Genomic DNA, 72,089 nt, shown 5'->3' with positions numbered 1-72,089 from the left:
AGGGAAGAAGAAAAGAAGGAAGGAAAGAATGAAAGAAAAAATGATAGAAAAAGGTGACTGAAGAAGAACAGGAATGTGCAGTTTGAATTTCTTCTTACAACAACAATTAAGGGTAGACTCCTCCAAGAGAAGAAAAAAGAGGATGACAGTTAAGACTGAAATTTGGACTCAATCCAGGAACAGAATTGACTTTGTCAGTCCTGTCCTATTTTGACCTTTCAATTTTCCAAGGGTAATTAAACACACCAGCTTCATTTTGGATTTTGCTTCAAGTACTGATTCACCTCCACTGACAAGGTAAAGAGCTACACAGGAGAGGTCCAAACTGGCTGCCCAAAAAGCCATGTCCTTATTGGTCTTATTTTATGAGAACATAATGCCATCAAGTAACTAGCAATAAAAATACTCTGCAAGAACTGTGTATGCCATTAGGATTGACTAATTTGGTCTTTAACCCATGTAGCAGCTACCACAAGATGCACTAAGTGACCAAAGCCTATATATCTCATTATAATAAATACTTTATAGATCACATCGCAGCCCAGATCACCTTCTATGACATTGTTTTTGAAGCCACTGGCAGTGGACAGGGTAATTTCAGTAACTGGTATTTGGAAAGGAAACCTTGCACTACCATGTTAAGATGAACCTATAACAATAACAACCAAATGTTTTCATTTGATCTGCATCAAGTGTCAACACCACAATAAATTGGTGACCCTACTTCAATTTCTGTAGGTTAGAGGACAAAACACCATTTCTTCCCCACTTTGGGGACCTATTCACCATCTTTCAACCTTGTGTTGAGAAAACTATGACAGTGGACATCCTGCTATATTTGTTTCATGGAGAAGCAGAAGACTGCTATTTAAGGCTGTGAATCTGGCATTTTCCTAAGTGCTGAATTTCACACCTTCGCATTTCTTGCTAGATCACTGCGATGTAAGGTGAGCAAAGGTAACCATGCTGCTGATGTTTGCTGTAGTAATTCATCTCACTCCCTTCAGGACCATTCCCATGTACATAAGTACCCTTTAACTTTGATGTCTGAAGCCAGCTCTTTATCCATTCTTATGTGGCAGTGAGTGACACAACATCAGAGAAAGCTTACGAACTGTGAAATTTATTAGACAGCAGAGTGGAGTCCTCTGGGGGAAGTGTTGGTACAAAGATACATCTTAGGAGTTTTTAGGGCTAGAATGGATAAAATGTTGGGGTGCGGGAGGGGGATACAGTTTTAAGTTACAGTCCTGCAATGACAGGAATTAAGTGAGTACTTAAAACTACCTTTTCTTCCCCCAAAATAAGACAGGGAATTGGAAGAGTTTTCCTGACTCATCAAGTAGGGTACCCTGCCATCAAACTACATAATACTGTTCATTAAATAATTGTGTGCTCTATTCTTAAATCATTCAGGACTCACACCAGTCCCCACCACAAGAAGGAGATGGAGGGGTCAGAGTGATCAAAGCGTCTGGGTCATTCATTCAAGCACCTTCACAGACAGGAGTAGAAGACCATGTTTAATCCTCTTAAAAATGGGTTGCGATTGTTCAAACCAGAGACTCAAACACAACCTGAAGTGATGCTAGCCATGCCATTTTCATTTGTGCAAATTCAACATGCCTAATGCAATTGAACACCTAGACTTCTAGGAAAAAGTGATGCTATTGTTTTTTTTGTTTGTTTGTTTGTTTTTCAAAAGTAATAGATCTATTTGTACAATTATAGCTTGTTTGAAGCAAGCCTGTGACCAGAAGACTATACTGCAGTTTCACTGTCCTCCTGGCTAAAAACTCTTTTTCTGGTTTTCAACTTCAATTTGTTCTTTTTTGTTTGTTTGTTTTGTTTTGTTTTGTTCTGTTCTTTGGCCAAAATTTTCCTTTATCAAAAAACACTCTTCCTCTTGTGGATTAACGCAACCCAGTGCCCACTTATAGATCACAATCATGCTCTCTTATCCTTAATTATGTTTAAAAAAAAAAAAAAAAGGCCAAATTGTCTTGGTGTAAGACAGGCTCTTCCATTTCCCAGACACTGTTAGGGAGAAAGTAATGAACAGGTAATGATTGTTCATTGTCTCCTTAAAAACAAGAATTAGTGGTATTAGAAGAAATAGCAAGGATCAATATCAAAAGAAGTAAATAGTGATGTTTTTCTCACATTTTGTTATTGCGGAAGTCCCTGCTGCTGCAGAGATGCTGAAAGTTCACACTTGTTCAGAAAGCAAATTACAGTCAAAGTGAGCAAAAATATTATGAGAAGTTATCCAGTAAAGGAAAACGTTATCTAAAGATATTAAAAGCAAAGATGCCGATTCTTGCTCAAAAAGTCTTTCAATGGAAATTTGCCAAAGACTGACAGTGTTTTGGGGAACTATTATGCATGCTTATACTGTCTTACAGTTTTTTGTTAAGCTTTTAGTCTTGGTCACCATTAGAGGCAGGACATTGTACTTCACATACCTTTGCTATGATGCTTTATAGCTTTTATTTTCATCATAGCTGATAGAATATCACTGAATCTGGCCCAATTTGAGTGCAAGATCCTTGCAGAAGTGTAACTAGCAAGACAGTTACTATTCCAGATGAGTCTTCACAGTCTAATAGAAAGGCATTAAACTCTTCACTATCCCTGATGAAAATATCTTCCCTGATACATCACAAGTTTACATTTTGACTACAAGTTTTCCTGTGATCAGTCGCTACATCTACCTCTTTCTCCTTCCATGTCATGTCCCTGGCCATTGCAGAACTCCTTATTGCCAGGAAGTGTGTGACTTTGCATTTTAAACTGCCCAATTTCACCCCTACTCTTGTTTCTCTGGTGCTTGTGATCGTCTCGGTCTCCCTGTACATTTTGATCCTTCTTTGAACTGATCATAGCTGCCACTTCCGTGCGATCAGAGGACGTTAATCTCTGATTTGTACAACACTCTGTCATTATCCTCATGAGGACTACTGGGGTGATGGTGTGCACCATCACTCACACCCTCTGTCAACCTGCTCAGACTTAACACAGGCAATAGGCAACTTTGTATTTCATTGGAAAACTATAGTTAGTCAGAAGTACAAGCCTGTGACAGCAACAATCAGGTTTCTTTGAAGCATAGGGTAGGAGAAATTGCTCTGATCTGGGGAATCCCCATCCCTTTCCTGAAGATAAAGTTGATGTTTGAACATAGGCTTCTTATACCAGAGAGAAATACTATTTTTATCAGGGTTTTCTTTGTACTTTTTGTGATTTTTTTTTTCACATTGATAGTTTTATCTTCATGAAAGTCAGTTGTAATTTCAGATTTTCATAGAACAACAATAAAAATTTTTCACATGATTTTACTAGTTCTTAAACAAATTGAAGTGGGATTTTTCATTACTGCACATATAAAGATGCCTTCTTAAAAGCACCTTAGTGTATTTGTATAGTTTTTAAGGCATCCTCTACCCAGGCTTCCAACTGATTTCCAGTCTCTTCTTTGTGAACCTGGATGCCAGTAATGAGAAGAATATTTCAGTGGTCAATATCAGGTCCAGGCCCATGTAACATCATCATTAATGATCTGGACAATGGGATGAAGTGTGCCCTCAGTAAATTCACAGATAGCATGAAACTGGGGAGAATGGCTTATTCACCAGAGGGGCATGCTGCCATCCAGAGAGACTTTGACAGGTTGGAGAGGTGGGCAGACAGGAATATCACGAAGTTCAACAAGGAGAAGTCCAAAGTCCTGCACCTGAGCAGGGACAACCCCAGGCATCAGTACGTGCTAGGGGGCCACCCAGCAGCTCTGCAGAGAAGGACCTGGGAGTCCTGATAGACACCAAGTTGAACATGAATCAGCAACGTGCCCTTGCTGCTAAGAAAGCTAACAGTATTCTTGGCTGCTTTAGGCAAAGTATCGCCAGCAGGTCAGCAGAGGTGATCCTTCTGCTCTGCTCAGCACTGGTGAGGCCGTACCTGGAGTGCTGTCTCTGGTTCTGGGCCTCCCAGTACAAGAGAGGCCTGGACATAGAGAAAAGAGTCCAGCAGAGGGCCACTAAACTGATGAAGGGACTGGAGCACCTCTTCTGTGAGGAGAGGCTGAGACAGTTGGGAATGGTCAACTTGGACAAGAGGAGGCTCAGGGGGGATCTTATCAATGTCTACAAATACCCGCAGGTTGGGTGAAAAGAGGATGGTGCCAGGCACTTTCTCAGTGGTGCCCAGTGCCAGGACATGAAGTAATGGACACAGACTGGAACACAAGAGGTTTTGAGTAAGCGTCAGGAAGCACTTCTGTGCCGTGCTGGTGACAGAGCACCGACACAGGTTACCCAGAGATCTTGTGGTGTCTGAGTCCTTGGAGATATTTACAAGCTGCCTGGACATGGATCTCAGCAACCTGCTCTGAGTGGCCCTGTTTGAGCAGGGGAGTTGGACCAGATGGCTTCCAGAGGTCCCTTCCAACCTCAACCATTTTGTGCTCTGTACCTCTAATAACATTCTAACTTTCCCATACTTTCCCATTGTATCCTTCAGAACTATCATTAATCACAGGCTTGAACTGCTTTTAGCTCACAAGAATTCATTGAAAAATGACAAGTTAAGCCTAATCAGTCACTCTTTGTTCCCTCAGAGGCCTCAGGCTGTTGTTAAGTAACATCCCTTGTCACACTCTAGCCCAACAAGCCAGGGAAAAGAAAAATAGAAATAGTTTTTATCACTACAAAGATAAATAAAAATAGTTTTTTATCACTATAAAGATAAACAAACCTTTTCTAACACTACTCTAATTGACTTTGGAGTCTAACACAAACCTTGGACTGATCTCTCTCTGGGCAAGCACAACAACCAAAGCAATTATTAGACTACCGGCCCACTAGCCCAGGCTTAAATCCACGCACAGGTTTCCACCTGAACAATAAATATATATATATTTTTTTTTCCATGATGTTAGGCAGGCAGAAGGCAAAACCTATGCTTTCAAAGGCCATTGTCCTTTTAGCCAGAGTATCAGCATTCAGAATGTAAGACTCGGTATCACTTGCAGGAGTTCAAAGATTTTTCCTTTATTCCCACAGAGTTTTTTTTTAAAGTGTGCTTTGCTTGCCATGTAAGTGGTTTCACTCTGAATTTATTGCTTATTTTATCTGGCTATGTAGTGTTAGCTGCTGATTTTTGCAATTTGAGTTTCTTAAGTTGTTAAAGCAGCCACAAATTGTTGCGCAGTAGGCTATACCAGCAAATGTAAAATGTGATATTTCAGTTACGCTAGGATTGGTAGTAATGAGACTATACATTTTAAAAGAGTAATATTAACTTTTAATCCTCATAAAACCCTTTGAAGAAGATTCACTAAACTGAAAAACATCATCTCCTGTTGCAATGAGGCATCTTAGATATTTGCTCTCTTCTGAAATCAATTTAAGAACTAAATATTTCAAGGGACCAAACTGCAAGTTCCAGTTTCTCAAAACCACTAGCCATTACTAACTGCTGCTTACAGATATGGACCCTCAGATGTACAGTCACGAGGGTTGTGAGGGTAGGGGAATATGTACAATATTTTCTTCTTTGCCTTCTACCACAGCATTCATTCATTCTAGAGACTTGAAAGAGGCTCCTAACATATAATCATTGTTTGCTTTTATATCTGAGACTGGCTCGATCAGCTCACTTGAATATGAAAAGCTCTCACAACAAGAGAGAGCTTACCTTAAAGGCATGCACACTTGTAGGGATGAAGTGGAATCCAACCTGCATTTGCTAGAGGTCTTTCAGTAGGGATGGGCATCAGCATACTCTGCAGTGCTGTGTTTTCCCATGAGACAGGATAGAGCCCTTCTCTGCTGATGATCTGGGACGTAACTTTGATCATGAAGACAGTTGCTAAGTTCTGAGGCTCTCTCCAGCCACAGCACAGCAGGAGCTGCTCTTTGTACTTTATTTGCTATGACACTGCCCGAGCAAAAGATGTATGAACACAACTCCAGTGTGTATGATAATGCCCTATCGATTACAAGAACCTCCAAGGTAGCTCCATTTTACACTGATCAGAGAGATCAAAGCCAGTTTTTGAACCAGTGAAGCATTGCCTCCATTTCCAAAGCTTTTGATTGACATCTCCTTCATGAAAATTAGTTCATCCACCTAGGTGAAATTTGCTGAAGACACAGAAGTGTAGGCACATGGATATGTCTAACCAGCCATGGATAGCGTGTAGTCTCAGCTTCTCTATGGGGTATTTCTCTATGCACAGAGCTTGTCAAAGACATGATTATCCCTCTACATTGTATGAGATGATACAACCTTAGCCTGAGGAAGAGGTCTGAGAGAGACAAACCTGCTCTGTTCAATCCTGCACTTTTGCAAGTGACCTGCTTTCAAATACATAAATTACTGCTGATGAGGTTTGTTCTGTATGTACTCTTGGGCTGAATACGGCTCAATAAAATGTAAGTTTCTCAGACCGTGTCTGGGTGTCAGTTAGATTCAGAGGATCCTTGGGGCAGGAATTCCATATTACACTGAGAAAGATGCATAGGTTTGGCACTTTGCTACAACTGCTGGGAGATTTTTTAAACAATCAATAATTTGCTGAAACTAAACAAAACAAAAAGAAGGAAGATACTTTTGAACTCTCTTCTAGATGAGATAAGACAGAGAAAAAACTTTGCACCAAGCAGCACTATAACAATTCTTAGTAGTTTTTGTTTGTTGTTTTTTTTGTTTCGTTTTTCCCAAAATATATTCTTATTAGGAAATATTAACTTGTCAATTCTATATCTTTCTGTAGGAAAACAGGTTGCACATGCTGATGGGATAGGGGTAGAGTAGCATTTAACCTGTGACATTCAAATCTTTAGTTCTGCATGTCCTCTTCTATACAAAATAGCTCTAACCAGTCCATGGCAGGCTATTCTGAGATATTTTACTCACCTTCTAGTAAAAAAAAAAAAAAAAAAAAAAAAAAAAAACACTTTCTCAAAAAAAGATTAAATATCTTAGAAAAGTACAGGTTGGAAAGGACCTCTGGATTAGATTTAGTCCTGCTAAGAGCTCAGTTCCTCAGACTGAAGTATTTATTTTCTGCTCATCCAACATAGATGGAAAAGATAATATTTTTTTTTCTCCTATTCTTTGCTTCCCTTGAAAATTGTCTGAGTATACAGCAGTCTTTAAACAAGGAACTTTGACTTCATGACCTCTGTCTTGTGCCCAACTCCTAGCTTAGGCTCACCTCCTGAACCTTCAGCAAAGTATATCCACAGACCAAGAAATCATAGACAATAAACCTAAGAAAATATTCTTTTGCTGACAAATCTTGTCCAAAGTCTTCTTCAGAAAAAAAGAGTACCTTAAAAATGCCAAACTACAGTCAAACACACATAAGAAAAGGAATTAACTAGTGGCCTCCTCACTTTTGCAAATACATGTACATGCAGTTCCTGTTGAATAGAGTTTATAAACCTAGGCAAAATAACAACCTTGAATTCAGGAGAACAACTATCTCCATTAATCACTGTAATAAAATTAAAAATGCAAACTTGGCAACACAATTTCACTCAAATGCTTCTTCAATAAACACTGACAACTCCACCCCCAGTATTACTCAGGCAGTATTATTTTCACTATTGCCATGTCTATTAAGCAGGTGTCACCTAACTGCCTCCCAAAGGAAACTAACAAATCAAAGCAGGAATGTCCTTGAAATAAGTCTTTTAAATTAGCTTGGAGGGCACTGTTGGACTGCTTTTGGGTAGAAGTTAACCTCCCGTTTGGTAAGAAACTGAGTATCATAAATAAGCCTTTAATTTGAGCTTAACAGAGGTCATCATTATAGGCTGCTGAATTCATCTATTAAAGAGAAACTTAAGGAGATTTGAAATGGGATCAATTCTGCTGTCATATACTTAATAAAAGTGAATAATTGTTTACTTATAAATTAAATGTGAACCATGTGTAATTGGCATCTAAAAACGGAAGCTCAGCCAAGTGATTAGATATTGGCTTCTAAGATGAATTGGCATTTTAATAAATACTTTAATTGATGCATCTCCAGTGGTAGATGGCTACCTAGCTATCCAAAAATGCAAAGCTTTGCTCATTTTACATGGATAAAGCAATTGCACATCTGAAGGAATATTCTCAAATCTGTGTCCTGACTGCTTTCTTTCCAACTGCTGCTGACTGATACACAAAACTAAAACAAGCTATGTGTGATCTACCTCTTCAAGGGACTTAGCACATTCGGTCCTTTCTAACTTCAGTGACCACTGACAGCAATTACAATCTTCTGGAAGGAGACTCACTAATTTTGGAGTCATCTTTGATGTTTTTCCCAGTCCTTGAAGGACTCTTCTGTTGCAACGGAAATTTCATACATATCAATAGTAATGCTACTAGAGCTGCTATTATCTCTCTGAGCAGTAGCATAAGGAAATACAGCTACTGCAAAAATAGAAAAAGAATTCCAATATATGTCTCATGCTTATCAAATTTCATCATGGCATACAGTGAGTAATCCCTTGCAGTTTCTCTAATTCTCATTTAAAAATAAATATCTTTATTTCTTCATAGGAAAATAAATAAGCCCTTTGCATCACCTCACCTGCGACACAAATGAAAAATGTTAAGGCATAAACAGATAACATTTAGTTTTGCTTCTTTACAGATTGGAACTTTTGGAACACCCATACCAGATGAGCTCATAATTCTCGCTCAATATTTTGTTGGTGGTTAAAGCTTATATTCAGATTACTTTTCAATGTCTTTTGATCACATTTTAGAGATTGCTCTGAAGCTGAGGATGCTGCAGTTTCTGGGAATAGAGTCTTCGTATCTAGGGTGCTGTTTATAATAAATATCTTCCTGCAATTATCCTGTCCTCTTCATCTGTTACTGTCTTTGAGAAGAAAACGTGGAACTTGCCAGAGTTCATGCATGCCTGCATTTTTGCAATCCCCTCACATCAACATTTTAGTACGGGGAGTGGGGTGGTGGCTAGAGAAACTTAATCCTGCAATTGCTTTTGATCTTCAGAAAAGTTCACTGGTATGGTCTTCTAAGGACAACAGATAATGTTGTTGTCTGTGCCTCCTTCCTAACCAAGGTCTCTTACTTCAGGAAGCTGTAATTAAAAATGTCTTTAGTCCTCTGCTCCTCCCTACCTGCTTATGGCATTTCATTAATTAAGAGTAGTATTACATAATGTCTCGCCAGGAGTAAAATTCACTTCTCTTCTCCTAACCCATGTCTTATCACAGCTACATTGCCTTTCCAGTTCATACTGTGGATCTATGGGTTTATCTCTTCTGTAATTACTGTTCTGAGTGTTGACCTCATGCCAGGTGATGAATATAGGTATCCTGACACCCATTATCTATGAGCTCTCCCAAAGAAAATGTTTAAACCATTGACAAAATGAGTCACAACACCATCAGTGGGATGCTGGCTGTAGGAAATCAATGTAACGAACTGCTTCTACTGTTGTAGTTCAGCTACGGGTGAAGCCTGAGAAGAAATGGTGAAGAGGAATAAATGACCAGTATGTATGATGATCATAGAATGACAGGTTGAGGTTGGAAGGGACCTCTGGAGGTCACCTGGTCCAGCCCCCCCTGCTCAAGCAGGGACATCTACAGTACGTTGCCCAGAACCATGTCCAGGTGGCTTTTGAATATCTCCAAGAGGAAGACTCCACAAGCTCTCTGGGTAACCTGTGCCAGTGCTCTGTCACCCACGTAGTGAAGAAGTACTCCCTGAGGTTCATATGGAACCTGCTGTGTCTCACTTTGTGCCCATTGACTCTTGTCCTGACACTGGGCACCACTGAGAAGAGCCTGGTTCCATCTTCTTCACACCCTCCCTTCAGGTATTTGTACACATTGATAAAATCTCCCTTAGCCTCCTCTTCTCCAGGCTGAAGAGCTGGCCCTTCATTGGACTCTTGCCTGTATGTCCAGGTGTCACTGAGAGGCCTAGAACTGGACACAGTTCTGGTGGTGTATAGGTGATGTACAGGTACAGAGGTGTCAAGGATGAGGAACCTCCCTAAAGTCAGTTTGAGAATTGCACTGCAGCCTCACACGGGTGGTGGTCTAGAGGCTTTGCCCACCTCCCAGTATGTTTCGACAATGGTACACAAGAATAAAGGCCCTGTTTTGGTTCCAGTCCTTCTGAGAAGTTAGGATCAATTTCAATGGCTGCGAGATGGTTCAATGCAGGAAGTCATACTCGAGCTGGTTTCCTTCCCGTCTTCCAATTTTCAATGCAATGTATGGCACTGAGTCTTCCTGAAAAACTCAAAGAGGAAGAGAAATGAACTTGGGAGCTTCTAACAACAGGTCCTTTTCTTAGAAGGAAAAGGAATGTCCATTTCCCCAGTCTTTCCTTCCCCCAGTGAAGCCCTCTCTGAGCTGAGGATGAGCCTTTGTTGGATCTATCAGGAAGGTTTGCTTAATGAAGGACCTTAATGAAGGACCTTGCACATTACTGAAAGACTGTCAGGGAGCTACAGCTTCACAGTTGTGAATCACAACAGACATAATGTTTTCTCAAAGAATACACAGGCCAGTTGGAAATGGCCACAAAAACTGCACAAGAGTTGAGCAAGTAACTCAGCCCAGGTAAGGACTTGGTCATGGGTGTTGAATGAGTCTGCTGACACAGCCCATAAAAACAGTCAGCAACTGTTGTTTTAGCATGCTTTTTTTTTCTGATGTTCAATAAGGTACTGTACATAGCATTGCACAGCCTATTGAAATGTTTTCTCTCTATCATAGTTTCACATATCTTTTATTACATTTTTCCAGAAGAGAAAGTAAAGGTATTGTCATTTGCTGTGGGGAAGAAAAAAAAAAAAAAAAAGGATTAAAAATGCTTCTTAGGGTTTGCTTTTTATTTCATGTTATTTTTCTTTCCTTTTAACAACCAGGAAGAAGAGTAGCCATGTGAGTTCAGCTTCTCTGCTCTCCTGTAATCTACCCTTTGATGTAACTAACCGGGAAAAACATATTTCTAATCAAATATAGTCTCTTCTCCTTAATCAGCTCAGCTTTAAAATGCAGATCAATGAGATAAGAAAGAGCTGATTTAATTAGCCCAACCTTAGCAATGTTACAGCATATTCTCATTTACAGAAATAATGGGGAGCAAGAGGAAAGTGATTCATCTTCATGAAAAGACTGGAGAAGGCAGAGGAAAGCAGGATTATTTCCTATGTTAGCAAAAGGTGATTTTCACTCTGGCTAAAGAGTCAGCACATGCTTTATGAGCCATTTAAATAACACTTAGGCCTTGTGCTTTGTCCTTTAGCCTAAGGATGAATTTCTTTCACTAAGTAGCAATACCTCTGGAAATCATCACTCTTAGGTTTAATTGATGAGCCAGAGACAGCTCCCACCACTTGGTGAATAAAGAGGAGGAAATATGGCAGGTAGGAGCATAGCAGTAATGCACGTTTATATAGCTGCTTGGGAAAACTCAGCCACATGCACTTTACACATCGTACATCTGGTCAGGCACACTTAATAGAGAGGCAATGTGCTTTAATGGGAAAAGCACAGGATGTGCTCCCTCATCCCTCCTGTATGTCCACAGACAAGTGACTTCAACCCTTTCACTTTTTTGAGGGTGAGTAGTTGTGCTTTGTTTTGTTTCACTGTGCTTTTTAACTCCGTCTCATTTGGATTTGGAATTTCCTGCAGTGCAAACCTCTTCCTTACCCCCTCGCTAATTAGTCCTTCACTAATGTGCAGGTACTCTCCAGAACTGGGACCCCGGCACAACTGCAGCTCTGAGGTATTAATGTACAGCTACTCCAAGAGCAAAACCAGTGCCAGTTCTTGGGTTCTCCTCCCTCCTTTGTAGCCCTTCTTCCTCCAGATTAGCCCAGGTTTGGTCAATGAGAGTGGAGAAATGCTGCCACCTCTGTGCAAAGCGCACAGTGTATTTCCATGGTCACTGTAACCTTGTGGAGGCCTCAACAAGGGGTAAAATAGACCTATAACTGAACAGAAAGGGTTTTCAGACAGGCTCCAGCAGTGAGATGGGCTCAGGACCTGAACCTTCGCTGTGGTAGGCCTCACCATTTGCATTGTTGCAAAGTCAGACCCAATCCACACAAATCAGAGTACATCAGCTCCTAATTTGAGTGTTAATTCCAGGGATGAAGTTCAACTTCGGGCCCATCCATCATTTTGAATGTAGCTACTTTGTGACATCCACACTTGGCAGTCACTACCTGGGAGATAATTGCTCATCATTTAGGGGAAATAGCATGGGTTGGAATAACCCTTAGGCCCTTTCTCCTCAGGGACGGGAGCACCAGAGGCAAAGCAATTAACAGAGCAATTAATCCATTAGCCAATCATCTCTCTCTTTTTTTTTTCATTTTTTTATTTTCTTAAGAGAGACAGTTGTACCATTATCCAGTACCTCTAAAAACAGTAAGGAAAGATCCTTTTCTCTAAAGGAAGAATCCTCTCAGGTGAGTGGGGCTGAGAGTGAACTATAATCTTCATTCCTGTCCCTTAAAAGATCCCAAGGTTGCAGCCCTGTGTTGTATGTTACCTTGGGGAGTGATGCCACATAATGCCCTGTGCTGCTCCTCTTGCTGGGCATCATGACCCTTGGTGTCGGGTTGCCCCTCAAGTCTGTAGACACACATCTTGTTGGGGCCAGGCAGGGGGAAGAGACAACTTCCTGCAACTCAACCTCAAGTAGAGAGATGCCATCCATCCATCTCACCTGCCTGGTAAATTGCTTTTGTGACCACTCCCTGACATGCTTCAGTAGCAGTGAAATGGTTTAGCAAAAGGCCTGCTGTTTGCACTAATGGAGATTGGTCCAGAGCCCAAAGCCCATTGTCAGTCTGTGCTCACTGGGCATGGCTTGGCTGCTTCAAACAGTACCAGTGCTGTTCCAGTTGTTGAAGTAGCTGAGAGCCAAGAGGTGACAGTGGTAGCTTAGATTTTTTTCTGTTTCTTGCATTTCCTTTTCACTGCTCTCTAAGATATATCACCCAGATCTTAAATCAAGCTTTTCGTAGAGACTAGACCAGTTATCCCAACTCTGTGGTTTTAGGATAAAGGTTTGCACAAAAGATATTGAGAGAAGTTCACATTCACAAAGACTTTTAAGTTGGATCCATAGTTTATCAACCTTAAAGATCAAAGTTAATTTGGGATTAAATATAAAAACACAAAAGGAGACCAAGAGAGACCGGGGAAAGGGAAACTTTCCCTGGTGATCAGCTGGGAAGAGAAGTGACAAAGGGTCCCCAGACAAGCACCCACCTGTGTAGCTTTCTCTGCAGTGCAGAGGGCTGGTGGGCAGCTGGACCTCCCTGCAGAACTTCTCCCACAGCTTCATCGGGACCTGCTCAGCCACCCTCTGGTGGGTTAACCTTGGTTAAGGGCAAAACACTGCTCCTAGGTGCTCTGTCACTCCCCTTCCTCAGCCCCCCAAGCCCCTCTCGGCCGCCCCTTCCTCCTCACCCGTGGCCCTGCTCCAGCAGGGGCCCTGCCCCGGGCTGCAGCCCTTCAGGAACACCCTGCTCCCGCGGGGGCTCCCCACGGCCGCAGCTCCCTCAGGAAATGTCCCCCTGCTGCGGCGTGGGCCCTCCCCGGGCTGCAGGGTGGAGATCTGCTCCAGCGGGGGCTCTGCAGGGCTGCCGGGGAATCCCTGCTGCCTGTGGGCCTGGAGCCCCTCCTGCCCTCCTCCTCCTGGGGCCTGGGCCCTCTGCTGCTTCTCCCTCGCCCTGGGCCTCCTCCTCGGCCTGTGCCTGCTCTGCCCTTTCGGAAATCTGTTTTCCCTGAGGTGCCGCCAGTTTGGTGCTGGGCTCAGCTGGGCCCTGCCATGGGGCCATTGGAGCCACCACAGAGGCCCTGCAGCCGCTGGCCAACACCTGGGCACAGACACACAATACACTTTCCTTTGGTTATTCCTGCGTATGAAGTTATTCCTGCCAATTGGAGCACACTTTGCTCCAGGCAGGTGCTGCTCCATGCTGCAGGTGGATCACATCAGGTCCCTGACTGTGACAGACTGAACCAGAAACTACAACCCAGAAAAGTGGGAAAAGACAGGGTGAGCCTCACACTAGCAGTAATCATCTTCCGATGAGAGATCACTTCTCTGAGGGGAAATGGGGCTGCAGAGCTGCATTGAGAAGACCTTCAATAATAAAAAAGGCCAAGGCATCTTGGCACTGTGGGGTTTGGCAATGACATGGTCTTAATGCAGACTTTCCCTGCATCTTCTAGCAGCTTGGTCCTACATAATGAGCCTGAAGTATGTGGGGCCAAGCTGTGAACAGTACCAGGAAGTGCTGTATTTGTTCATTCGAATAGACATTGTTACTGCCAGAACTTAGATTCAAGTTGCCAAATAGTGCCTTGGACATCCCGAAGAAAAATCAGCTTCTGTGTTCAAAAACCTGAATCTCTGTCAGTGACTCTTCATCATTTAGAAGTCTGTGGAATAAGATTCACTTCATCCTTAGCACCTGAAGCCTGCACGTCTCTCCATTTAGAGGATGCACAATGCTTTTGTTAATTAGAGCCTTAGTTTAATATGAGCTGTCAAAGTTCACTTAACTTCAATTAATTGTTTCTCCTGAGCTTAATTTCTTTAGTTAAGTATTGATTAATCATTGCTTAATTATGCTGGAGTCGCACTGGGTGATATTTCAGTCGCGCACTGCAGCAATGCAACACTTTCTAAAAATAATGCGGGAATCATCAGATATATTATGCGTTGCTATTATTGGGATGACTTTTAATATTTATCTTTTCATGCCTTATGTTCCAAAAAGAACATTTAACATGTGTTTAGTTCTACTGGTTCCACTCACTTTTGTCTGTGGGGGTTGTTTTTTTATCAGAGTTTTGTGTTGTAGAGGGGGGCCAGGAAGGTCTCAGTATCTGTGTCAGGAGTGGGGGTTAGGGCATAAAAGTAAGTGGTCTTTCCTGTAGCAGAACTCTTACACATTTAGACAGCCAAAATATTAATGGTATGATGTTTTTTGTTTTCTTTGTATCTTTTAGGTGTCACATGACAACATAGACTCAAATACTATCTGTATTTCTTCAGAACTACGACAACTTTAAGACATCTTATGGGTGTGGCCTTCAGATCAAGGCACCTCCAGCCTGAAATCTCAGTCTGTTCTGAAGTATCAGAAAAGGAAAAAACTGAAGTCTTCCACCTCTTTGTAGTACACTGACAACACTGTAATCAACAGGTGTGATTGCGCAAGCATCTTAATTGTCACAGATAAGTAAAATATTTCTGTTAATTTCCATTGAGGTCTCTCTTGAACGTAGATATTTACCCAAACCAAAGGTAAAATTTGATCTGTGGTGAGAAATAAAATAATTTCTTTTCCCCCAACAATAATTTCCCTGGAGTCCATTTGTATGTCTAGTTTTACGTACTGACGGAACCATTTTTTATTATTTTTCTAAATAAGAGTCACTCTCCAGAGAAAACTTCTTGGTTTGCCATAGTTTTATCACAATCAATGGTTAACATTCTCCCTTCAGTAGATGTTCAGTTCTTCAGAGATCTCTAAGCCTACTACTACTACTAAAATTTCATTTTGAACATGTACTATGCTATAGGAGTACTAAGCGTTATTTACTACTATCATCACAGATGCTTGAATGAGCACTGGTAGGAATATGCTATAAAGAAAGCCATCAAAATGACATCCTTTTCTACTACATTTCACCTACTTGGGGGTGTAAACATCTGGCACCTTGGGAATTCACACCATTGCTATGTGAAAGACAAGATAAACTGGCAAAAACACTGATTATTATATGGATCATGAAAAACACTGCTGTGCTCTGATGCTGAGTGACACAATGCAATAAGTTTTCCAGAAAGGGACAGATGATTTAGTCCAGGTAAAATAAGCACTGACAAACCTTAGATTAGGATTTGAACAAGCCCTAGTCAAAACAATTCCGGAGTTCAATTAACCTGTTCTTTGTTATTAACTTCTTCTCATCACAGCTCTGTATTTCTGGATTCAGACCAACAACACAAAACAGAAGCACCACTATCATAATGTAGTTTGCTTACATTAAATTTATAGCAGCGCATAATCGAGAAGCTGAAAAGCAAATCTGCTGTCACTGTGCTCGTTACAACTTCATCTAAACTCTGCATCTGAATCCAGGTCACTGTTATTGTAGGTGCTGAACAAACACAGCCCTGCCTCAACATGCTTACCACGGAAACAAAGAACTGGAGAAAGGTAGTTTGGAAGTTCCACCCTCCCTGATTTCTTTAGGGGAAACTGAGTCACTTGAAACACCATGTGCAAAATTTTCCAATGTGATTGGGGACCAGATTCATTAAAACGGTTAGTCGTTGATCTTAATTCAATCCCCAGGATGCTACCACATGGAAAACAAGCTCTGTTTATGGAATTCTGTGACAGCAAGTGGATGCAAATCCCCAGCTTTCTAGTGCTAATGCCTAAACACAAAAACCTTCCAACTTCATCAATTCTGTTGGCTTCAGCAACATCCTCATTGCTCATTATTAATTTATATTGTAACCAGGCTTAGCAGATACAGTCATTAACCACAGCCATATCAGAGGCCTTACTAGCACAAAACAAGCTTCTAAATTCCAGTGTTGAGGCCACTGAGAGCAGGCAGGTAAGTGGAAAGTATGAGTTAATCATGGCAATCAGACTGGGCAGAAGGGATCAGAGCTCCTCTGGTCCCCTCCTGAGACTAAACCTATCCTGATTAAGGTTAGGTGAGGTGGCTATATTTGACATGGCTTCAAGTATTTAAAACACTTCTGTTCACTCTACTGATGGAGTACACACAAGGTCCACAGCAGCTCTTCCATCTGTCATGTCCATACTGCAGAACAGAGCACAGCACCTTGCAACCCCATACCCAGTTATCAACAAGAGTTTGGAGACTGTATCTCCCACTGCATTAATAAGGTGAAACGTCCCCAGTAAAATAAAAGAAACAGAGAAATAAATAAATAATAAATGGAGAGAACCAGGGCTTATTTGTTTGAGCATATCTCCAAGTAAACAGAATTGCATAGCTCCCCATACTGACCTGACGTATTATATCCTGCCTGCTTGGGTCTCTGAAACTTTTTCTTCAACCTTCCAGCTCACCTGCAAAGAGGTCAGAAAGGTAAAATATCCCTACAATTGCCTGTGAACACATACACCGAGAGTGGCATGCAGGAACTCTGCAGCTCTGCTATGGATTAGTGAGTCTCCTGGGACCTGGGGTCTGCAAGGCTGGCTGAACTCAGGATATGACATCTTGCAAAGGAAGTACGCTGATTTGTTGGAGAAAATCGTTCAGGCATGAGAGCAGAGCAAGAAGCTGTACAAGTCAAAGAAGGGTCCTTCAGGGACATCAGCAGTGCCAATATGTACAAATTCAATATGTAGTCTTGTTTCTCGGCGCATTTGCTTTGGACAAAATCATAATAGCAGCTTCTCAGCTTAGACAGGTAAATGTGCCTGTTAGAATATTTATCCTAAGAGGATTTATTATTATTATTATTAATAACGAATCAAATGAAAGCTGGAGGTCACCACAACTTTGTCAGACTTCCCACCCCTAACAATTTTTTTTATTTTGAATGACACTCTGCAAATGACTGCAGTGCAATTTCCTTCCTTGCTTTTCAACAAAATAATTGCTTTATATGGATTTTGCAGATTGTTGATAACTAAATTAGTGGCTCTTTTGTGATTGTTTCCCTTTCTATTTCTCCATCTTTTAGTATAGAGGGGCTACAGTTTTGTTTTGCATCCTGCTCTCCCCACAGCAGCATTTGTATGTGGATGGGAGGGGAGTGCAGCTTTATAGTGTTCCAATAAAGCTTCGGTGAGCAGACTTGAAAGGAGAAGAAATACAGATAAATTCTGAGGGATAAGATTCTGCCTACCTCAAACATATTATGTAACTTTTCATCCTTTGAGTAGTCTTATTGATTTCAATGGTAGATGTTATTGCAGAATGTGAATAAGATGTCAGAACTTTACCCCAAATATTTCACTTAGCAGAGAAAGCAATGCTGCAAAAGATAACAGACCTCAAGCTGCAACAGGATGTGAAGTTTGCAGTGACAATAAGAACTGGGCAGGCATTTACTTCTTTGTGATGGTGCCATCTTATTGAATGCGTTTAATAAACAGATGTAGTGATGTCCAAAATAAATGAAAGACCCTGTGGTATGAACTGAGAGCCTTCTAAGCCTTACAGCAGCACAAATAATTCAAAGAAGTTTTGAAATACCATGATAATGGCACAAGAAGATGGGTATCTCTGTATTATTGTTTTTGTGTATCTCAAAGAATACTCTGAAGGAAAATAATGTTGCATAACAAAACAAGCAGATTTCTTTCGAAAATAAGAAAATAAAAATAGACAATTAAAATTATCCAGGACTTGAGAAAAAAATGACTTAAAAATATTTTGCAGTATGTTTGCCTTTGAAAGTCTACATTGCCCTTAAAACAATTTTATGGTGGATATTGTGGGCTCTGGATTAACATAAGTGACTGATTGAAAATCTTTATAAGGATGTTAAGATTAAGGACACAGTTCTTAGTTAAGTTCTTAGTTCACAGTTCACAGTTCTTAGTTCACAGTTCTTAGTTCTTAAGTTCTTAGTTCACAGTTAAGTTCTACAAATGCAAAACTGATTTCAAAGGAATAAAGTGATGAGAATGGATGTCTATGAAACAAAACTAATATATTCATAAAGCCCTTTTTCAGCAGTCAAAATGTAAAGTGATGACCATTGAACTTGTTATCGGGTTTTAAAATTGTATTAAAATTGTATAAATTAAAGATTGCAGGAAAAAACTGACAACGAAAAGAAAGAAATACAGGCCAGCTGTAACTGTGGCTTAAGTATACCATGGTTTCAGTATATATACTGGCTTCAGGACAGATAAAGCACTGGTTGGTTGACTTTAATGATGTAATTTTTGATGAAGTAACAAGAACGTGGCACTGAATGAACAACTGGAAAGTCTACAGGATAAAACCTGCCCAAGCCAAAGCCTGGGGAAGAGGAATAGGATATGAGACTATGTTATTCTGTAGGACTTTGTAAAAGAAAGGTTCAAAAATGGGCTACAAACCAGCAAAAGCAGAAAGCACTGGACAGCAGAACTGTCCCCCAGATGCTCTCATTCTGGATGATCTTTGTAGGTCCCTTCCAACTGAACTATTTTACTCTAGATCTTTGCTCTTACGATTAAAACTCCTCTTGTGAACAAGATGTCTTAAGGCCAAGGTGACTGGGCTGTATCTACTAGCATTCAGCTAAAGCCCTGTAAAGTGATTCATGTTCTCTTTACTGACTAACTAAGAATCTATTCCATAATAACTATAACTTTTCTAGGTGTAGAAATCCAAGTTCCTGCTGAGGCAGGACCTCCTGATGTACAGTACCAGGTGGAGGTGAGGTGGGACAACCTGACCACACAGCTGGACACAGAGCAGGCAAAACTCTGAATGTTTTGTGCTTGACATCTGCTCATGCAGCGCTGTGTCTTTGTCTTTTGTGTCTTTGTCCCTTATACACACACAGACTCATGCACCATATACATACTAGGGCAGAAACATCAGCAAAGATGTATGACATGCTTTACTCCATATAGAGAGACATTGAAGTATAGCATCCACTTATTTGCTGTCATACCTTTAAATCAAGGCTAAACGAGGTGAAAAGCAAATAGATTTTAAGCCCTAGTAAACTCATAGGGCAAGCTGAATGGATAAACTAGGATGATCCACAGTCATATATAATCCTGGTGTGTTAGAGTTGGCTATATAATAAGTTCATGGCCATCTTGAAATAAGTGGAAAGGTGAATGCTTCCATTGTGATTACTTGGCTAAAAATATGTGCTGATAATCCTTCTTCTGCCTTTCTTCTCCATTTAATTGTAATATTTTAAGGTTAACAATTGGGAAAATTTTATGTACTTTTCAGGGAAAACAGACCAGGCTTTTTTTTTTTTTTTTTCTCTTTAAAGATCTATTCCCCATGTTTCCTGCCAAAATGACAGCAACAGAAAGGGAAGAAGAGGAGGAGGAAGGACACTGGATGCTGGAGCTGATTCTCTTGATGCTGAGAATTTCTCAGCTGCCACTTCTCCCTTCTCTAAGGTAAAAGGAGCATCCCTCACCCATCTTTGTGGTAAGTGGTAAGAACAGGACCTTTATGGTGGGAAAGCATAGCCATCACCCAAAAAGAAGGTCACAGCTGCAAAGTCTGGATATAAACTAATGTTTATGAGTAGGTTGAAATACTCGTGTTTTGTTTTTTTTTAATATTTTGCAGTATGTTTGGCTAGATATTGGGTATGGCTAGATCCCATCACACACCTAACTTACCATTTGACACGAGGCAGACAAGGTAGCCTGGGCTTCTTCTCCTACTAGATCCATTATAAGGACTCATGGGCTGTCTAGTCTTAGGCTTGGTTACGGGAAGCGGGCGCTGATCAGAGTCTATCACCACTTATGTTCATAATCTCATGGTCCGAAGAGACCATGCAGGACTAAAACAAAGAGGACTTTTCAGACAGTATCTCAGAGTGCCTGTATGCACAGCAGAAGAACTGGCTGTGTAGGGACTGCTCATGAGACTGGACATTACAACCGGAGAGCATAGTGCCCGTGGCAGTGGTCCAGCTGTTTTGGGTGTGATAAACTTCTCAAGGAGTCCCAGTAAGTGCTTTCCACCATTAAGGGATCTGGAAGAACAACTTCAAATTTAATGTAAATGTTATTTCTTCATTCCTGGTCTCTCCAGCAAAAAGAAAGAGCAAAACAGTTTGGAAGACGAGGTTTCCCTGTTATTTCTCTGCCTGGTTCACATGTTCAGGAGGATCAGATAAATATTCTGGCTTTTCCATTCTCCTCTACTGCTGAGTACAACTCATTGTGCCTTTTATTTTTGCCTGACATGTTTTGAGCAGCTGATGAGATAGATTAAAATCAATTCACTTACTTATAACAGCTTCAGTAAATTGTAGGGGAAATTTTAGGAGGCTACTGGTATGCTGTTCCTTTCCCTGTTTGAATTAGGGCTATGGAACACAGGGAGCTGATATTGGGTACTGGCAATTTAAATCTGTTTAGCGAGGTTCTTAATAATCTCTGCATGTATATTGTAGAAAACCTTTCACATATTGCTTTAAATAATTCAGAACTCCTCCAATATTGTATTAAATAATTCAAGAATAGGACAGACTTCATGATTAATGATGTGTACCTGGAATTTCTGCAAATACAGCAAGGAGTCAAAGTGTGCTCTAGATACAAGTGTCCTGGCACCAGATCCCATTTACCCTTTGCCAAAGCAATAGTATGTATTAGAAAATTGGAAAAGTGCCTGCTACCCAATGGAAAACTGACTTAGGCCAATGGTTAATGTGGCTGCTGTTAAAAGTCTGTTCTTTCTGACAGACAATGCTAATTTGGCAGAGAACCTCCTTTGTCTTCTGACTCCAATTTTTAATCTTCATGAATAGCATTTGTTCCTGATGTGAAAATTAAAAGGAGGTATAAATATTTCTGCAGGAGCTGAAGGTTTCTGCTGGTATTTTACCAGCCCTGACTCAGAGCACGGAATCAGTATGCTTTGTAAAGCAAATCGCATAAGCTTATTTTGCATGTTAACTTAATCCTAAAGGGCTCTGAGGTTGCTGCTCTTCCCAGCTGTGGGGTCTGCAGCCATGGGAAGTCTGCAGTACCTGGAGAGTCTGTTGTCCTTCTCCATTTGTTTTTGGGGAGTGATGGGAGAGTGAAGCAGCATAGTTAAAGCAAAAAGCTAAATTCTAGGATTTCTGTTTTCTCCCTGTTGCCACAGAAAACGGTTTCCATCCTTGGCAAGGCTGAAAATCCCCGCTTTAGAGAGTACTATCAACTTTTTTTTTTGCCTAGGAAGAGAGATCCTTTGCTGAATAGATTTCTGTATGCTCAAAGTATTTTTTGGTTAAGGGATTTCTCGAAGATACGAGGTAGATCAATGCTACATTGATGTAGGAATAAAACAAACAAACACTCCTCAATATCCCTTTTTTAAATAAAGGTATGCTAGTGAGCAGAATGGGATATGTGGCAGGGAGATTACAGATATCAGCACTATTGGAAATGCTCTGCAGATGTCTTTATAGGAGTCTGATATTGTATCCCAGACCTGCTGCCTCAGTGAGCCGCCACTTTACAAACATCAAAAGGACTGGCTAATTTTATTGGATTTTGGATGTTTTCAATAGAAAGGCTCCTCGGAGGATACACTGGGATGTTTCCAGGTTTAATATTTAAACACAGTCAAGATTTCTAGAGGAAGAGGAGTAAAAAGAGGGAAGCTGCTGTGGCAACTGTGTCTGCTATGGCGTGGGTAGTATGTTCCCCTATGCATCCCTCCCTACCCCAGCAGCTGATGGCCACAGGGTTTGGGACCAGCCTGGATGAATCATAGTTGTAGTATTGCTAATCTGCACAGGTAATCTTGACTTTACAATTATGGGCTACTTTATTTATTTTTTTACTTACTTACTTATTTTTTTAAGGAAGGCGTGCCTCAGAGTGAAGCTCTGGTGTTTATAGGCAGGGACTAAAGTCAAGGCAGATCAAATGACCACTGGACAGAACAAAGCTCTGTATACATATTTGCATTTAAATAGCATCATCCACTGCAAATTGCCTGCACAAGTCTGTATTTCAGTGTTTTTCAGACCCATGCTACAATAAACTCCAGCATCTTTTCTCTTAGGCTGGCTGCAAAATGCTGCTTACTCTTTCTTATTAAAAGCAAAGCTCTGAAAGACGACCAATTAGAGAGTTTTTGGCAAAGTCTCAGGGGTGAAACACCTCCCTTAAATTAAAGGTGAAGATGCTAATTGTCCATCCATGCATATTAAGTGAAGAGCCATAGGATTTCTTTGGTGTTTTAGGGCACCAAAGATGAGAAGGAGAGAGCCAAATGTGTCAGCCACATTTGGGGTTGGACGGAAAGCTTGTCTCCTGTAAAGAATGAGTAAACCAGCCATTCCGCAACTCATAGAATGAGTTGAGAACTCCCCCAACCATTTAAATTACAGTCTTCCTGTTATTATAAAGCAATCTCTCAAGGGAATAAATAAAGATGACAAAAATCATCTACATCAGGTTGATGCTGATTACTCCAGACCAAACTCCCTCACTCATGGGGCGCATCCACCTTTAAATGTCATCATGAGATGACACCTGCCTATCCTGCTGTCAAACTGGACCAAGAGGAAGTCTTTTTTTCCTGGTGGCTTCCTTGCCTATCAAGACCTATTCTAATTCTTAAAGCACAGAATAACAAGTCTTAAACCAGCGAAAACTAAATGGTTTCTTGTTATTCATTCAATTTAATAGTAAGAATGAAGGGAAAAAAAATAAAGAGGGGAAATGAGGAGGAACTTCATAGGACTGATGGCAGAGAGATTTAAAACATGTAAAATGTTGGAGGTTGGTTCTGTAAAATTAATATCTACAAAAGACCATGTAGAATGATGATGTGACAGAAAGCATTCTCACAGGCAATGCTTTAGAATAATCAGCAGTGATAATTCACTAGCCAGATACTTCTGCTGTATATCACGAACAACTGGCTGTGTGGTGCTGTGCCTCACAAGGCTGGTCTGCTGGCACATATCCTCTCATTTTTATTGTTCGTTGTCCATTTTTCAGAATAACAGGCTGGAAAGAACATAGGCACTGCCATATAGAGTGAAATCAAAGACCAAACTAGCTCTGGAGTCCCTATCATAAGCAAAATGAAGTCTAAGAAGAGGAATCAACCTGTTGAGACTGAATCGTGGCTGGTTTCTGTGGCTTGGCTCATCTGAAACAGAGATGAGAATGATATTCAGATTTTCTGAACAAGCCAAAAACCTTCTTCCCTAGTCAGAAAATACATAATTATTTTCTATGACTTCCACTTTTTTTATTAAATTTCCACCACCAGGAAAAAATATTCCAAAATGCGATTGTTCACTGCAACAGATTTTTTTTTCTATTTTTGCTGCAGTTCATATTTCATTGCGTTACAATAAATTGATATAGTGCCCTCATGCCTCTTTCTATTAGAGGGTGCCTCGGATATTAACAGTTCATCTGCCATAGAGCAGCTTAACTGGTCTCCCCTGCCCAACAGCGCAAATGTGAATAGTTATGGATATTTTATGATACAAACTGACATACCCTCTGGGCAGTATATACATTTATAATTTAATTCCCCGTGAGTTATTTCTTAGTATTAGAATGGTTTTCCGTGCTGGTAAGAAATCCTATTTCTGCTCCCAGATGGATTGCTAAGATAAAGTGCTTGGCTGCCTTTACCTTTGGTCCTGTGCATAGCATCTTTCCATTGCACAGGTTCACTACCTTGGACAAGTGGTTGGGAGGGAAAGAAACATGCTTTAAGGGTCCCATATTAGAGATGCTGCTAGATACACTCCTGGCAAACAGTGCAGTCCTGATGCAGTAAAAATCATATAGACATATAGACATATACTTGTCTACACGTGTGTAAGCAGGATATAACATTTATTAGTGCATAGGAGACCTCAGACATGTATGGTATGGCTTTTCACTGTTATCCCATCCATTTTTCTGTCCACCATTTCACGTCTTTGAAGGTACACTGTAATGCAGACCAGCCTCTGAGCTAGCTCCATACAAAAACTAAGCTGCACTTAGTGACAAACCCATTCAACAGTAGCAGGAGTGCCTCATTCATATTTTGCATGTATTCAAAACAAGCCTTCCCCTTTTTATTCTAATATCCTGCCAGTCACAAACTTCAGGCAAGAACTGCAGAGGACTGAAACGGTTTTACATCTCTCCCAGCTCCTCAAGCGGCAGAGCTGTAACCAAACACATTGTTCAGGCAAGATACAGCAGCAGGTAACTCGGTGATTATTGGCCAAGAGCAAACCACAGCATCAAGAAATCCTCTCATTACTTTGTCTTTTAGAGGGGAGGTTGGGTCCTCTACAGCAAACCCTGCTGTTTTAATAGACAAATAAATGTGACAATGGCATTATGTGAGGTTCCTAGGCTAGCATCATGCCTTTCTGAGAGAGGCACTAAGCATACCTTCAACACTTAATTAACACTATAAAGGAAACTAAACATACTGGTGTGGTACTAAGATTTTCTTCTCTGGCTGCATTGTCATGACTAAATAAAAAGGACTGATGTCTGGCTTTAAAAAAGGGGGAGGGAGAGGACGTATGGTGAGAGAAAGGAATTACCCATTGATTTATTCTTTTACTTAATAGCAAAGGGGAATGAGCAATTTAAGGTCAGCAGCATATTGCTCAGCTGGCCTCAGATGCTGCAAAATTACCAGCATTGTGTGTTGCAATAAATTGTATGCTTTTGTCATCCCTGTTTGTTTGAAATATGTGTGAAATGAAGAGGGAAATAGCTAAGGCCAGCACTAAGGACAGCGCTGATCTGCCTAGAAGGTGAAAGGGAGACAAAACAGGCTGTTTTGTCTTGCCTGGCGATACGAGTGCCGCTCTAATGAAGAAGCAGTCCCACTGCTATCGTAGTTGCTTCCTTGCAGCAGGTCCATCAGCCCCGATATCAGCAACTTACACAGCCAGGTTGGTCAGGAGGGAGGCTGGCAAATCCCTGCAAAGCTTCTGCTCCCCCTGTAATCCACTGACTCTCCCCAAAGGACTCATTTCTCAATCTGCACAGAGCTCTTGTGCTGCCGTTGTACACAGCCGTCGTGCAGCCTGCTCGCTCATGATGCTTGCAGCCGCATTTACACTAACAGCCCCTAAAGAACTCACCCTATGCCAAAGGGATAAATTAAACGTAGAGGTGTGGCCCCACCGAGGCAGTGCATCATACAGTGAGCAGGTTACTGACAGTCCAAGTAACTTTCCAGACTAATGACTCTCTCATCTGCCCAGGAAAACAGATCCTGTTGCTCCAGAAGGTCAAACTGGCCTTTATTTTCCTCTTGGCGATGCAAGTGCTGATTATAGTGCAGTATCCAAGACAGGTAATTCATGTCAAAAGGTGGAGAAAGTGGCTTTGCTTATTGATGTGTTGTCATCGCAACGTTCAGCCTTTCTGTTCATAGCTATTCATGTGAGTTACAGCAAACAATGCCCGCTCCTGGCATTAACTTACTCCCCAGGCAGCTATTACTCAAAATGCACAATAGCCTGTGGGACGCCGAAAGATTTGCCATTGGTCTGTTGACCAGGGGTGCCCTTGTATTGCACCGTGTAATGAAGTAGCACCAAAAAACATTTTTCCAGAGAAAGTTACCAGGTTGGCAGCCCAGAAGGATAAAATCCTCCATTTACTCACAGGTTAAGCTACTTTCAATATCACCCAGCGCTGCGCTGCCTCCCACTGCTGTCTCCAGGAACAAGGGATCTAACTGGGGTACTGGCAGCAAGGAAGGCACTGGGGCATAATAATTCAACAGAACATCTTGTCATAGACAAGAAGGCCTACTTCATCATTTCCATTTCAAGATTTCCATTTTGTTTGAGCTTTGTCACTGGAAATGATGTAGCGAGTTGCTAAGAACTCTTTTCAAGACACTGGGTGAGTGGCAGCCTCGACACCTCTGCACCAGCTGAGAAGAATTGGTAGAGATTTATTGGGTGTCACTGGGGAAGATTAATTTAATTTGTTGCCAATTAAAAAAGGAGTGGGATAGTGAGAAACAAAACCAAGTCTAAAAACACCTTTGCCCCCACACCCTTCTTCCCAAGCGCTACTTCACTTCTGATTCTTCTACTTCCTCCCACCATGAGTGGCACAGGGATATAGGGGATGGGGATTATGGTCAGTCCATAATGTTTCATCTCTGCTGCTCCTTCATCCTCACTTTCCTCCCCTGCTCCAGTGAGGGCTTCTCTCGACAGGCTGCATGGAGGATGGTGGTGATCAGAGTTTGGATGGAGTGTGCATGTAATGGGCAGCCCTGCAGTGTGTAGTTTTTGCCTTTGAAACCACCCATTCGTGGCTCATCTAGACAAAAATCAGGATTCTGAAAGCGCACAACAGCACAGCAGTAGCAGTTGTTGCAATGCTACAACTGGTTTTGATGGGCCGCTGTTCCCTTCCCCGAGTTCCTGCAGGGATGGGGGAAGCTAGCTGGCTCAGGAGCCACTGCCTCGCCAAATGGTGAGATACTTGGTGCAGCAAGAAACAGACATTGCAGACAACCTGCAGCTACTGGGTGCCTGGATCTTGCTTCCGGCCAAGGCAAACTACTAATTCAGCAGGACCCAAGGTCTCCAGCCTTGCACAGAAGCATGGGGCAGTCATCTTGTACGGAAACAAGATGCTTGTATGGAAATAAGATGCTGCCCATCAACTACATATAGAGCCAAACTTCCAAATTGTGCCCTTGCCTTCAACCAAGTACAGCTATTAACGAGCTGTCAAACCTCCACAAGCAATGTAAATTGCCCTGAACATGCCTATCACTAGTGACACTAGATGTGCCTGTGCATGGAGTTGTCAGCCTGCCCTCTTCTTCCAGGGGAGCTTCCTCTAAAGATCTCCCCGGTGTCACCCACCGCACTGAAGGTCTGAAGGAAGCTTTTCTAGAGCTATACAAAATATTTAACACAGCCCCATGGCCTCAAAGTGCCACTTGTGTAACTAACAGATCTCTGGAAGTGGCTTTTAATTTGTTGGAACAACAATTTTTCTAAGTTTCCAATATTTTTGTGCATTTTAAAGTGAAAGGACATTTATTGCCACTTTTATGTGTGAGCTCCCTACAGCTCCATATTACTTGGGGTATAAAGCAGATGAACAAAAGGCCTTTAAACTAGTGTTGCTGCATCTCTGATCTTGATTGATGTTGACACCAATTAGCAGAAAAGGAATCTTCCAGATAAAGGAAAAGAAGATTTTATTAAGCTCTAAATGCCAAGAGTCAGAATTCAATGCAAAATTCATTAGTACTTATGGCAGGAGTCCTACCAGCTATTGCCAAGGGGTTAAAGGGAAATAAAAATTACATAAATAAGATTTTCAGGACTTTTAAATCCTAGCTTGAAGAGTAAATGTATTTGGGTAATTTTAGCTTGCTATTCTATACCCCTACTTGTAAAGGATGTTCTGTTACACTCACTAGTTTTAATCAGAGGCAACGCCTACTGGAATCAGTCCTCTGAATGAAGAGCAAACAGCAAAATAGAGGTCATTTTTTTTTCCATTCAGTTCCAAAATCCTGTCTTTAAGTACAACAGTCATCAGGTAGAGGAAAAGGTCTTCACGTGGTATAAATATAAATGTAATATGTATATATACATATATATATACATATATATATATACAGGATCAAAATATGATTCCGAATTTCTGGCACAGGTACAGACAGAGGCACAAAAGCAATGCTACTTGGCTTTGCAGCCTCTTACCCATTAATAAGTGCTCAGAAAAATAAGGGAGCTTTGAAAGTTTCCTTACGTTGCATTACCAATAAATCCCAGTTTAACAAAGCTGTGAAAAAAATATTTGAAAGCCTTGTAAAAATAAAGACTAAATATGCATTTTAGGAACCAGAAATATGGATGGTATAGTTGGGAGTCCAGAGAATTTTCAGCATCCACAAGAGAAGTGGCACAGTTGCTGGCTATTCTAAATCACAGGTCTTACAGAAACTCAGTTTTGGAGCAGGAACAAATATTTGTCTTCTCCAAATTAATAACATTATCTCCTTTATCCAGACATCACTGCATCCAACACATACTTGATCTTCTTACCTTCTATAAACTCTGCTGGGTATCTCCTACTTAGTCCTCACTGGGGAATCGCTTGTGTTTTTGGGGACAGAAATCTCTACTTCAGTTGAAGCAGTTGCCTCAATGATTTCACTGTTAGTGTGTGTATTTTGAGGACACACACACGCACATACAAACAGTATCTTCCTAATCAGTCTGATGACTTCTAACACAGACTATCCTAGGGCCAGTTGTGGCAGTTCCTTTCAATGGCTTCTACTCACACCACTCAGAAATCTTCTTGCCTATTCAGATCTCTCTGTGTTCGCTAGATCACATTTATCTTCCTGTTGTTGAGCTCTTTAGCTTTGTGAGGAAAATCAAAGGTTCCATTTCTCAAAGACAGAGCGCTCGCCTGCCCAGGAACATGCCTGCAGATTCTCAGTCCTCCCTCCTTACCAGGTGTCTGCTCTATCAGTTCAAAGGACTGCACACACGAACACTAATTTCTTACAACTCAATTTATCCAATGCTAATTCAATTTCCACATGTCCTAAGACATGTCCTTCCACTGGCAGAGGTTCCTGATGGCCTTTAGTTTACATCTAGTTGTCAGGAGCCCCAGGGTAAATGTTGCCTCTGAATTTACCTTCCAATCTCATTTACTGCATCAAATGTCATCGGAGTTTTTGACAGCAGCATCCTAGGCTCGTAGCTAAAATTTTCTGCCATTTTCTTCTTGCTGTGAACATCAGGGATTTGTTTTATGCATATCTTCTTTCACCTTCTAGGACTAAGCACTGCAATTCTTTGTTTCACTTTACTGGTGTAGCGCTGTTCGCCTGAAAAGACTTAATCCCAGATTTATTTTAAAAATTAGAACATTCCACTGCCATTTTGGCATTGTGTCTTCCTGCCCTCCAAGCAACCATTCTGTTCTTTAATACTTACCTGTTGTCTCCCTGCTGCTTGTGGCAGGGTTTCATTCTCGTGTTATAGATTTGAACAACTTGCCACGCAGCCAGAGTTCTGCTCTCTAATTGGAGCTCTTAAGCACTGTTTTTATTTCTTAAAAATCCTTGAGGGTTGCTTGGTAAAAAACAAACAAACAAACAAACAAACATTGTACTCTGCTGCTAAATCAGATATTCTTAAATTGGTGACCCTGGAAACTGAGCGGGAAAAGGTGAATAATTCTAGAAATGGTATGTGCGATTTGAAAGAATGTCTTATGTAGACTCCTAATTCTATATGATTCTGTGTTGCCTGTGTTCCTCCTCAATCTTTTCCAACCATAATGTGCTCTCACGTTATTTACACATTCCATAAGTGCAGATGGATGGCTGTTCATTGATGGTGATTATCTAAGCATCCCTGTTTCTTAAAGCTTGACTGTGTTTCCATACTCCTTTCTATGACAGGAAAGCTTTAAAAATTAAATATTTAAATGTGGAGAGAATGAGAAGAGAGTTCCTCTACTGGGTGAAAAACCCATTTTTCAAAGTCTCAGTGCTGGAGCTAGAGCCACATGTCCACAGACCTCAGCAGCTCTTCAGTAGCAAGTCAGACATTGCAGAAAGCTGTGCCCTCCTCTGAAGGATCTCAGCAACAAAATTCTGGGAAGACCACAAACAGTAGAGATTATGGTTGATGCCTATACATATATATATCTGTAACAAATGAGAAGGCATCTGTCCAGAGAATATTACATATGGTTTCAGCATCTTTACCTCTAGAAGGATCTATCCTTCTGTGTTTGCAGAAATGGGGGGTGTTGTTTGAGAAACAGGTAGGTGAAAAGTATTTTTATTCTCCTCTTGCTCCCTAATGAGGAAAAGATAGGAAAAACGTTGCTGTGGAAGTAGAGCTTGTGAATATGTCTCTCAGAACTATATTGTAAATCTCCTTGGAGGACCAGAGTGGGGTATTTATGAATCTGATAAAATGGGGTATTGACTCAATCACACGATAGCTATACAGTCAATCTGTTAACAAATAAATAAATAAATTAAAAAAATAAAAAAAAATAAAACTTAGTTAAAAATCTATTTGCAGGAACTCACGTCTATTTTGGTACCATGTCAAGATTCTGTTAGTTCTTCCTTCATTACAAAGAAAGAAGACAAGACTTCGTGGGATTTCAAATGTACAGTATATCAACAAGAATATTTTAAAGCTTTCTGATGCAAAGACAAGGCAAAATTTATAACTATGCCCCTTCTCTCACTCTGGAGGTACCTGTAAGCAGTCATGCAGGGAATAGAAAATGAAAATTGAGTATTTTTCTTAGATATTCATATGTAACAGGACCCCAGCAGAAATGCTTACATTGCCATCCCTGTCAGATTCTATGAATCCACAAATCCTGCTAAACACCTAATATCACAACTAAAGACGTGCCTAGATGTGCAAGCTGTCAGTTATTTATAAAAGGCTTCTTATCAGGACCAGCACTGACAATAATATCTGCAAATGTCGAAGAGCTCTCAACTGTCAAACAAGAAATCATCATCCAGCTGTGTGCTAAGTGTAACTGCTAGGTGCTAAGTCTACAAGCGAAATACATGGGGATAAACAACAGCTACCACCAGAACACCAAGGATGAACATGGCCGGAGAAAAAAATGTGAGCAAAATAGTATGGTTACTGTTAAGCCTGGTCCTGTCGTCCTTGCAGCCCCCATTGATGATAAGGAACATCAGGAGTCTACCTAGAGATGTTAGTGTTATTTCTTATGTCTATAAATCATCAGGCAGAACAGTCGGTTTTGATTGTGGTAAAAATATGAGTCATTGCCAGTAATCTCACAGGTACTGTTTCAGCTGTCACTTCCACAGAAGTCACGATGGGTGGAAAAGGCAGAAGTATGGGCATGTGCATACATCGAATCTCGTCCATGATCCAAGCTGCCTTCAGTCATGATTGACAAAAATAAGCACAATTTTCTAAATTAGGCCTTTGTCATCAATACCATAGCTAGACAGTCAGAAAATATTACAATAGATCTCATGAATCCATCTAATGTCTTCTAAAAACCACAGGAACCTTTAGTATCCATGTTATTCTGTGGCAGTGAGCTCCATGGTTTTGCTGAAATTTGTGCACATTGCACAAAGAGACTTATCTTGGCCTGAAATTTATTGAATTAAGATTTTTTTTATTTTTTTTTTTTACCGAAATGACTGAAGATGGAAGCCAGGGTCCATAGAATCTGTAGGTATAAACCACAATAGCAGAAAAGCACCAACAATTAGTCAGAACCCCCTTACTGACTTACAAAATGGTAGATGTTATACTATCAGTATATATGTAGACCAATCTTTTGAGTATTCAAAGTGTGTAAATAAGACCCAAACTGATATTACACAGTGACAAGAATTTCAGAATGTTGATCATTTTACTTCAGTCATCTGGGGAATGAATCCTTTGAAGAATGATAAAACTGCTGGACTTGATGACATCTGACAGGCAGAGGATAAAATACTTTGGTTAAATAACAAAAAACTGAATACTCGAGCCATTTATTGTGCACTTCTTTCAGTGTGTTAGTGCACGTATGTCATGGCACTCCAAAAATCAGGGACACTTTCTTCAGAGCCAAAGAACTGTCGGCCAGTGTCCATACGGTATCATCTTCACAAATGGCATTAGCATCTGATCTTAATTAAATTAGTTATCACCATTTGCTAAATGGCTCCTAATACCAGAGCAAGCTGGACTGTTCCCAGAAAGTCCCTGCTGTTTAAGTGCTTAACATCACCGAGCAGATCCAAGAGAGGCTTGGGAGGGCATGGAAACAGACTCTATGCTTGTAGATTCATCACCAGCTGCTCATGACACTGGAAAACTCCAAAGTATGTAATTATTTGTAATTATTAAATTACATAAATTGATCATCACTCCATAGGGATCGCACATGGATAAGTTTATATAAAACCATGGAAGAAAGAGCCAATGGTGCAGATAGCAATATTAGCTATCAGAAAACAGTATTTGCAGCAATGTTTTTAGCATCTATGGCAATAAGCAACCAACCTATAATCATATAAAGTCTTATTTCTGCTGGTGACTTAGACATCGCAGTTCAAAATTAGGGTTTCACATAGAATCAAAATCAAAACCATTTTTTGGTTCTGATTTTGGTTTGGCTCAGTGACCTAAGCACTTTCCAGATTAGTACATCTAAAGCTAACTGAATCCAGATGATATATAGCGAGACTTCTCCACCTTTAGGCTCAATCAGCTCCTCAAGAGTTTAGCACATCCAAGACTGAGAGTGATTCACCCACACCTGGCACCTGGCCTATCAGGGTATCATGCTGAGTTGCTCACTTTCCTAAAGGCCAGAGAAATCAACATACAAATCTAGTGCCTGTAAGAGCTCATTTGCCAAATGGGGGTAAGGGGTAAATGAGGAGGCACATGGCAACCAAATAATGCTGTGAATTGCTGAACTCAGGCAATACCGCTCAGCACCTGCATGGGTGCTCGGTGTGGGAAAGATCAGGATTTGCAGAGTTGCATACTGTGCAATGGGTCAAAATTGCATTGTCATACTGGGTATCTCAGATAAGCCAATATCAGTGTGTCTTTTGGGGGATCATCCTACTTGATATCATGAAAGCACTAGCTATTATGAAAGAACACACGCTGCATATTTATAATGGTGCTCAAGTGTTTTCTTGCTGCAGCAGAAATACCAGAGGTGTGACAACTACCCAATTGGAAATGCACAACAGAATCAGTAGGATATTTAAAGGTATGGGTCCTAAAAATATATAATAATAATAATAATAACTAGTAACCTGAGAATGGATTGATTGGACAACCTGGAGACCGGCTCACACAGGAGTCAGCTGAGTGAACAAGAACATGAATAAATAAGATTATTATAAATACACAGGAATATGTGAACATAGAAATTGGTTGAACAGTACATCACATCACATCATGGTCTGTGGCATTATGACAGATAAAATACGAAGGATTTAACCAGGGCAACCCATTGGTCCATCTCTTGTGTTCACTTGACAAAACTGTCAGAAAATGACAAAAAGATTTATAACAAGAAAAAGTAAGCACAGAGATAGTTGTGCAGGTATGGAAGAATAAACAACTCTTTTCTTCCCTTTCTACAAGTCAGAACAAAGGAAAAGGCTGAAAAGCCTTTTTCAAGCCCTAACGGTCCTTGACAGGCTAGAGGAAATAATGCCCTAATTGCCAAAAAATGGGAAGAAGAGGAAAGAGGGCAGAATGTCACGGTTACAATTTGTTTCCAATTCATTCTCTCTCTCCAAGGTTCCTTCTGCCCTTTAAGAAATCTGTACTTAAAAAATAATGGACTAGACAATTTCCCAACCAGGAGTCTGGTATAATTCATTTTAATGCCACTCCAGTTGGCTGGGCAATACAATAGATCATCACGTTACGAGAGAACCCTTTGGTCCAGACTATGTATCAGACTGAACTTCTACATGTGTAGTGTATTTATCATGACTATGCTGTCACACAAGGTTATCATGCTGGTATGCGATATTTCTCCATCCCTTTTTAGTGAATTAGGTTCTTTTAGCCAAAATGGAACTGATCAACATAAAAAGACTATTCTGACTTTTTCAGGGTTGAATGCCTGAGTTAAATATCTACCATTGACACACTCAGGGAAGGTGTCAGAAGACATGGTTTCACATAATCTTAAAGACTAATTTTCTCAGTATGAGCCAGTGTTTAGTCCTGGAAAGACATGCTGTATCATACTTAGTTTCAACTATTCTACCTTCACTGTTTGCTCTGTTTAGAATGAGCTCCATGAATAAACAGAAGATTTCTTATTTTCTTAAGTTTATTCCTGTCAGCAAAGAAGCAGAAGAAAATTCTACATGTTTTTTGGCCGCGTTTGTTCCAGATCCAGTGACAAAAGACTTGGATCATGTTTGGGATCATTTACTATTCCTCTACAAGTAAACCAAACTGAAACATTGAAGACGTGTCAGAAGACATTTCAAAGACACTGGGATCAGAAGAAGTTAACAACTAATTAAAACTTTGGTTTGGAAGGCACTCAGTACATGATATTTCCATTGCTTTCATGGCAAGTCAGTGCTCTAACTTCTGACAAATCAGGTCATTTATCCAAGTTCCTTACTGTGAACCAAGCTCTACAAACTTAGCTCTGACTACTAATGTGAACTTTCATCTAGGAGGTATAAAATATAGGAGGATAACCGAAATAAAATCCACTTTTTGCTCGGTGATCATCATCAATAGTGTTTATTTTTGCTTGCCTTGTTTTCTCTTCCAGCATACATGAATCTTTGTCTATAAGTGTCAATTTTAGCCAGACTAGCATTGATTAAAGCAAACTCACAGGCTAAATTCTCACTCAATATTTCAATGTTTGAGGGCAGCTGAAGGAAAATAAATACTTCTTTTTGTCTTCCTTTCCATTTCCAGCTAGGAGTGAAGCTAGCAGTGACAAAAATCTGGTGTGCAAAGGTCTTGCTATGCTATTTCCATCCAGGAAAACTCAAGAATTCCCAAGAAAGCCTGTTCACGTGAGTATCCACCTTGTTCCAACGAGCTTCTGAGGTCGGAAATGCTGAGCCGAGGTCCCTTCTGGCTAACTGGATTACCACAAACTCTCTGCCACTTATTTTCCTCCTCTCCTTAGCATTCACAGCACTGCAGCTAAAACTCCTTATCCATCACTGTTCAGACTAAATGTCTTTTAGACAGTCCCTAACCCTTTTCATTATATCCAGATCTCTAATTCTGTTATTAAGGCTTTGTGTTGGTCCTTTCTGTCCATACTTATGCTCTTATCTTTGTCCTTTCCCCCAGTAATGAAAAAGCAGGAAAGAGGCAATGGGAAATGCAAGATATGTGGTTGGACCAACCCATGTTTTGTTGCTGATATTGTGAAGCAGACATAATAGTAGTAACAGTACTACACTGTTACTATACTGTTACTACAATTGTTACTACAACAGTTTTTTAAGAAAATTGATGTTTGCACCACGGAGGGAAAGGGTACTGTGGCCACCAGTATCTGGGAAGTGTCTCTCCTGTCTCTCCTACAGACCCTTTGATGATGATGATGATAAGCAATAGGAAAATGACATCAGTATGGTCCACTCTGACATGGACATACTGCAAGTGTTATCCCACAAACGCCTTGTGGCAGCTGCCAGGATGGGAATGATCTGGGGACAGAGAATAAGAGTCACAAGTGAGACATGGCAGCACTTTCACCTGTAAGTAGAAGGGTAAAGGCTTGTTTCATACACTCACAACTCCGAGCCATTCTCCCAGATCAGCTTTAAGCCAAGCAAAGGAGAAAGATGGTTTGATTCCACCTGAGGCTTTATCCTGGGCTACAGATTTGAAAAAGGAAGGTAGGAAAGAGAAAAAACTTTCTATCTGGAGAGAGGTGGCAGGGAAAAAGTTGGTTCAGGGCACTCAGCTGCTATTGTCTTGATGATGGCAAAATTCACATTCAGTGAGAAAAGCCTTTGGCCAACACAAAGCAAAGCACTATTTTTGGACTGCATTGCTATGTGCAGGATAGAGAGTCCGACTAGGGCTTTTTTTTTCTTTTTTTTTTGGTATGATTTTGTATGGTATTGGCATATGACAGTCATTAGAAAGGTGCTCCTAAGGCAGCATTTATCAAATGGTTGTTCCTAAATGAGCAGTTGTCCCTAGGATTTTCTGTCTCTTGGCTATACCATACTCAGAAAGCCATGGACCAAATAAAGAAGCTGAAGCTCTTTGAAACGATTTGGCTACTGCAGATCACCCTACAGGATGCAGCAAAGAGTCAAAACTCAGGTCAGATGGTCACAGCAGGCAACTGGGAACCAAGAGTTCTTGCATTAGCACATTATCCTCAAATTCTGGCATAAAGCAATTGACATTTTTGTACTTCACTCAACATGAGCATTGCTAGCATTACTTGAATTAATAGGAGGCACAATACCTGGGAAATGCTTTAAAATTGTGAAATCGTTAAGTATGGTAACACAGGAGAACCAGTTCCCCAGTCTGTTTGTATTGATAGATATGAAAATCAAGGCTCCTGCCGTCTCCATTTTCAGGGTAATTGCTAAAAGAGAAAATGATCTATGTGTCAAGTCAACTCATTAAACAAATTGAGACTTTGAACTACTTGATTTGGGTGCAAATTTAATCACAGAGAGAAAGGGTGAATTGACACTGAACACACTTCCTATCTTCTGCCCTCAGGCCGTTTTAGACGTTACAGTAACACAATATTCTTATTGTTATTTTATAAGCTAGCTGAAAATCAGCATTACTCTGTGTGCTTCTTTTCCACAGTGAACAGAGGAAGCACTTATTCATACATCTGTAGTGAGGATGCATTAAAAAACTAAACAGAGACTGTAAGGGGCTTAAATGTCTCTTGCCTGCACTAATACAGGCAATAGGAGGACAGGGAGTGTGGTGCAGACATGCCAGTACTTTCACCTCAGCGACTGGTACCCATTCGTTCATGACTTTGACATAAGCAGGCAGAAGAGCAAAGAACCAAGACCTGTCTACCTCCCTCCCATCTTGCTGCTGGCACGTTTCATGCTCCAGCACTGTGTAAGGTGGTCCTGGCTCCAACAGTGCGCTTCAACAAACTTTCCTCCAGCCTCTCAAGTTGCAGCTGCTATCACCAGATTTCCCAAGGATTCGTTTCAGTATGTGAACAAGATCAATCCTACTCATTACAATTAGGCAGCCAGTAAATAAGTCTTGTGTCCTGTCTTTGCAGGTTTTTCTGTTGTGTTGCAGAGTGCTTGGAAACGTTCTCAAAGCACCTGCAGTGCTCCATTGGTTTCATTTTGACATTTAAAACTTTTTACTTTTGTGTAACCACAGAGTGTTTGTTCAAGTCATACTTCTGTGCCGAGCAGAATCTGTGCTGTATTTACCAAGCATAAGCCAATACAAAGAGTGCTCACTGTAATGAACAGTGTTTGGAGTGAAAAGTCTAATGAGTATAGATGCTATCAAAGCTGTTCTCTTGCTCAGAAGTGAATGTTAATGCCAATTACTCATGTTTCTTGATTAAACTCTCTCCGAACATTAAGTACCGCAGAAAAAATCCTCCGTCTCAGAATATGCACATTGCAGTTGAGTCAGAAGCTGGTACCAGGGACAGAGTGTGCTCTGTGCTGTGAACCATCAAGTAACGTTGCCATGAAAGTGCCCTGGATGGGATTTATAAGAGATGACTGTGCTGAGTATTCCACTGGATCGTAGTCAGGTAAGTGGACCGCAGACTAAGATGTACTACCAGGGCAAGGGGTGTACTTGCATAAGTAAATGACTGAAAGAGGACATTTTACATGGGGAAATAGGAGGTTTTGCTAAAGATGGGTCAGTCCTCATACTTACAGCGGGGTGTTATATAAGCCAGCTAATGATCTCTCATAGTTGGAGTTGGGGCTACTCCCTCAGGTTGACTGATCCATGTTCACTATTCTGTTGGAGAAACTGTTGGGGGTTATGTCTGCAGCAATTCTTTTCCATCAGTATTTCAATATGATACAAAAGGGACAGGCAGCTGGTTATGTACCTGCACAGCTGACCTCTGGAGTTAGGAGAAATATATACACCAACCAGGATCAAAAACCAACAAAAGGTTTCTCTTTAAAGGTGGAAAGGCTTATTGTCAAAGCTACAGGAATGCATGTTTCTTTTATATTCACCAAATCAGAGTTTAAGAGCAGAAGGGATACTTAAATATTCTATCCTCAGCCACCTCCTCAGTCTCAGGCCGTTGCACTTCATATAGCTATCACTGTCTTCAGCCAAATGTTTCCCAAATCTGTGACATAGTGACCCCTAAAACAGCCCTGGCACCTCAAGGTAAACAACGGATGTAATACTGAGAATAGAAAGTACTAGGAAAGTTGCAATAAACCTGAAGGTGGCTGGTGGAAGACCTGCTCTTCCTCTTCATCTCTGAATTCAGGCCGCACTGAAATCTTCTGTCCAAAGTTTTGAGTGTTGAAGACACCGGTGTACCTTTCAGCCAGCACCTAATCAGAGCAGTGCTCACCACAGTGTTCACAAAATAGATGTATTATAGAATACGGGGGGAGATAAGTGGCAGGAACAGTGAAATGTCTTGTCTGGGAAAAGGCAGGAAGCCGTTAGCAGAGCTGGGAAAGGCCACAGATGTCCCAGTTCCAAAGACTGTGCTTTAAATATTTAACCACCCAATGTTTATCCCATTTGTTATCGACAGATCACAGCCCCTGGCATAAATAATGTTTTACACTTTGCAAATATCACTTCATAAATCTTCACGACAGGTGCGTGTGGTGGGCGGGTGACCAGCGTTATCCCCACCTCACCAAATGGGGACCCGGCGGGCAGAAACAAAACTGCCAAAAGCCAAAAGCTGCTCGGGTTGGGAAGAGCCCGAAGGCTAACCAACTCCCACAGAAAGCACCTCATGAACCTTGCAAGCAGCGGAAGGCAGAAATTTAAAAACTGGAGCTGTTTGGGGATAATTTGTAAGAGGGAGGAGGGTGGGTCCACGACTTGTTAGGAGCTGAAGGACCTCCCATGGCAGGAGGCGGCCTGCAAGGCCGCTGGGCTGGGCCTGGGCCTGCTCGCGCCGAGCACAGTCGCTGCCTGCAGCATTACATTTCTCACACAAATTTAAGTTAGCAGGAGAAAAAGAAAGAGATTGGAAGTAATGGGGGACATATGAATCACATCTGCAAGTCTTTGTGCAATTTAGCTTTGAAATTTAAGATTTAAACTAATGTATTCCTTGGCCAAAAGTTATTCTAGCTTCTCCAGGCAGGTGGTAATAGAAAGAAATGTGATCTTTTTGATTAAGTCAGAACATTTACTGCCACTGGGAAGTGCTGCACATAATGTACCATGGGGACGTGGTGCTTTCTGCAATTTCTGCTACAACTGCAATATCTTACAGTAAGCTTTCAAAAGTACAGTGTATAGGAGGTCTCAAATCATCCTCATTAACTGCATTTATACAGCAGTGCACCTATCTATTAAGGTGTTAGAGATGCTTCCAGTAAAGTAAATTAAGTCCTGATTTTGCTTCCCAACACCCAATATAAATCTAGACAACTTGCCCTATTTCTGTAGCATTATTCCAGAATTAAATCCATTCAATAAGGCTTTTAAATTTATGCCTTACTTGGGCACTTGACTATTTCCACCGGTGTCAACAGGGTTGCCCTTACAAGCTTTAAATTCTTCAGTGTCTTAGAAAATTTAAGCGTGTGCTGGGGACCAAAAACTGCCCTCCAAGGCTAAAAACAAGAGATTGGCAGAAAGCTGCAAACTAATACAAAACTATTAATGAAAATCAAAAGGCACAAGACCTCCAGGAGTAAAAAAGAGAACTTGAAATGTTTAGAAAAACAGTCTAATCCTTGGAGGAAACAGGAGAGCTGAAGGCTGTGAACAGGCACCCTCACTTCAAATACACCAATATTTAGTCTTCCTTCAGGATCCCATTGTACTGATGCTGCACAGAGAGAAGTTGGGTCTCTGCCTCCCCAGAAGCTTACACCTGAGATTTCCACACAAGGTTTCCAATTGTCTGTAGCTATTTAAATACCCTACAAATTCCATTGTCATCTGCAATCTACTATTAGGGATAGTAAGAAATAACTTACCTAAGGCCTTACTTATCACACACTCAAACACCAGCAAATGAAGCCTGGCTCTCCCTGCTGGCACATATAGGGGAAAATTTAGATATGTTTGGCAGAAGGCTTTGGGGGTTTTGCTTTCATCCAGGCTTACGTAGGAAATGGAAATGTCCTGTTCCTGTCAACCTGAAATGCCTCTGAGGTCACAACTGCTCAGCTAGAAGATATTAAACTACCACAGCCTCATTTTCTAATGAGGGATACACTCAGCCTAAGCTTTTAAGTTTACTTTAGGATCATCTTTATGGTCCAGGTAACTCTCAGCTCAGCCAGTGCAGGATGCTTAAGTGATATTGTAATATGAATAATAAATCTTAACCTGGGACCAGCCAGGAAGCTATCGAATGCTGAGGAAACGATGCTGTAAAAAGCCATTTTAGAGATCTGTGCAAGCACAGGGGCTGTGGGCATGTTTGGTTGTCCAAAGGGGGCATGTGGACACCTGCAGTTGGTTTGCTGTCTGCAGGCAGGTTTTTGCCTACCTTCTCCTGCACCGCACGTTGGACTGCATACCTAATGCAGGTGTTGATTTTCTCCCTGAATAACCAGCCCCCTAATTAAGCTGAACGCTGCTTAATTCAGCCAGCCTGTAAACGCTGCATTCATTTTTCAGAATTCTCCAGATCTGAGGGAACTGAAGGGAAACGAAAACAAAGCTCCTCACAGGATCTAACACCTCCGCCTGCTGGTCTGCAGAGACCCAACTTCAGGCACAGCGCAGCTCCAACGCATCACCCGTTGTCCCACGCAAACAGGTATGAGAAGGGACACTTACCCCCCAGGAGGACAAGGGGCTCTTCTTTTAGAGCGGCCAGAGCCAGGGGACATGGGGACAATGCTGGAACAGGAACAGGGGAGGAAGAAATAAGCACAGCCCTTCCAGGTGGTCAGTGCTGACTCTCCCACCCCTTCCCTGAAGCACAGCAGATGCCGCCCATGGAACAGCTGCCAGCCCCCAGGTGTTGGGCCATTGAGCTCTAGCATGCCCATGGCACTCGTACACCAGCTTCCTGGCTCCCAGCTGCCCCATGGCTTGGAGAACTGGAAATATTATACTTTCTCTCCCACCTGCTTGTGCATTAGTCACAAGCCAGAGCAGCATCCAAACCTTTGTCCCACCCCCCAGGGAAGGATGGGATCCGGTCAAGGCTCACGAGAAAATGGCAGCTCGGTGAGGCTACACACAGAGAGCCCTGCCTTGGCAGCGGATCACAGTGGCTGTCTCCACAGGGCTCCGTCTTGGTCTTCATTTTCTTTAAAGGTTGCTGAAAAAATACCAGGAGGAAAGTGCAAGAATAGAATGTGGGAACAGCAAAACATTACCACATAATGGAGCGAGGGAGATCAGGAGTGGAAAGGACCTATTAGCAGCTGGACATGTGGGTATAGAGAGAATTTGATGCAAAAGCACTTAGAAATTTGGGTTGAATTCAGTGAGTCAGAACAAGCTGAAAGCTGAGCTGGTTCCACTTGGAGCAGCAACATTTTTTTTTCACATTTCCCAAGCATTTTGTCTGTCCCTGCACTGGTCCATGAAAAACAAATGGGAGTTGTGTGGCAGCATTTACACTCGCTCCCTTCCCTTGGCTGCCCTCCCTACCTCAGCCACAGCATGGCTTCGTGTCCGTGTTTTCCTCCTCCCAGAGGACTCTACACCAAAATCCAGGCTCTTCTGGATCTTGACATCTCAGCTGTTGACAGCAGCACTCACTGAAAGGAAGACAAGAGAACGACTTACACCTGGTGACAAGGCCACTTACCAAAGTGGGCTGACTTACACCATTGCCTTCATAACCCATGCTTTGGGCTCATTTTAAATTTCTTTAATTGAGAAAAGATCTGAAGGCAGGTGTCTCAGTTCCCCCCCACCTTGTTCTTCTTCCACCTCCTTGCTTCTATGGATCTAGGTTTCCTTTTTTTAAAAAATAAATAAATAAATAAAGACATTTTTCAAGTTGAACGAAACACCCATTTAAATCTAAATGACATTTTTTGAAAATACAGGGGGAAAAAAAAAACAGCTTACATTAGATGACAAAAAAATTACAGTATCCTAATTAGATCATGGAATCATAGTATCATTTAGGTTGGAAAAGACCTCTAAGATCGCGTAGTCCAACCTTTAGCCTAGCACTGCCAAGTCCACCATTAAACCATGTCATTAAGCTCTACATCTACACATTTTTTGAAGACCTCCAGGGATGGTGATTCAGCTACTTCCCTGGGCAGCTTGTTCCAATACTTCACAACCCTTTCAGTGAAGAAATTTTTCCTAATATCCAACCTAAACATCCCCTGGCACAACCTGAAACCATTTCCCCTTGTCTTGTCACTTAGTGCCTGGGAGACAAGCCTGATCCTCACCTCGCTATAGCCTCTTTTAAAGTAATTGTAATCAATGTAATGACACTGTCAAGGTTTTTCACCACAGTACCTAAGCACTGGAACCAGACAGTAACAATTTCTGGTTATACAAACATGGTTTCCTCCAGGACTTGCCAAATTTTTATTCAATTACTCTTTTTTTTTATTATTTTTAATTTTTTTGCCTCTCTCCACAGGCAACGAGAGATTTTTAGGAGGATTTTTTGGGAGTCAATGAGAATTATTCACAAAATATATTTTAATAGCTGTGGCTGTGTTCATAAATTGCACTTTCAAATGCATGTGTGCACATTCAAGTTATTATTGCTTTTCAAAAGAATTGCTAAATAGGTCTGGAAAAAATCCCAAGTTTGAGGCTGTTTGGAAACAACTTTATCCAGACAGAGCTATTTGATGCTGTCTCTGATTGGACTGTTGGAACATTTCTTTTTTCATATATAGAGAAATAACAAATATATATAAAAACAAACAAACAAAAAACAACAACAACAACAAAAGTACCACCATTCAGCCAACTATTCATATGGATTATGTGAAAGTCTGGTTTTCATGCATAACTGGCAATAGTTTGTATATTCATAAACCACATATTAAGATGCCAGAAATATTAGTAAATAGAATTTAGACTTCAGATTCTGAAATTCCGAATTAGACTTTCCAATATTGTGACACACTCTTCAACAGCCTGGCTTCACTTGCTGACTAGTAATGCCAAATAGGAGGTGGGATACGAGTAGTGTGATTACCAACCATACCATTCCCATTATTCACTCATGTAAAAAAAAACACATTTCTTTATAGGACATTGGTCAAAACATTATGCCTATCAGCTTGATTTTTATTTATTTTTTTTTTCTTTAAAGAAAACCTATTGCAAAATGTTGGGAGATCTAAGCAAAACTCTAGATTGAAAAGACCAGATCAGTAGCTAGATACTGCAGACATAGCAAGTTACAAAGATGCTATAAACAAGTTGAGCAAATAAAGAAATAAAAGGAAACCAGACTATAATGTGTGTATTTAAATGGAGATAAATAAACTGATAAAAAGGAGAGTGCAGCTCTCAGCACAGATAAACTGGGAGAGATACCCAAAGTAGCCAGGTACAACAGGGAGGGAGAAACCAATAACAAGCACAAGGAAACAGAGTCCTTCGGGCTAGAAGTTAAACTGTGAAAAATCACACTGCGTTCCCATTTCAGAAGTACTGGAGTTACTTGGTCTATGTGTCATTTACGAAAGTAAGAGAAGCAGCCAGCCAGGTTTGTGAAGGTGCAGAAGACTATAGGAGAGGACTGAAAAAGTGAATGGTATAGTAATGGGAGCATTGACACCCCCAAGGAAATGATGCATCAGCATTAATCATAATGAGAAATACCTTTTATCCATCCCAAGAGTACATAATAATAATAATAATAATAATAATAATAATAATAATAATAATAATAATAAATGTGTAGAAACATCATTTACATCATTTTTAGCTTTTTCATTCTCATGTTTCAGAACTGGGAAAGAAAAGAAAAAAAAAAAAAAAAAGTGTTTTCATTGTGAAATGCTCCCAACTGCCTAAGTGGGTGAAGAGTAAGATTTTGCAGGGATTGCAGATGGGCAGGGCAGGGGAAAGCTGTCTTCCCTTATAAATGCTGTGAGTTGAGTAATCTCCCCTCTATCACTATTATTGTTTGCGAAGAGGTGCTACCTCACAGTCCTATTGGGAAGAGAGAAACAATGCAGGGAGGAGATATGCTGTTTTCTTCATTATGGGGCAGCACAAGATGCTTTTTGCCCCAGCTGCTAAATGACTTCTGTGCAGGACCTGTGCAGACAAAACACACAAAGCTGATCACCTGTAAGTGATCGGGATCCCCAGACTTTAACACCAATTATCCCCCTGCATTGAAAATCTAAGAGTAAAATGACAGAATGCAAATATTCAACTGCAAAAATGCAAATAGCAGAATTCATTTTTTTGGTGGCCGAGCTGGCCACTAAGCGCAGGAACATGTCACAAGCTGCTCCCCATTTCATCCCTGGTCCCCCAGTTCTCCTTTTGTGAGGGCAGAGCCTCCAGGAGAAAGGTTGCACAGAGAGTTTGTCTTGCTTCTGTGGGAGGATGAGCTCCCACCCTTGCAGAGAAATGACAGAGACAATTGCATATCACCGAACCACGCAGCGCCTGCCACAGCAGGAAGGCAGCAAGGCCAAACTGATCGAATAGCAGCAGCGCCCAGAAGCGCTGGAGATGCTTGGTCCCTTGGGCCACCACTGCTTGCAGGTGGCCACCTCCGGGCCCAGGACATCCCAGCCAATTCTCCAGCTCCCAGCCAGTTCTCCAGCTGAAACACGCGGCTGAAGCCATGCTGCTGCCTGAGAATAATGCGGCTCCGTGGCCCTGCTGGGGACTTAGCAGTCTTTGGTGCCGTGTCACATACAGCAAATCAAATTGGTCCCCAGGTAAAATTGTTTCAAAGATGCCTGAAATGTGACTTGTTGGTTAGATTGCAATTATTTTAATATTTTTTTCTGGGGGGGGAGGAGGAGGGAATCATGCTTTTTAAGGGCTTGGAAAGCATCTTCTGTGAGGCAGGTGCTGCTGTGAATAAATAACAGGCTTCATCGGAGCGAGCAACTTGCAGGTTCCTCCTGCCCGTGTGGTGCCTGAGCTAATGATGCTGAGCTGGAGGGCTGCGTACCCTATTACCCATCCCCGGAGCCAGCTGCTCCCCACACCTGCAAAATCTGTACAGAAATCCGTTCCCTTACAGACTGTGGCGCGAGCTGGGACAGGACATCTCCTGCTTCTGCTGCCCTAAAGGAAACTCTACCTGACGGGAGCTGAGTGTCTGAATCAAGCAGGATTTTCAGTGCTGTGCAATGGCTTTTTTTTTTTTTTTTCCCCTAAAGTTAAACTTTTCACAGTTTGAAAACAACTCTGAGTGAAGATGGCAGCAGCTGAAGGAATTTGGCTAGAAATTGCACTGCCTCTTAATCCATCACTGCTGTGCAGCAGCTCTGCCTGTGCAGACTCCCGGCTTGTTTGAAGGTGGTTGGGATGGCTTCAGGGTTTTGGCTTTTTTATGCAAGCAGATTTTCATGCTTTGATATCATCTTTGACATAACTTTTGATCCAGCGGAGGTGATGCTGGCATATTATTTTTTTTCCCACTGGGAATATTTTATTTGTGTGCAGTGCTGCTAGAGCGTTACAGCTGCCTGAGTTACTTTGTGAGAAGGGCATTTTGGAATAGCCAGATTATTCTTAAAAAAAAAAAAAAAATTAAAAAAAAAAATAAAAAAGATATTTCAAGCTGTCAGACTGGCAAGCTTTGGGAAAAGTGAAGAAACCTGGTGGAAAGTCTTCAGCTGGCTCTCCCTGCATCCCTGCAGGGTAGAAGTGCCGAGAAGGAGGGTAACAAGCCAAGGAATACTGTGTGCCTCAGGGAACCCCCTGCTGAAGGACGTTCAGCTAACTGAGAAAGTCAAACACCCCTATTCATGCTGAAAAAGGCTGCACTACCTTCTTCAAGCATTTGAGCTACAAAGGGAATTGTTCATAAAGGCTGAAGGAATTAAAGGGCGTACTATTTAATGGGCCAGATTGATGCGCACACTGATGAAATATACTGCAAATTGACTAAATGTCTGATTTGGCTGAAATAATCTTCCTTTCTTTATATTTTATTTTATTTCTGGACAATGTTATCTTCTGTGATTTTTGTCATTTGTAAGCCCTATCCTTTGCCATGACCCCAACCAGAGCTGGCATGTGTTTAAAAAAAAAAAGAGACAAAATCACTATATGCCCTAATTTATACCATTTTAAGGCCCATTCAAGCAAATTAACTTTGTGCTAATGTAGTTCTCATCCCACCTAAAATAGATCCCAGCCTGATTGCAGCCTGCCTGCATACAGTACAAGGACTCAGTAGGGCAAATTATACCAGCTACTTACCAACATAGCTGACCTCTGTGCTAACCAAAGGAGAGAGATGGGATTGCACATCATCATTTTCTCTTCCTTTTCCTTGAATTGATGAGGTAGTCTTTTTTTTTTTTTTTTCTCTCTCTCTCTCTCTTTTGCGTGATGCTATGAAAGCACAGTTGCTAGGAGCTGGTAGGCATTGCAAAGAGTCGAGACGGTCCGGATTTATATTCATGCAAGTCTTTCTGTTGATGCAGTTACCCAAGTGCAAACCTCTGCAGTGGGACTTCCACCAGAGTAAGGCTTGCGCGGATTTACCTTATGAATGAAAACTATCATTTCGGCGCAGAGCCATTGGAAGAGCTTGTTTACGTGAAGTTGCTCAGAAAAGTTGATCCGAATTTTTAAGTGGATTAGTTAAACTGCATTAATTAAAGCCCTTTGTGGGAGCTGTCAGAATTAAAGTGGCTTTGATTTGATTTGGTTTACTTCTCTTCCAAGGCTAAGTCATATTAAGGCCACTTTAATTGTGAAATGGGAGGTTTAATGCAATTTAGCTAATTCACATTAGACTCCTGCCTATAGTTAATTTAAATCAACTTCCTGATTGTCCCTTTATAGACAAACCCAAGCAGAAAGCCAGGACCACTATAACAGAAACATCTAAGAGCAGCTTTGAAAAAAAATCCAAATATTTATTAGCACATTCAGGATGTTACTATCGTTATCACTAACAAGCTTTGGGAATTGCAGGGAGTGATGTCAAGGTCCAAAGGGACACAATGAGAAACAGATCCTCAGTGCTGAGCTACAGTTGCCCATCAGAGACAGGATGGCCAGTCCTGCACAAAAAGCTTTACACCAGCCTAAAATAAGGATAACAAGTTAGGAAAATTCTTTTCAGCCCTGAGACAAGAAGAGGGGTCGGACCATGGGCTGCAGAGGGGGAAGAAGAGAATCTAAGAAAGAAGATGCTATTTAAAGCTCTTCTGATAAATTCTGCATCCTTTCTTCCTCCTCAGCCGGAAGGGAGAAATAAAATTGGTAAAATGGTGTTGGTTGTCTTTGTCCTGGAAGCATCACGCAGACCTGGTTGAGGCAGTGGTACAAGGCAATAGCTATACAGCAACCTGGAGATCGGGCATTTGGGACATGGTGGCACCCAGGTGACTTCTCAGGACCAACACTGAGCCAAGAGCCAACCTGCCATGCCATGGGTTACCTACAAATTCAAGATTTTAAGGCAAATCTTTGAAAACTATGTCTTTGAAAACTATCTCTACAGGTGTGAGTAGCTTCCATAAGACCCTTCAATGCCTACGGAAATCTAAACCCTTTTTGCATCATCTTTTTAAGGGTTGTAGGTTGACCTAAAGCAATAGCGCCGCCGACGGTGCATGTTCCCGTGAGGATGTTTGCCAAGACGGCGCTACTCCCCGCAGCAGATGAACGGCTGTGCCTCGGTGTGGATTAAACCAAGAACCACCACGTTAAATGAGAGGGAGTGCGAGACAGGCTTCTTGTGCTGCCGAGATCCGTTTTAGCATTGAATCATACTCCAAACAGCGGGGTAAGCGAGAGGAGAGGTGGTAATTAGGGGGCTGTGTCTCTTTGGAGGTGGCTGCGTGCATGGCTGAGCACGAATGGCCCGGTGATGAGTGGCTGGGACTCCAAGGGGCTGAGCGGGCAGAGCTGAGGTAGCAATGATTAGCTGCCACGCAGGGTAAGTTATTGCCTCCTGTGATGCTAAAGATATACTGTATTTAATAGTTCCTCGGCTAAATGCATTCGGATGGTTGATATTGCCCGGCCGGAAACATTCATTCACGTAATTAGTTTACCTTCCGAGTTTAAACCAAATGGAAAATCCCCCTGTAAGGCACTCTTAAGCCAGCTCTCGTGCCGGTGTTGATCAGCGGAGTGATATTGACTTTGCAAATCTGTCTGGTGTTCCCCAGGAGGACGGCGAAGCCCTATAATCCCCTCCCTTATCACAGTGCCTTATCGCAGCCCTCATAGGGATGCTCTGGAATCTTTTTTGGATAACCTGACCCCAAGACTTGTAACGGCTGCTGATGAAGTCAATGGAAAACGAGCCCCCGTGTGACAGGATGTTACCCACCAGCAGTCCTAATTCCAGGTGTGTGGCAGGGGGGCAGGAGGTGACTCATCCCTTGTCAGAAAGCCTCCCTGTCAAGGATTTGCAGTTATACTTTTTTTTCCAGAGGGTTCCTCAGCAACTTGCCCATTATAAATGATCTTCAGGTGACTTCCTCTCCGTTCTCTGGGAGATGTGAATATTTGACTTAACAAATTAATCTCTTCACTCCTTTCGTAGCAAGTCAGATACCTTTATACATGGGCTGCATGAGGCAGGGAATAACAACAAGGAGCAGAAAGGAGAGTATCTGATTTTCAAGTACCTGTTCATTACAAAGTTTAAGCTAGACCCTCAACCACAACAGGGCAATGCTATCTGAACCAGAAATTGTACTGCTCCCTCTCTCTATCTCACTGGCCCTATTTTGTAGGCAACAGCATTCAAAGCCTAGACCTGAATCAAAAATCAGCAATGGCTGAAGTAGCTTTAGTATAAGGGGCGGTTCCTCAGGGTCTCGCTGCTGTGTAGCTGTGTTTTTTATTAATGTAAGAGAAAACTAATATACAGAGAAGACTCGTAAAAAAGAAGTGTACTGTATGCACCAAATGTCCCAGATCAAATGGCTAACCCAAAGTCTCCGTTGTAGCGTGTCCTCAAAAATCTCTCATCCCCACTGGCTATTTGTGTTTGCAAGGTGACTATTTTAATCAAAGAGAAGGCAATCATCTTTTTTTTTTTTTTTTTCCCCCAGCATTTCTAGTACAGAATGTTGTCCTTCACTTTTTTTTTCCAGCATTTCTAGTACAGAATGGCACTGTTCTGTTGTCCTTCACGTAGCACCGGGGGAGAGGCAATGATGGGGCTTCTGTGATGCTCTTTTGCCATTCCATTTTGTTTCGTGCTCTTTGTGTTGTGAGAAAGGCAGGGCAGGGATTCTGTCCTTCTGTGAGGAAAAGTAGTTTTCTTATCAGGTAGCAAAAGCTGTGACCCATAAGGGGAACTGGAACTTCAGTTTCCAAAAATAGGAGCAGAGATCTGCCAGGAGATCCTGATGGGTGAGTCCTTGCACTCGAGGGACTGGTCCGCCTAGAAGACCCTGCCAGGAGGGGCTCTTTTTCTAAGCAAATGAAGCTTATGCAATCTTTGTACGAAAGGAAAAGCCCCAAAAGATTTCCCTAAAATCAGAAATTTTATTTTGAGATGTTTCACACAGAGAGGGTGGGTGGTGCTGAGCTCCCTTGGTCCATGGCTCAGGGGAGCTTCCAGCTGCCTGGAGGACCATGTTGAGGTACAGCCTGGGTCTATGTGCGTTTCCTTCTCCGTAGGTCCATGTCCTTGTAGAAAGTCATGACACTCTCCAGCTGGGTGCTTAATAACTAAATTAACTAAAATGATTAAATAGCTGAAATCAGCTGGCAATGCTGGGGAGGGAAATTAGGTAGCTGCAGCAGCCATTTAAAGAACAGTAGCTCAGTAAAGGTTAAAAGACAACTAAAAGCAGCAGGTCTTACCCACTGCCCAATTTTAAACATTTGTGTGGTACTTGCTGCTGAGATTTGTGGGCTTGAAGACTAAATTCTGGAAGAAAAATGCTTGTCAACTTGACTGAAGGTAATATTTCACGCCTTTGGAGTTAAAGACATGTCCAGTGCCTGTATCCGTGAGTGGCTGACAGTGCTGAGCTTGCTTAGGTTTGAAGTGCAAAACTCACATCTTTCTTTCCTTGATATGAACTGAAGATTTTGCCAAGGACTATCCTGTGCTACCCACTTCAGTTGGACACTAGAAAGAAATACAGGAGTCCATCTGTTTTGTTCACTGCAGGCTACTACATATGTCCTTTTTAACTGACAAAACAAGAGGCAACGGGCAGAGAATGAAGCACAGCAGCTTCCAGATGAACATCAGGCAGCACTTTTTTATTGTGTGGGTGACCGAGCACTGGCACAGGTTTCCCAAAGAGGTTGTGGAGTCTCCCTCCTCGGAGATCTTCAAAATCCACCTGGACATGGGCCTGGGCCCCCTGCTGTAGGTGCCCCTGCTTGAGCAGGAGGTTGGACCAGATGGACTTTGAGGTCCTTCCAACCTCAGCCAGTCTGTGATTCAGGCACATGGAGGCTTAATGCAGATCAGCTGACACAGCTGGTTAAGCCCCATTACCCTTGAATTTGGCCCAAAGGCAGCCACTACAGTAATTGACTGATGCAGTCAGTTTGCACTATGAGAGACCTGACAGCTAGTGGGCTCACGATGAGCACAGTCAGGGACAGAATCCTCTGTGTGCAAACTCTCTTCGTCTGGAGACCACCAAAATGGTAGGCTATAATTGACAGTTATCAGATTGTCAGATTATAATTTTCCAGGCAGTGGATTTGCTAGCTGGGAGAAATCGGGACCTTAAGAAATTAAGAAATCAAGGTCCCCAAAGGCTCGCTAGTGCTACGTATTTTGTACCTAAGCCAAGAAAGTTGTCTAAGGCTGCTCATCTGCTGGCATCTGTAGCCATGTTGCCCTCGAGGAAAGCAGGTGTTTTCTAGACATCAGTAAGGCTGCTGGGATGAGAACCAAATTGAGCAGCTCCGAACGGTTCATTATCCATTTCTGTGCCTGTGTGTGAAAGAAGGTGCTGAAAGGCTGTAATCCACTAGCATCTCGCACCTGCTTTGTTTTCAGCCTTTGCAGGGATAAGTGGTTACATGGGGTGCAAAGCAGTGACCACTCCAGCCTGAGGTGTTTCTAGATGAGACAAGCAGCACGGGCATCTGAGACACTTTCTCATGAGAATTGCCTTTTAAGACACCGGGAGTTCATACACTTCAGATCAGATCCAGATAAACGTGGACTTTAAGATGCTCTTCTGGATCCAGCACACATTTTGAACTATTTAGAGCTTTTGTTTGCTCATCATTTTTTGTTTCCTCTTTTTACCCAGGAATCTTAATCCCTTTGTGAAGATATTGTTTAAGTTATCTCAGCAACTGAGGATGTATAAAGTAAGGTGTAAGTGCACCTTGGCCAGGTTTACAAGCTGCAGAAGGTGCTGCAGTTTAGGGATGACAGAGCAAGTCAATAGCAAATAAATCCTGGCTGCATTTTTTTTTACCTGTTTCCTCTATAATGAATCCTTTGCAAATCTGGCACAGCTGGGACTTGAGTATGGGGCTCCTTGGCTCCCTCCTTAGCTGTTCCATCATGAAATGCGGTGATAGTCAGAAAAGTAACTGCATAAAAATGGCACCTAGGCACTGTAAATATGTGCTCTCTGTGGGTCTCCTGAGGCACATGTGCTGAGTTTAATGACCGCTTTTCTTTTTTTTCTCTTTCCTGTAGCTAGGGATGTGCTAGCCATGTCATACTCAGCAATCCTGCCTCTCCCACTGCATTGCCAGTTAATGTCTGCTTCCAGAAGCTTTGCAGTTGGCAATGTTTTAATAAGCAGAAAGAACACAGCTTGATTCTCAGGTAACAGGCTGAGCTAGCTGTGCTGGCAGCCAGAGAAAAAAACACGGTATTGACTTGAAGACTGAGTGAATTTGGAATAGAAATTGCGGAGGAGGAATAAATGTGGCATACCAGGATGTCACTTTTACACTTTCCAGATGATAACTGCACTTTAAAGTGGAGAATCTCTGACAGTGACGTCCTCTTTTAAGCATCCAACATCTATGCCCGTACTTGGTCGTCCCGTAAACCCCTTGCTTTTGCAGCTCTGCCTGACTCACATAGTGTACTCTTCACAAAATGCACTGACAGAGGCTCTGTTTATCAGAGTTACTCAAGTTTGTTTCCAAGTTAGAATTACCATTTTATGAGGAGGTGGCGGGGTTAAGAGAGGAGAAGTTTGCATTTGTTGGGCAAGGACATTGAAAAGCACTCACCGGGAATAAAAGTTGTAAGCTAAGTAGCACACATCTGACTGTGGTGCATAAAAAAAGTGCCTGGAAACTCGTTTCTTGTCCCTTGCTGCAATATCTTGAGAGAGTTGGGGTTGTTCAGCCTAGAGAGGAGAAGTCTCCGGGGAGATCTTACAGCGGCCTGCCAGGCCTAAAGGGGCCTACAGGAAAGCCAGGAAGGGCCTCTTCGTCAGGGAGTGCAGTGATAGGACAAGGGGGGAATGGCTTTAAACTAAAAGAGGGTAGGTTTAGATTAGATGTAAGGAAGAAATTCTTTACCCTGAGAGTGGTGAGGCACTGGCACAGGCTGCCCAGAGAAGCTGTGGGTGCCCCATCCCTGGAGGTGCTCAAGGCCAGGCTGGATGGGGCTCTGGGCAACCTGGGCTGGTGGGAGGTGTCCCTGCCCATGGCAGTGGGTTGGAATTAGGTGGGCTTTAAGGTCCCTTCCAACCCAAACCATTCCATATTTCTATAATATTACAAGGCACCTGTGAAATCAGCATCCAAGAGAAGTTTTAGCACCCTCTGCTGCAGCAGTCCAGGGTACCCATTTCTGGGAAATCAGTAAATCGGATGGAATCTGTCAATTGTCTGAGATATTTGGGGCGTCACCAAGTGGTGACGGAGGTGGCAGAGGGAAGGCCACATCTGTGTGTGACAGCAGCGTGCCCACAGCACCCTGGTAAAGAGGGGAAGGAGAGCTGTGGCTGGCTAACAGTAGCTAGTGTCCTTTGGGGTGGCAGGATCTGTCCTTACTGGCAGACCCCGCGGCACAGAAACATCTAATTTATTTTCAGGAGAGGGTGAAAAAGGATTAAAAGCAGGAAAGCAGGCTTTTTGCTTTTTCTGGAAAAGAGAGGCTGTTTGAGAATAAGCTGCTTTCACATCGGCAGCTCAAGGTGATGCATTTCCAAGAGCCACGTCCCTCAGTGGAGGGACAAGTACAGCTGACCCCCTGGTAATTTTGTTAGTGTGAAAGCCAATGTCTGTGCAAAGGATGCTAAAGCCTATTCCAGAAGGTGAGGAGGCTCCACAAAATGCCCTGCTCTGGGATGTTAAATCCCCAGGAGAAATCCACCCCTCTCCACCTGCTGCATCTGCTCCTAGAGGCAACCCCTCTCTTCCAGGGCTCCAAGGACATATCAAGACCAGTGCCTCCGAAAGACATCAAATCTCTATTTTACCCAGCCACATTTGACACCACATATCAAAATTAAAAATTAAAAATCAAAATTAACCCTACATAAAAATCACTAGCAATATGTGATTCAGGGAAAAGTCAAAAGCAAGCGAAAACAATGGTTTGTTTGCCTCTCAAAGACATGTTTGCAGCCTGATTATAAAAGTCCTGGAGAACCAGAATGTGAAAATAACCATAAAGGAAAGCTCTGAATGTCAAACTCCACGTCCAAACCTTGCATAATATAAACAGTGAATAAATGTTAATATAAAAAAAGGCAAATGAGTTATTTTTAAAAGTTACTTTTAATGGTTACTGTGTTATTAATAATACAGTTGGAGAATTATTTCCAGCCATGTCCCTAGATCCAGTGGAATAATTACGTGCTCCAGGACAGCAGTAAAAAGATGAGGAACTCCATATATCTTAGTGACCAGATCTATAAATATGCTACTAAAAATTAGCAACCATTGTCATAGCTGGCTCAAGAGAGACTTGTTAACTAATTATAGATCAAGATGTGCATTAAAATTAATGCAATTTTCAAGATATTATAGGAACTGTCATGTTCCTCAGATTGATAGGTGGACGGTCTTGGAACCCGAAGTGTCCGTGTAACCTCTGCAGCTCGGTCTGTGTAAGAGCAAGTTTTCAAACACCATTTTCTTGTCATGCCTCTGACTTGAGGCATGGTAGAAATATTACCAAGGTAGACCAGGTAGAAATATTACCTAGGATTGGTCACTCTTTGGCCAGGGAGTCTGTGACCTCTCAGGATGCTGCCAGGTGGGGCGAACACGTGTCTGGCAAGGTCTGGACTGAGCCCACACCAGGCTCTGCAGAGACCACCAGAACATTTTCACACATTTTATTGAGCCAATCCCATTTGAGACCTCACAGTATGATGCCTAACCTGTTGAATTTCTTGATCTGAAGACCCTGTAGCAGATGTGCTAAATACCATACGTAATGCTAAAACTACTCAGATTGTAAGATTTTGGCCATTGCCAGCCATTATAAATCATACAGAATAATGCCAGAGACATTATGCTATTCAAACTGTATTTCAAGACAGTGAAGTTTGTTTCCTCATTTAATGCTGCCACAGTCATAAAATCACAGAATCACGGGATATCCGAAGTTGGAAAGGAATCACAAGTATCACAAGTCCAACTCCTGGCTCCACACAGGACCACCCAAAAATTGGACTGTGTTTTCTGAGAGCATTGTCCTGATGCTTCCTGAACTCTGGCAGGCTCGGTGCCATGACCACGTCCCTGGGGAGCCTGTCCCAGTGCCCGACCACCTCTGGGTGCAGAACCTTTCCCTAACACCCAGCCTGACCCTCCCCTGTCCCAGCTCCATGCCGTCCCCTCGGGTCCTGTCGCTGTCCCCAGAGAGCAGAGCTCAGCGCCTGCCCCTCCGCTCCCCTCGTGAGGGAGCTGCAGGCCGCCACGAGTCAAGCAGACTCAGTGCATTACATGGATGAAATAAGAAGGCTTCATAACTATTTTCAAATGTGAGAAATGGGAGAAAGACAAGGTATATTGGCAAGTAAGTCGTATTTATAAATCATACACAGAATTTCCAGGATTTAATCCAGGAACAAAATCTGGGGCTGAGTGGCTGACAAAGGTTACAACCCAGTGAGCACAGACAGGGAATCTTTATCACCTACCTTGCACTGTAGCTTGATCACTGGGAAAAAAAATAAATAAATAAATAAAAGGAAAAAAAAAAGAAGAAAAAAAAAAAAGCAATACACAGTGCAACCTTGAACATCAAAAGGACTATGCAAGCTGCCAGAGAGGAGTGGGTTATTTCCACTTGCTTGATCTTTTTGCTTCGGCTAAAATATTATTAATATTTTAGTATATTGACTGCTGCATACTTTTCTGGAGCAACACCTTTAAGAGCCAAGCCCATGCAACGCGGAGATGAACATAGATGACTACTGATTGACATCAACTGCAGGAGACAGCATTGTAAAAGTATGGAGAAAAATATGGCCTGAGGCTAAACTTTCTATTTATTTTTATTTTTAAAAAACATTTGGATTGAGTTTTCCATTTACCTATGAAGAAAGGAGCATCTGGTTGCAAAGAAGCTGGAGCTGGACTGCAGCATTCAATTACAAGTAATCTGCATCACTAGATCCTTGTAATGAGCCTGAAAACTATTTTGATCCAACAGAAATTGGTTTACTGTATGCATTTAGAGGTACACAAAGAGAACAAAAATTACAACTGAGCTAAAATCCAGGCCATTATTTGCTATTGTGACATTAATTATTGACCAGATTCTTATGATACTGTACAATTTGTCTGCCACTAGCAGCAGTCATTCTTCTGAATAACATGTTGGAAGCTGGTGTAGGAGAAATGAGCACTTAAAATGTAGAGTAATAGCACAGCCCAGTGGCTTATCAAAGAAGAAACCACCATTTAAGAAATGTAGCGATCCACACAATTTATTGCTGTAGTTTGTTGAGAAGTCTGGAAAATGAGAGGATGGGAAATTATTCTAGGGTCAGATAGGAGTAAGTGATCTTTATTCAAATCCCTTTTCTTTATCTAAAATCGCTTTGTAAACTGCTTCCAATTATGCTGACTACAAAACCCAGCTGTCACTCTCATGTTATTTTATATAGAATTATGTAAATTAGTATTAAAAATTATACTTAGAATTTTTTTTTTTAGATTTTTTTTTGTTCTACATTCTATTATTATTATAATCCTATTGTTATCAAAAATTATTCTGTATCTCATTATTCCTTTACACACATGCTTGGATCTGCTTTTATTCTCTTGTATATTTTGCATATATCCCGGCAGTCATCTGAAAGCTACCTGCACTGACTTTCCTCTTCCTATTTATCCCAGAAAATACGTGTTGCTTGAGAACAACACACACAAATGCACACTCCACAGATTAGTCCTGGACATCTGATGTTGGGTTACGGCAACATATCAGAGGAAAGGAGCTGCTCGTTGTTGCGGCATGGGCATCAGCCCGCATGCTGGGAGTTTCAGGACCACACACAGACTGATGAAGATATCGTGGCGCAGGTATCTTATGGCACCAATTGCAGTTCTGACCCTCCGCTGTGCAACCTGAGGGTCTTCTCGACACCCTTCTGGCCCACGCGTGCGTGTTGCCTCCTATAAGCACGAGGAATGGGGCAGGAGGATGGTGTTTGCCCAAGTCTCATCTCATCAGAGATGCGACACATTTTGGGGTGTCCTGGGACACAGACCAAAGCAGGGCTCTCCAGTTCCTCTCAAAAAGTGCCTTGATGGGCCAAAGTACAGGAGACAGGTCCACAGAGGGCTTCTGAACACCTGAAAATGGAGTCCGTGCACGTTAGCACACGGGGACGGCAAATACCTGGTCAACATCACCAGGAAATACAGCAGAAAGTGCTGTGCCTTAGGCCTAGTTCCCATAAGAGAATAGATATGGCTTAATTTAGGAAAAACTACTCATTTTCCTGGGGTGAAATGCCAACCCTGTCCCTTCACAGGCAGCACAGCTCGGGTGTTCAGACTGCAGCAAAACCTGCACAGAACAAAGTCCAGAGCTGGAGTACGGATATGCCAGCTGGGAGGAAGGGGCTGGGAGGGCAGCGGGACAGTCCAGACAGAGATGAGGTGCTGGATTTAATTAACGTAGTAACTAATGAAAAGATGACCCGACAGAAAAAAAAAAAAAAAAAAAGGGCTGTAGGAGGACAGCAAGGTCCTGGTCCCATTATCCATTTCAAGAGGGACTGTGTAGTTTTAAGTGGAGTTATCTGTAAAGTACCAGAGCAGGGATTCCTACATTTTCAGTGAGAACTTTTGAAAGGGAACACAAAGACCATGTAGTGATCAAACAATATAAAAAAAAAAAAGAGAGAGAGAAATAAAAAATAAAATGAAATAAAAACCACAGTGAAAATAAATATTTGAGGTATGCCACATGAACCAGAAATCAGGTCAAAGAGCTCATGCTGACAGTGTAGCAAACACGGATCCCCACGAGTTAGATAGGCATGGATTTCCCTATACTCACTAGAGAAAGCGATGTATCTGTCCTAGATAATTCCCTAAATTGATTCTTCCAGAAGATGCTAGTGAAGATAAGAGATGACTTTGCACATTCAGTTAATTTGCTAGACAGTGAATAGATGGCATGGCTTAGTCCTTTACACCATTAAGTCTCTGAATTTGAATTTTAGCAGTGCATGTGGCTTAGACGCCTCACCTCATGTATCCATCACAGCTGGTCCCATGGGCAGCAAAGAACTGAATTAAAATAATAATTAGTAATAAAGCTAAAAAACCGCCTACTCTGAGCTGAGTTCTTAGTTCTTTTACACTTCTGTGCAGCCCCAGAGAAAAATAAATGTAATCTGCTGCCATTTTGGTCCAGGAAAAAAAAAAAAAGTTACAACCCTCCAGTAACAAAGTCCAGAGTAACAACACTCCAGTAACAGAGTCTGATGGCAGAGAAGGAAATACAGTAACAGAAGAAAGTCCACAACTGTGGAGTCCAGCTCCATAGGGAAGCTTCCCCGCAAGCCTTCATGTGGTGTGTGGTGTGAGGGAGGACCTGCCCTGTCCTAAATAATCTCCGGTCGGTCATCTGTAGGCAGCAGCATACCGAGTAGGATAATTTGGGGCACCTCCGTGTCTTTCTTTTGTGTACCACACTCTTCCTCGACGTTTCAATGTCTGATTAGGGTTGACATTGTCTCTTCTCTTTCGGAAGGGCACACCGTGCCTCCTGGCTGTTCAGATTTTCTTCGGTCTCTCAGGCACCAAATCTGTTCATCAACCCATTTTCTCCTGCTTGGGCTCCTCTCTTACACTGAACTTTGTATCTGTGTAGCTGGTCCTCCAGAGCCATTCTGCCCTTCTGGCACTCTTGTTCTCAGCATCGGAATTTATACAGGGCTTGAAATGGTTTCAGATGGATAAAATGTGTCATCCATGAATGGCTTGGGCTCTTCCTGGTGTGTTTCCTTTCCCCACTCAGAAGGTGAAGAGTTTCAATAAAACGATTGTCCTTTCTGTCTAATTTCCTGCTTTGACTTGATCTTTTCACTCTCCTTGAATGCAGAATGAGTAAGTACTTGGGGACTATGTAATTCACTTATAATTGAAACAATAGACCATAAAGGCTCCTTGAGAGCAATTACATCTATTGAGCCAACAAGTCAGTTGTGCATTTGCACCAAATCCAAGCAGTAAAATATATTTATGATTTTATTTTTTTTTAAATGAAAGCCACTGCTCACTAAGTCTTTAGAGGCAGCACGATGCATCATCAGACAGTGAGGTTTAAATGTGAATCTACATAAGCAATGCGCATTACTCTACAGGAAAAATAGTCCAATGTACCGCGTCAGCATGATGCATACACCCAAAAAGTAAGTGTGTGTGTGATTAGATCCAGCCTGAGACATCGTGGTTAATCTAAGAAACTACAGTAAAAATCAACGTAAGTTTGCCAGCACTGTGCTCAAGACTGAGTGGTGAGAAGAGGATAAACTGTATATTACGAAAATTAGAAGTGTCTAACTGCCTTTGTTTGCTTTTATCCTCAGCTACATCATAGGCTGACTCTGCTGACAAGCTTAGTTGAGGGCAGAAAAAAAAAAAAAAAGCAATTAGATTGTATTAAGCCATCTGTCCAAGAGGGATTCTGGACAAATCAGATTCCGTGCAAGGCACTGGACTGGGATCAGCGAGTAACTGTGTCAGGAACAGCTGTATGCGCGACCTCCGATACAGCCGCCTGTGCCCTGTGCCCCTCCAGGCTAGGTAGCACCGTGTGTTAGTGTGGGCAGGGTTTTGCACTAGCACGGTGTGCCGCTTCCAGCATCTGAGCTGAGAGCTCCTGCCTTCAGCACCACGTAAACGCAGCAGCACGTTTGGAGCCTGCTCAGAGATCTCTTCTGCACCTCCGCAGCGTGGCTTTGCGAGATATACGTGCTTTATGTGCTTTATGTGCTGAGGCTTGTTCTCTGCTCCGTGAACATGCTCTTTTCCACGGCGGGCGTTTCAGCTCCCTTTTAAAGGTAAGCGTGCGTTAAAGTGCTTTTCACAACGCAGATAATTGAGTACAGGTATAACGTCTATCACAATAAAAGCCAAATCCCAGTCAGATACTAGGCCACTATCAAAGAAAAAAAAAATAAATAAGAACTCAGAAGTTTTTCAGTCTAACGCTTCCCACCAGCACTAAATCCATTAAAAAAAAAAAATCAAGCTGCTTTTACTACACCTAATTATACAGACTACATGGGCACTATTGTAATATAAATAAAACTATTGTTACTGCTAATAATTAATATTGCCGTCATTTGTGAATTCTCTCTTTTTTAAAACCACCTTTCTTTTTTGTTTTCTGAAACCGTCTGTATTTTCCTACTTTAAAAATCATTAAAAAGAAAATTGATCATTCTTATAACAAATACCAAGCGACAGCAAATGTGCACACCCAGGTTACAGAGATGAGGTTTATAATGGCAGTGCTGATGGATCGTTACTGTTTCCACCTCAGCGGGGCACCACCAGAACATAGTGCTCCACAAAAATGACATACCGAGTGGTACTGAAAATAACAAGAAAGTCCTCGGCAGGCCTGTATTTTTCACCGTTACATCAATGAGACAGCAACCCTGATTTTCTTATTTTAGTTTTTTGGTTTGGTTGGTTTCCTTGCGCATTTTCCTTAGACGGGGAGGAGATTGCTAGAAAACGGTGCTTTTATCTGCGCCATTTTAATTTTTATATTTTCCCTCAATTTTCAGAGGAAAAATGCTATTCAAATATCAGTTTTACAGCACTGGTAACAAAGAGAACAGAGACTATAACTTTCCTTTCACGAGGTCAGATGTTCTTTAGGAATAAAACATAGGCTTTTTCACAGCCTTTTACATTTTCTTTCTGTTTCTTGACAGAATAGCAGCAAATTCTCGAAAGGACAGACCACCTGCGGCTCCAACTTCACTGAAAAAGTGATGGAAGTGCTGAGCGCTTCGCCACATTCAGGCCAGATTCTTTATTTACAATGGCATTTATTTAAAACTGATTAATGTGTTTGTGCTAACGGAGCTAATGCTCAAGAAGAAAGCCACCTGTCGCCAAGCTGGGCATCCCATCCAAGCTCGTGTGCCAGGTGGTCAACCTCATCGACCATCAGTTTCTGAATCCTCCAAGCCATTACTCCTATGAGCATCCCTGGCACAAGCAACACTAGCTCCTCCAAGCTTTAGTACCCCTTCCTCTACATCTTTGCAGGCATTTCCAGGAAGTTTATGATCTTTTTGCTAAGACATAGATGTATTGAATGTTAAAAATAGTAATTTAAAAACTTAGAACTGAAAACTCTCTAATTCTGAGTATGCATAAAGGCTCTCTCTTATTTTCTGAATTACACAAGGCATAGAACATCTTATATAGTTTTTGGGATAATTTCCTCAAAGACATGCAAATTCCTCCCCTCTGCTCCTGAAGAGCTCCGCTCATAATAAGCTAAAATCTACAAAGCATCTTCACTGAAAAATAAATAAATAAATAAATAAATAAAAATAAAATAAAATAAAATAAAATAAAATAAAATAAAAAATAAAATAAAATAAAATAAAATAAAATAAAATAAAATAAAATAAAATAAAATAAAATAAAATAAAATAAAATAAAATAGAGTAAAAGAGTTCAGTGCAATGCAATCCACCTCATCCATATCCAGTAGAAAGGAAAGCACAGGCAAATTCATTTTCAGAAGCTTTTTAAAATGGGACAAATCTCGTGTTGACTGGGTTTTCAACCTGTGTTATAATGAAAATATATCTGCAAAATCTGCATCTGTCTGCCTCGATCTGCCTTGAGCACCCATGCACTACTATGCACACCACTTGCACAGTGCAAGATGTGCTGGGACTGAACGTCAGGCTGGGGTTAGGACAAAGGATGCAAAGCTTACAGCCAACTATAAGATGCCACAAATGACTTGCAAAAAAGCACATTTCCTTTTCTTCAGGCTTAAAAACAACCACAGCCCTCCTCCCACCTTCCGGCAGGGCACAGAGGAAGCAAAGACGAGAAGATGCGGATTGGGGCAGTTCAGAAGAGAGCGATGTTTGTTATGACAGCTCCTGACCTCCTGGGCACGAGTTGGTAGGATTTTCCTTGGCTTTAAAACTGTTGCTTCAAAACTCAGCGTGCCCAAAAAGACTGTGCCAACAAATTAATGTAATTTCAGACTCAGGGGAGAACAGCTAATCAGAGTAGGAGGGTAGAAGAGTAGAGAGACATTAAAGAAGAACATCCTGAAGGAATAAATTACTGCCTTTTTTTTTTTTTTCCTGGATCCTCTTTTGAATGCTTTCTTTTGTTGTACTTCTTCTTCGCATTCATTTGATGAAAGACGATAAAAAATATAACACGGTAAGAATAGGCAAACCCTGAATACATAATACACCTGCCAGAGGGGGGTCTAAAATTAGGGAGAAGCTGTGCATTCACATATTATTGCTTTTTCTTTAGGCTGAAGAAATGGTGTGAGCTTCATCTGTCCTTCAGGCCTCATCCTACTTCACCAGCCACCCATCCCTCCTCGCCAAGCTGCTTTGTGCTTGCGAGACCTCATCAGGGAAACTGTTGCTGACCTGGCAGCTCCCACCTGGCGGCGTAGGGCTGCAGAGAAAACACTGCCTTTCTGTTCCCTGGACCTGCTTGGCCTGAGACTGTGGATCTGGACAGCTTCCAGAGTGTGAATGTGGTGATAAGGGAAGGCAGAAAGGATTCGGAAGGCATATAGCGTTACACTGGGCACCAGCAAGGAAGGCAATGTAATTACCGTGATGCTGGCACGTGCTACCACAGGGTGATACAGGGAAAGCTCAGCCATACAGCCACAATTTATCTCGACTCTTGGAAGTGACTGAGCTAAATATTCAGGCTAACAGAAAAGATGTCATTTGTAATGGTACCAAGTGAAAAAAAAAAAAAGTAGCAATTCTTGCTTTGAAAACATCATCAATGTGAATTCAATGGAGAGTTTAAGAATATCCTAAGGGATGGAAACAGAGAACAGAGATTAAAAGAAAAAAGAAATGCAAAACCAAAACCTAAGCAGACCTCTGTTTGTAGCCACTGGAAATGTCTCTTGCCCTGTAGTGGAGGCTGACAGAAAGCAGACAAATGTGCAGCGAACCACAGAGCCAGGGGGGAACTCAAACCATGCCACTTCCACACTGCGAGGTGTGACGAGACACACCTACACCCTCTGGATGCCTGTCACCCTCATCCTGGGCTTTCACAGCCTTCCGTGTAACGTGTCCCGTCCTCATAATTGCTACGACTTTCCTTTTATTTAAGTAAAATTGCTCTGAATGTACAACAAACATCTCTCAAGTCCTGTCCTCAGCCTGGTGAACAAACAGTGAGCAACCCCTTTGTAGCACTGCTAGCTGTTTGAAGCTTGTTCCCATGCCCACATTTGATGTTCTCTTTACAAAACAAAACAAAACAAAACTTGGGTCGCCTGTTCTTGATAGGTCATGCTGTCTAAATCTCTTAGCACTCCTGTTGCTTGCACTGAGCTCTCCTCTTATATACACAGATGTCTGCATGCACATACACACACCTTACTTATTAAAGCATACGTTCCTCCAAAACAGGACAAGCTCTTGTCCCTGATAAATAGAGTGGCGTAATAGCCTTTCACCTTTTACATGTGGCATGCACACAAGAATAGCCAGACAGGATCTTATCTGCTGGCTTTAATTCAGTCTTTGGCCTAGCACAGCCCTAGACTCTTTTTTTTTTACTATACTGGGGCATAAACCAATATCTGGCATTTTGTTGGTGTTTTTGCATTCCGTTTTCCCTTCACAGGTGAAACGCTTTCCACTCACCAATATTGAATTTTACTGTATTGATTACAGACTATTTCTCCAAGTTATCACAATTACTTGAATGTTAATGCTGTCTTCAGAAATAATTGCATCTCTTCCCAGTTGGTTATCTTCTGCAAATCGTATAAGAGCATGCTTTATATCATCAGGAAACTTGGCAAGAAGAACATCCAATGTTTCTGGAAGGGGGCAAAGCTGTCAGCCCCAAATCCCCAGATGTCCTCCTTGGTGGAAAATGAAAAATTACCAGTTCTATTTGAGCGTAAGTGTTTAAGGACTTTCCTCTGATTGAGTATATTCCTCCTTCTCAGGCATTTTAGCTCATGCTTTCCTCCTGCCGGTAGAAAATTGTTGATGCCTTATCACAGAAAGTGGCCTCAGACTTGATGAGTTAGACTTTGTCTTCTGATGTGGGGTATCATCTGGGTTAAGCAGTGCTCATCTGGATCAGTTTTCTTAGTCTGTCAGAGAGGACATTTCACAGGGCTATGCCAAGAGTTTTACTACAGCCAAAACTGTTTTGCCTTTATCCACTGGGTCAGAGAACTAAACCAAATTAATATAATATGCTTTGTTCTTAACAAATCCATGTTGGCTGCTTCGTGTAGGTTTATGATCCTCTTGGGATGAGCAAATAATTCATTTCAGTATTTTACCAAGTATGAGAGATGCAATGTTTGATTTACAGTTGTGGGTCCTCCCTTCCCCTGTTTTTTAAAGACATTGTTTTTATTTTAACATAAATCATCAGAACTGCCATGCAGGTTGCACCCATACAGATGAATAGAACAGAGCGGGGAAAGTTCTTGGGCACGGGGGCTGAATCCTCCCTATCGTACACTGCTAGAAGAGTTATGGTCTTATCTCTGGCAACCATCATTTTCACAAACAATTCCTGTACACCATTCATAATATGATTCAGGCCTTGAAACAGCCCCAGCTTGATGAGACCATCCTGTTTTGAATGCTAAAGCTTACAAATACAGATGTAGCCAACCACGCCAGTCAGCCTTGAACAAGATAATGGCCCCGATGTTGTTTACCATAGTCTGTAGATATTGCCTCACTGATCATTGTAGAAAAAGAGCACGCTTTCAGAGATCTGAAATAATAAATCAAGTATGTAAAAGAAGGAACATGAGCCACTTCCTACAAAAGAAGAGAACTCTGGGGAAATGGCTAATGCCAAAACTCTTTATATATACAACATATTCCCATCAGCAGGGGTCTAACACAGTAAAACAACATTGTGCACCACTCTTTAGGACTGGAGATCAGTTGCTGGGTCTAGATCACTCCCTCTGCCCTCCATGCAGCCAGTTCTCAGCACCTGAGGTGGTTCAAAAGAAATTCTTGGATGGGTTAGAGTTAGCTGTAGTAATTAATTCATAGCCCGTCTCTGGAGCTACATTAAGCAATGTTTCCATTAATGTTTCCAATTAGTTTTCAGGTAATAGTGGTGCATGGTGTTCTGAGAGGAACACGGAAAGTTGGTAGAGGTCCATTCATCAAAAAATGATAGGAACCATGGCCTCCATGGTATACACAGATGTTGTCCTAATCTAGGGGGGAAATTGAGAGAAAATTTAACACAGAAAATACAAAAGATATATCACAGTTAAAGACTTCTAGCCTTATAATTAAAAAGAGAATAAGGCAAAAGCGTATCTATTCAGCAGAGAGAGAGGGGAGTAATATCTAAAGGTAATCTAATTATGGTTTTAAACGAAAAAGAACATTTTTTTTTTCAGTTTTCAGTGAGACAGATGACTCTTTAATAAGGAGGAGATTCAAAAGTGGGTAGAGACTTAAACGATCTCTAGCAAAATTATTCCAGCACGTGTAGCAGGAGGGAAGAGGTGTGAAAAGGGTATCCTGATGGCAGGTTTGACACTCTGTGATGGGAACAGAGTGGACCCAAAGGCTTAATGCAGACCCACTTGCAAACTGTTGTCAAAGTGAGCACACCAAACCACAAACAAAAGGTTGACTATGAAGAGTTTGTTTATATCAGAAGGTAAATTAGAACAATCAATTTTTAAACTAGAGAAAATTGGATGTTCTGGGTGAAAGATTCCAATATTAAAGATTTTCTAAGGAAGTTTTTCTTTGTATGCTCTCTACTTGCAAAACAATCAATGAAAACTTCTCAAGAGTAGATCATGTCTGACCAGCCTCATGTGATGAGCTGAGGGGCAATTCTGATGACAGATGAATGGCTCATCATGTAGGTTTTGTCGGGTTTTCCTCAGCTTTTGACCATCCCTACATCACCTGGTGCTGGACAGTGGTTGATGGAGCAGGGCCACATGTGAGAAGGAAGGAGCAGCTGAGAGGGGCTGGGGGACCTGAGTGCAGCCCCCGTCCCGTCCCGTCCTGTCCCGTCCCATCCCACCCCAATCCACCCCACCCCACCCCACCCCACCCCATCCCACCCCACCCCATCCCACCCCATCCCATCCCATCCCATCCCATCCCATCCCACCCCATCCCATCCCATCCTCTGCTCTGCTCTGCTGGGGGAGAGGGAGCGGGAGTGAAGGGGGAATGTTGGACATGGAGAGTGGGGTAGACAGTGTTTAAATTTTGTCTCTGTTCCTTGCTGTCTGAATCCATTTTAATTGACAATACATTAAATTATTTTTTTCCAAGCCACCTGCGTTTTGCTTGTGATGCTAACTGGTAAGTGATCCTGTCTTTAAAGGTTAACCCACCACAGTCATGTGAGCTTGACTTTAATAAGGCTTTTGACATGGTCTCCCACCACAATATCACCTGGGAGCTGAGGGAGCCTGAGCTCAGCTAACAACAGAGGAGCTGAGCTTGAACACTGGCTGGATAGCTGGCTTATGTGGCCGCGAGCAATAGCATAATGTCCAGCTGCAAGCTGGCAAGGAAGGACCGCAGGGGCTAGCAGGGCTCCGAACACTCATCAGCAACCAGGAAGATGGTGGAGAGTGCAACTACAGCAAAATGGGAGATGCTAATTAAGCAAAAGGGGGCAGAGGAGAAGAGAGAGGTTGACAGAGTGAACGGCAGCACTTCTACCAACAGACAAAGACCCTGATAAGCCCAAGAACTGGGCCAAAAGAAACCTCATCAGGTTCAAGAAGGAAAAGCACAAAGCTCTGCACCCAGGGCAGAATAACCCCAGGCATCAGCGCAGGCTGGGGAGAGCTGGCTGAGCAACAGCCCTGCTGGCAAGTGCCCAGAAGCTGCGGGAGAAGCCAGCTGAAACGGGAGGCAACAGCTCCCTGCAGGGAAGGCACACTGCATACAGGCCTGTGGGTAAGGGACACTGTCCCCCCTCCACAAGGACACTGTCTGCCATGGGCAAGGCCACCCCTTAAATCCTGGGCTCTCCGGTGAGGACACCCATGTCAAGGAGGGTGCTGCAGACCATGGAGCATCCATCCGTGCCCCATCCAGGTGGGCAGGGGCCTCCAGGGCATCAGCCACCGGGACAGGATAAGGGACATGGGACTGTTCTCTCTGCTCGGGACCCTCTAAGCATTGTCTGCAGCCTCCCAGATGGCGGCTTGTGTAGGGTTTATGTGGCAAGGTTTTGGTAGCGGGGGGCTGCAGGGGTGGCCTCTGTGAGAAGAGTACAGGAGCTGCCCGGTGTTAGATAAGAGCCGGCTCCAGACAGCTCCAAAAGGGACCCGCTGCTGGCCAGAGCTGAGCCAATAAGTGATGTTGTTTGTGCCTCTGGGAGAGCAGATTTAAAAAGGGCAAAATAAATAAATAAATAAATAAATAAATAAATAAATAAATAAATAAACCTGCTGTACAACAGCAGCTGGGAAAGGAGTGAGAAAAATGAGACAGAACCATCCCTGCAGCCCCCCAGGTGAGTGCAGCAGGAGGGCAGGAGGTGCTCCAGGCACGCAGCAGCAGTTCCCCTGCGGCCTGTGGAGAGGCCCCTGGTGGAGCAGGCTGTCCCCCTGCAGCCCACGGGTCCCACACGGAGCAGATCTCCACGCTGCAGCCCGTGGAGGAGCCCCCGGTGGAGCAGGTGGATGTGGCCTGGAGGAGGCTGCGGCCCATGGAGAGCCCCCGCAGGAGCAGGCCCCGGGCCGGAGCTGCAGCCCGTGGAGAGGAGCCCACGCAGGAGCAGGGGGTCTGGGGGGAGCTGCCGCCCGTGGGGGACCCGTGCTGGAGCAGTTTGCTCCTGGGGGATGGACCCCGTGGGACGGAGCCGTGTGGGAGCAGTTCCTGAAGAGCTGCTGCCTGTGGGCAGCCCCCGCAGGCTCAGTTCGGGCAGGACGGCATCCCGTGGGAGGGACCCCATGGAGCAGGGGCAGAGAGGGACCGTGAGGGAGCGGCAGAGACGAAGCGTCAGGGACTGACCGCAGCCCCCAGTCCCCAGTCACCTGCGCCGCTTTGGGGGGAGGAGGTGGAAGAGGTGGGTGGGGGGAAGGTGTTTTTAATTTGCTTGTAGTTTGTTACTGCTCTAGTCTGTTAGTAATATGCAATAAATTATATTAATCTCCCTGTGGTGAGTCTGTTTTGCCTGTCACGATAATTGTTGATTGATCTCCCTGTCCCGATCTCAACCTTTGAGCCCATTCCATCGTATTTTCTCCACTTTCCCCTTTGAGGAGGGGGACTGAGAGAGCGATGTGGTGGAGTTCAGCTGCCCAGCTGGGTAAAACCACATCACAGCTGTTACAACATTCAAACCAAACACTTTCTCAACATTGGCAGACACGATAACAAGAAGGAGCAACGGCTGCAAAAGGCAGCATAGACAATTCAGGCTGGATACAATGACAAGCTTTGCCAGTAGTAGGCGACAGGGCACAGAGGCTTCCCAGAGGGGCTGTGGATTCTCCATGCTTGGGAGTTTTCATGCCTTAGATGGGCACAGACCCCACCAAGTGTTAGAGTTGTGCTATGAACATGTGTTTGGACCAAAAAAAAAAAAAAAAAAGAAAAACTTGTACACTACTGCAACACATGCGGGCAGCAGAGTAGAGAACACACAATGCAGAATGTGAAACGTTTGCTATGGAAAATAGAGGTCTCTGTAAAATAGCTCCCATGTCTGGGATAAACATTTTGAAGGTTAGATCCTTCTGAGGAAAAACTGCAATAAAAATAAATGTGGTTGAAAGAAAGTTGGTGAAATCATAAAGGAAGATGACCTGGGGGATTACACCTTCTTTATTTTGAACATTTGTTTTGTTTTGTTCTGATTTTTAGGAGAAAAAAAAAAAAATCCTGCTCTCTGTTCAAGGAAAGCATAGCAGGGGATGCTCCTTGTAGCAGATACAGCTGAGCAACTGCTACTCTGTTCCTGCAAATGCTGGAGGGTCACTGGGAATAGGGGGGGCCTGCAGACCCCAATAATGCTGCTCAGCTGAGTGTCAGCATCTTCCCCACATGCACTCCAGGATTTGGTGCTCCCTGGTAATCAATGACAGGACTCACGGAACAGCCAAAGCTGCGCCAGGGGAGGTTCAGACTGGATATTAGGAAAAATTTCCCTACCGTGAGGGTGGTCAGGCACTTGCACAGGCTTCCTAGAGAGGTGGTTGATGCCCCATGCCTGCCAGTGTTCAAGAGGCACCTGGGTAATGCCCTCATTAATAAGCTTTAACTTTTGTTTTGCCCTGACGTGGTCAGGCAGTTGGACTAGATGATCTTGGAAGTTTCCTTCCAACTGAACTATTCTATTCTATTCTATTCTATTCTATTCTATTCTATTCTATTCTATTCTATTCTATTCTATTCTATTCTATTCTATTCTATTCTATTCTATTCTATTCTATTCTACTCTACTACTCTACTCTACTACTCTACCCTACTCTACCCTACTCTACCTTACTCTACCCTACTCTACCCTACTCTACCCTACTCTACAGTAGGTCTTGGAACACCTGCAGAGTGCAGCTGTGGTCCCAACAAAACATTGCCTTCCATCTGGCTTCGGTGAAGACCTGTGACCAAATCTGACTGAGCGAGTTCAGGGAAGATGAATTCAGTGTGGACTAGGTGAAAGGAAGTCCTTTTTGAAGGGTCATGTGAATGTAGAGCCTATTTTATAATGTCCTGTTTCATAATGACTCTTGTTTAGTCTGGCAGAAGACTGGCTGCAAGGGAACATGACTGCTTTCTATAAATACAGCAGGGAGGAAAACACTGGGGAGAACTATTTAAGTGAAAAGCCAATTCTAGTGCAAAAACAAGTGGTATAAATCAGATAATAAAAAATAGTCCAGAAGATCTCTAAGATCTCTAACCAGCTGATTAGGCATGTCCTGAGGCTTCCAAATAGCAGCAGTATGTGTGTGTGGTGGTGGTGGGGGGGGGATCCAAACTATTTTTCTGATGGAGTTTGACTGTTTATGAACCATTTGTAATAGAAGACGAAGGGACTCAGTCACCCAGGAGCTGCCTCTGGCCCCGTGGGGCGGCTGCGTCAGAGGGCAGAGATGCTGCGCCCCTCAGGCTGCTCTGCCATCAGGGCAAAGTTACGCAGCTATTGAAAGTGCTCTGCTAAGCACAGCCTAAATGCTTTCTTTTGCTTTCACAGATTTCTTGTTAATCTCAGCACTGTTCTTCCTTGTTTCTTCCCCTGGTATCCCGAGGAGACACCCCAGTCCATTACAGCAGGATCAATACCTTCTTCCCTGCTTTATCCTCTGGTTTTTTTCCAGCACCATCTGACACTGACTCTTCAACAGCATACCCATTATTCCTCCTTTCCATTAATCTCCATGCTCTCCCATCCATCTCACTCTTCCTCCTTATTTCTTCTTCGCTGCCTTATGCTACCACCTGTGTGATCTTCCTTATCATCCCGGATTTCTAATCCAGCTCCCAGCTCTTCTCACCACCATTCACTGCTTGCCCCCCGTGTCTTCCTGAAGAGGGTGTGATATTACTTACCTGCAAACTGATATTGCATGGGAATCTACACCTGCCAGATTCTGTGTGGAGCGTGTACCTAACCAGAGTATCGTATGACGGAGGCAATAAATTAAACAAGGGCAGATTTACATTGATATAAACTGTGGCTTGAGTAGCTACAGCTGCTCACTTCTATGAATGGGCCAACAAAGACTCCAGGACATTGCAAAGCATGTGTTGGGGGACAGAGAAGCAGCTGGTTAAGAAAGGATTTTTTTTTTCCTTTTTTTTTTTTTTTTTTTCTCGAGAATTCACCTTCCTCTTCATGGTGCTGGCCTTCTAGGTGGAAAGAAAGACCCAGGTCCCTGACCCCTTGGTGCATGGCTCTTTCTGTGTGTGAACACTTTGTCTGGTGTCAAGACAGGTCCTGCCCTTGCAAAATATCTCATCTGAAAGGCAATCACAGAAGCACGATGATTATATACCCTAAAGTGGTCACTTCAGGTCCGGTCAGCTGGATGCTTTCCATGCTCCACCACCTGGATCTCCACTGACTTCAACAGGAGCTCAGACCCCAGCTCAGAGGTACGTGCACCCACACAGACACCGACATTTAACCAACTGACCTGTGCCAAGTGTCACTGGAGATGCCCCAGGATATCTGAGATGTATTTAAGCGACCAGCAGAAATTAGACAGGATCTACGGTGGACTTGTGACCTTCCAAAGGAGGAGACGGAGGTTAGGCAGTGTCCTCCAGGACATCTTAAATGGCACTGGAGGTCTACGTGCTGTCAGTCGAGCTCTGTGTGTCTTAATCCGGAGCCGGATCGTCCCTGGGAGGGTTTCCGGCTGAAACAAAAGTTTTCGTGTGTGGCTGAAGAAAGCAAACAGGCCAGTTTTGCAAGCTCCAGAGTCTGAGAGAAACACTTGCAACTCGATATCGATTATCCGCTGAGAACAGCTCAGGCCCAGACAAAAGAAACCACTCGTGTCTCCGAAGAGGAGCGGAAGCAAAGCCCGAGTGAAAAATGATAAAGGCAGGTGACCGCTAATGGATTTATATCACGAGATACAGTGGATAAAGACTTTGATATTGTAAATAAGAAAACTGTTAGAAATGGCCTAAGTTGAAATCAGACGGACTTTGAATGAAAACAAAGCGTTCGCTGGCTCAGAGATGTGAGATTAACTCTGCTGCTGATTCAATGGATCAAAAATTGCATTGATCCAGTGCCTCGGACTTTCCACATTAAGCCCAGCAAAGGTAACCTAAGAACAGCTAAACTGGAAGATTGCTGCCTGACAAATGTGTTTTGTTTTGTTGTTGGTTTTTTTTGCCTCTTAATGGAAAATTTCGGCTCCGCTCTTCCAGCGGTCC

General features: G+C 42.4%; 1 long non-coding RNA gene across 5 annotated transcripts; it reads left to right on the top strand.

The window, feature by feature from the left end:
* The first annotated feature begins 37,213 nt into the window (after positions 1-37,213).
* Positions 37,214-58,759, top strand: LOC125180377 (uncharacterized). 5 transcript variants are annotated; one of them, XR_010828838.1, is made up of 4 exons: positions 37,214-39,284; positions 41,074-41,215; positions 48,127-48,340; positions 56,827-58,759. It is a non-coding gene; the product is annotated as an uncharacterized lncRNA (long non-coding RNA). The 5 variants fall into 5 exon arrangements; XR_007158881.2 differs by lacking the exon at positions 56,827-58,759 and having other exon boundaries at positions 48,127-49,379; XR_010828837.1 differs by lacking the exons at positions 48,127-48,340; positions 56,827-58,759 and adding an exon at positions 41,722-42,128 and having other exon boundaries at positions 37,214-38,026.
* The last annotated feature ends 13,330 nt before the right edge of the window (positions 58,760-72,089 follow it).

The sequence above is a fragment of the Anser cygnoides genome, chromosome 2 (genome assembly GCF_040182565.1).
Source record: "Anser cygnoides isolate HZ-2024a breed goose chromosome 2, Taihu_goose_T2T_genome, whole genome shotgun sequence".
Lineage (NCBI taxonomy): Eukaryota > Metazoa > Chordata > Aves > Anseriformes > Anatidae > Anser > Anser cygnoides.
The sequence above is the reverse complement of the archived record's forward strand: the minus strand, read 5'-3'. Positions and strand labels throughout refer to the sequence as shown.